Source organism: Sapajus apella, unplaced genomic scaffold, assembly GCF_009761245.1.
Source record: "Sapajus apella isolate SASKATOON/1434 unplaced genomic scaffold, GSC_monkey_1.0 scaffold109, whole genome shotgun sequence".
Taxonomy (NCBI): Eukaryota; Metazoa; Chordata; class Mammalia; order Primates; family Cebidae; genus Sapajus; species Sapajus apella.
The window spans coordinates 3,886,553-3,958,641 of NW_022437049.1; the positions used below are offsets into that span (position 1 = coordinate 3,886,553).

The following is a 72,089-nucleotide window of genomic DNA, read 5'->3' on the forward strand; positions in this document are numbered from 1 at the left end:
ATGGGGTTTCGCCATGTTGCCTGGGCTAGTCTCGAACTCCTGACCTCAAGTGATCCACTTGCCTCGGTCTCCCAAAATGCAGGGATTACAGGCATGAGCCACTACAGGCATGAGCCACCACATCCAGCCAACAATGCCGTTTCTGACAAGCTCCCAGATGATGCCTTTGCTGCTGGTACTGAGAACAACATGCTGAGAAGCATTGCCCCAGGGTACTGCATGCAGTGGGCAGTTCTTTAGTGTTTATGTATCCTATACTTCAATTTACATGAAAAAGATCAACTGAAATTATGTTCTTACACAAAATAGTTTTCATCTAGTTTTATTACGTTTTTACAGGCTGTGTATAAGAACAAAAAATACAGAATTTTTGAACGTATTTTTCTGAAAACAAAAACTAGAATACTCTTGAATTCTAAATTGTAGATTTGTAGTATACTTTGTAAAGCTAGCAACCAATTTTTATTTGCAAGATTAGCTATCAAATGGACATTTATTTCTCCTCTGTTAGTTTTCTTATGACTTACCTTATCCTTTGTCCTTTTTCTGTAAATCATCAACCTTTGGAGAAATAGGATTTTACATTTTTGCAAATGAGTTGCAAATATATTAAGACCAAAACATCCTTATTAAGGAGTATGGAGCATTATTTACTGGCTGTCAGAGAACAGAAAACCCAAAAAGGTGGGTGGGGAGTGAAGAAAGTCTTGCCTTGGGAAAAATACTTCACCAAATGCTCTGGTAGATTTTTTCTCAAGCCCATTCAGTATCCTTCAAGGATAACTTTTTCATACTTTTTTTTGGTTTGTTTGCTTCTGCTAGTTTTATGACAGAGGTTATAATACTCTTTTCTCCTCTCTTCTTTGACATGTTATGTTGTCTTTTTTTTTTTTTTTTTTTTTTTTTTTTTTTTTTTTTTTTTTTTTTTTAACTTCTTCACACTCTTACAAAGCTTCAGGGCTCTGTTGAATTCACCAAAATGGAGTCAGCTCTGGTGAGCCTATGTAATACTGAAGAACATTAATATAAAGCCATAGCTCTTTACTGGGCTGCCATTTAAAGGGAAGTCCTAACGAACTAAATGGCACCAACATCGTGTTTCCAAGACAAGACCTCACGTGTTCAGGTGCAGCCATGTATTCATATAGCTCTCAACTGGTTCATGATTTGCACTTTGTGCATCTAATTATTAAATGAAACTCTACAGGTGAGCTGAAGTAACATACTTCATATTTAAAATATTCACAGCAGTTTGACCACAGAAAACTTTCTCATCTGAAATAAGGATAAGTTTTTTTTTTTGTTTTTTTTTTTTTTTGAGACGGAGTTTCGCTCTTGTTACCCAGGCTGGAGTGCAATGGCGCGATCTCGGCTCACCGCAACCTCCGCCTCCTGGGTTCAGGCAATTCTCCTGCCTCAGCCTCCCAAGTAGCCGGGACTACAGGCATGCGCCACCATGCCCAGCTGATTTTTTGTATTTTTAGTAGAGACGGGGTTTCACAATGTTGACCAGGATGGTCTCGATCTCTTGACCTCGTGATCCACCCGCCTCGGCCTCCCAAAGTGCTGGGATTACAGGCGTGAGCCACCGCGCCCGGCCTAAGATTTTTTCTTAATGTAAGCAGAGAAAAAACTTAATGTTTTATTTCAAATTTCAGTAAATTCAGGTAGGCCTAATTAAAACATGACTGTTGACTAGTGATTAGATTTTAAAACATTACTTTCCTTTCTTGAATAAAGAAAATTGTGCCTCTCAAAGAGAAAAGTAAATATGGAAATATGTTCAGTTGCATAAAATAGACACATTAAGTCAAGTGAGTTGAATGCTTAGTATCTTTTGGTAAACAGCATTTTGTCAACAAACTTTTCATTTGGCTATAGAATCTTGTTTTTTCCAAATAAAAACTTTGCAGTTGGGAAAGTTATTCCTCCATTCAGCACACTTTCTAACTAGGGGAAACTTGTGGCTATATAGTCATCAGTTTTCAGGATTTTCTTTTATGTTCTAGAAAAGTTATTTTTCCTTTCCTAATTTTAAGTGTATATTCCAGCAAGTCATTGAGTCCTGTACAGCCATTGAATTATCACCAACACATCTGATATAGACAGTGGGCTAATGACAAACTAAATGTTACAAATAATACTACTCTAAACCAGACATTGTTCTAGGGATCTGACATATTTAATCCTCACTGCTACCCTGTTTCTGTTTCCTGATTTACAGAGGGGGACAGAGGCACAAAGAGATTAAATGACTTGTCATAGGTCTTATGATGAGTGGCAGAGCCTGGATTTTTAGCTCAGACCCCTCTCAGAGTGAAGAAATCTTCTGTGTGGCGATTTTATGTAATACCTTCAGGAATTGTTACTTCGGATGAGAATTCTTACCTATTCTTATGAGATTAGTCTTCCGCCCTTTTTAATACATTTTACCAGTTTATCTGATGTTTACTTTGTTCCCATTTATAATTCAAATACAATATAAACCTTTTATTCATTTAGTCTTCATTTTAAGTACTGGATACAAACATTAAAGATTTTGGCTTTGAATTGAATAAATGACACCAAAAAGTCTATTCACTAACATCTTTTGATTTAGTAATTTTCACAGAATCCATGACTGCTATCCCTTCTAGTTTCAATTGTGCTTATATATTATAATATTCACTTCATGAATCTACCTGTCAATTTGTATTTCAATTACAAGGTATATTTTAAGTGATATCTATGTATTGTATCCATATATTCCATTGAAAGGTGAGAATTAGAAAGTGGTAAAATAAAAATGTGTATAAAATAAGAACTTTCTAAAAAAACCTAGTTTAGCTAAATATGACAATATAAAATTTCTTCCCAGTGTTTTATTATACTTTACCTAATGACCTTTAAATTTAACTGAAATTAAAACTGTACTTTTGCAATTGATTTTTTTTTTTTTTTTTTTTTGGAGACGGAGTCTTGCTCTGTCGCCAGGATGGAGTGCAGTGGCGCAATCTCGGCTCACGGCAACCTCCACCTCCTGGGCTCAAGCGATTCTTCTGCCTCAGCCTCCCATGTAGCTGGGACCACAGGCACGTACCACCACGCCCAGCTAAGTTTTGTACATTTTTAGTAGAGATGGGGTTTCACCATGTTGGCCAGGCTGGTCTCAATCTCTTGACCTCGTGATCCTCCCACCTCGGTCTCCCAAAAGTGCTGGGATTACAGGTGTGAGCCACCTTTGATAACATCCCAGACACTAATTATTGACTTCAAGGAAGCCATGTATTGCAAGTCATTGCTTAGCCTTTCACGTCTTTGTGTTGATAAGATAATGGAATGGGTAGTCTTGCAGTAATTGCTTATGGGAATGCTAGTTTAAGAGGAATGCCTTATTTAGAACATATGATACCAGATTGACTTGTTACAAATGGTTCCAAGAATCAGTCTAAAAAGTTTATAATTATGTAAATTATTTTTTCTCTTTTGTGATATGTTGTAATGAGATGTGTGTTCTTATATTTTCTTAGTAAAATTTTCTTAAGCATAAAAATGCTTTACAATCTTGTTTTTTAAAGGCGCTGTGTACAGGACACTTTTAAACTTGGTAATGTTATAAACCTTAACACACACACACACACACACACACACTTTCTCTCCTTCTCTCTCTCTCTCTCTTCAGAGTACTTGATCCCTTGGGAATGCATGGTTGGGCTTAAATTCACATGTGGAGTACTAGTTTTGCTCCTCATCTTTTCATTTTCTTTTGCTCGGCTTCCTACTCTATTCCTCTCCTTATTTGATGTAATAACAATACTAAAGGAATTATCTAACGCCTTTTCTCCTCCCCACTTTCTCACACACAAACACCGAGACCCTCATGTTAAAATACTAAATCAGAAGAGACTGTATGTTGATTTTGTGATGAAGAGGGGAGTTATATAATAACGAATACCTACTGAGACCCTTAGATAAAAGTTCTTTTCTTACCTCAGGATTCATGAATAGCTTCTGGGAGTCCATGAAGCCCCTGAATAATACATGATCCGATGCTTGTGTCTGTTAGAGGGAGAGAGTCCATCACCGTCATCAAAGGGCCCTTTCTTTCCCCAGGATAGGTTGAGAAAAACTAGCCTACACCTTTTTTTTTTTTTTAAATATAGGTTCTCATTCTGTCACACAGGCTGCAGTGCAGTGGGGCTGTCTCGGCTCATGCAACCTCTGTCTCCTGAGTTCAGGTGATTCTCCCACCTCAGCCTCCCAAAGTGCCGGGATCACAGGCGTGAGCCACCGTGTCCAGCCGGCCAACACCATTTTTTAACAAGTCCATTGTGCTTCTTTTTTGGGAGGGCTGGCATGGTGAAATACAGGCCCCAGCTTTCATCGAGGCTGAAATAGGTAGCCAGACCAATAAAGGCTTTTTGTTTCCTTTACAGCAAATAACACCCAGATACCTCAGCAAGAGCAGTGGGTCAGCAGCACCTCCTTGCCCAAATATAACTGCTCTGTTCTTGAATCCTGAACAGTGTGGACCTCAAATACCACCTGGTCTATGTCCAAATTGAACAGAATGCAACTTTAAAAACAAATGATTTTCTTGCTCATGCTGGTCTAAAAATTACACTTAGATCTCCAGCTGCTGGGAATATAACTACCATCCCCAATTGCTGCACTCTGAAATTCGTCATGGCTTTCACATGGAAGCCATACCGCCTGTGGGCTGCTCTTAGCCAGAGACTTCACACAGCAGGGATGGTATGACAGCCCTATTCCTGGAAGACAGGAGACTCCTCTGATGGGTAGCTTTAGCTCAAGCCCTCCCCCATGGCCTTGCCAAGCTCAGAACTGTACTTCAACCTAAGTCACTTCTTCACCCAACCTCTCTTCCTTTCCTCTCTCTTTCACTTGGAATCAGATCTGTATGATGCTCTGAAAGCTCTTGCAGGCTCTTTCTGGCTCCCTCCCCACCTTTACAGGCATTTCTTCTCATATAAATTACCTGCGTATCATATCAGCCAGGTGAGGTGGCTCATGCCTGTAATTCTAGCACTCTGGGAAGCTGACATGGGAGGATTTCTTGAGCTCAGCAGTTTGAGGCCAGCCTGGGCAACACAGTGAGACCTCTTGTCTACAAAAAATACAAAAAATTAGCTGGCATGGTAGTATGCCCCTGTAGTCCCAGCTACTTGGTAGGCTGAGGAGGAAAGATTGCTTGAGGCCAGCAGGTCAAGGCTGCAGTGAGTCGTGATCGTGCCACTGTACTATCTCAAAAAACAAAAAAATTACTTGCATGTCTATTCTCATCTTGGATGAGATGTTCCTGCTTGGATGACCCAGACTAACACAGCAGGTGATTCAGAATATAGGTCTGTAGATTAGAAGCATTAAAACTATTAGAGCTATTGGTAAGAATTAGACTTTCTAGATTTTCTGATATGATTTTTCTTCCAGATATACCATCTCCACTCCAAACCATGTTGTAAGCTAACCTAAACCAATTTGGACACATGCTCCCAAAACAGGTACTTTCAGGTCGGTAACAATACCGAAGAGGTTTGAGGTGGGTAAGGGTTAGCTACCCTCTACAACCTCACTACCAGGTTTTAATATAAACAAGCCTCAGACCAAATTCTGCCATGTATGCAAGCATTCATTAAGCAAATATTCATTAATAAGCAGGCACAGGCCAGGCGTGGTGACTCACACCTACAATCCCAGCACTTTGGGAGGCCGAAAAAGGGGGATCCCTTGAGCCTGGGAGTTAGAGATCAGGCTGGGCAACATAGTGCAACCTTGTCTCTACAAAAATTAAATTAGCCAGGCACATTGGTACACACTTGTGGACTCGGCAACTCGGGGGGCTGAGTTGGGAGGATCGCTTGCCCCTGGGATGTTAAGGCTGCAGCCAGCCAAGACTGTGCCACTGCACTCCAGCCTGGGTGGCAGAGTGAGACCCCATCTCAAAAAAAGAATAATAATAATAACAAATATAAAATTTTAAAAATAAGCAGACACAAAACAATTCATACTTCTTAGTCTACTCAGGCTATCACAACAAAATACCAAAAACTGAGTGGCTTAAACAACAAAAATTATTTCCTCACAGTTCTGGAGGCTGGACCTCCAGCACAGTCAGCTTCTGGCGAGGGCTGCCTTCCTGGCTTGTAGATGGCCATCTTCTCACTGTGAGCTCACATGGCCTTTTCTCAATGTGTGCATGTGGAGGGAGGGAGAGAGCAGGGGAGAGAGAAAGTGCATGCTCTGGTCTCTCTCCCTCTTCTTATAAGGATACAGATCCTCCGTCAGGGCCCTACCCTTATGACTTGATTTACCCTTAATTCCTTCCATAAAGGCCTCATCTCCAAATACAGTCACATTGAGGTTTAGGGACTCAACATTTGAAATTTGGGGAGAGACACAATTTAGTACATAGCATGAACTGTATATTTGATGACATTCTAGCTCTCTGTCCTTTTAGGGCCTCTAACTATACCTTATAGGAAAGGTTCACTCAAGGAGAACAACATCCCAAAGGCAGGATTTTTGTGCCCTCTACTTGGCATCATGAAATCAGAAAAGGCTTTCCCCGAGACAGACAGGGAATCCAGTCTCAGGTGCCATTCCAAGGGTATACGTTATAATCTCAATAGATTCTTTAGTTTATTAATCGAAGGGTGGAGAGAATCTCTGAATTATTTTAGTCAATCTATCTACATTGAATACCCTGCATTTTACCATTGAGAGCTCTTATTTCTAACATTCATCATGCTAAATAACAAACCAATAAAATCAAATTTTTGACATTCAGTATGCTAATGTGCAAATCATTGGTTTTGTATCAAAATAACAGCAGAAAATCTTGTGGTAGCTACTTTTGCAGTGTAGCTCTCCCTGACTTCAGGCAACCACTTCAGTATTCTTAACAGCATATTGGCTGATCACCCCTAAAATTAAAGCTTAAATTAATTCACAAAAACTTAATACTATATCAGTAGACTGAAATATTGAAAAGGAAACTACAGGTGGGGCACAGTGGCTCATGCCTGAAATCCCAGCACTTTGGGAGGCCAAAGCAGGAGGATCACTTGAGGTCAGGAATTCAAGACCACCCTGGCCAATGTGGTAAAACTTCATGTCTATTAAAAAAATTCAAAAATTAGCCAGGCGTGGTGGCAGCCACCTGAAATCTCAGCTACTTGGGAGGCTGAGGCAGGAGAATTGCTTGAACCCAGGATGCGAAGGTTACAGTGAGTCGAAATTACACCACTGCACTCCAACCTGGGCGACAGAGTGAGATTCTGACTCAAAAAATAAATAAATAGGCCAGACACAGTGGCTCACACCTGCAATCCCAGCACTTTAGGGGGCCAAAGCAGGCAGATCACCTGAGGTCAGGAGTTTGAGATCAACTTGGCCAACATGGTGAAACCCCATCTCTACTAAAAATACAAAAACTAGCTGGGTGTGGTGGCAGGCACCACTGGGAGGTTGAGGCAGGAGCATCGCTTGAACCTGGGAGGCAGAGGTTGCAGTGAGCCGAGATCATGCCATTGCACTCCAGCCTGGGTGGCAACAGCAAAACTCCGTCTCAAAATAATAATAATAAAATAATAAAGAAATAAATAAATAAAAGCAAATTATAGCCATTATAACAGATCACCTGTCCCACTTTTACTTAGAAAATAGTCATTACAGATTTGGAAGGATAGTGTTGAAATATGCTGTCAAGGAGGGTATGTGAATAGTTAATTTGAGTGAAATCCAAGTGCCACCATCACACACACATACAGTGTAGGATGAATTGAGGAGGAGGCAGGCTTAGATGAAGAAAACAAAAGTTCTGTGTGGGTCAGTTAAGTTTGATGTGTGTATTAGACACGTTTTGGGTGACACTCAGCATCCAACCCTATTATTTTTGTGCTGCCCTCCTCTATGGAAGCCAAAGCTGGTGTGGGAAGGATCCTTCTGCTCCTTACCTCATGGCACCCAAGAACAGAGGCAAGTATTTACCAGCGTTGTGTCCATGGCAATGCCCTAGGAAGGCTCTGAGGCAAGACCTCAACTGTGGTTCCTGCTTCCTCCATTAGCTCATGTTTTCTGTGAATTCTGTGGATTGCCCAGTTTCCTTTCAGTCTGCTTAAATTAGCCAAAATTAACTTCTGTTCTAGTAACCAATAATTCTAACTGACATCGAATGAAGATTTCAGCTATCTATAAGGTTGTACATATTAGATCATTCAACCAGACTTTAAGCAAAATGAGGACAGGAGTTGTGCCTTTTGTTTATTTTATATAGTTTCAAAATCTCTTTCTCACCTAGTCCAGAGCTCTTTTTCTTTTTGAATATTTATTTATTTATTTATTTATTTTAAGACTAGTCAAGTACAGCAGTGAGAAGCGGGTGAAGAGTAGAACAAGGAGCTAAATCTGTAACTGACTGTGAACAATCTATTGAGATAAATCACTACCTTCGGACCAGCACAGGGCTCTTTCTCTACTCTATAGGTTTAGGCAGTGCTTGATTTCACATAATCAAATGATCAACAATTTGTGAATGTAATTTGAAAGATAAATATAGTGATGATGCTGCCATGTTAGCATTTTGTTGGCTCTAAAACTTGCCTACTACTTTTTACTAATTTGTAACCAGAGGCATTATTTTCCCCTTAATTCCAAGTTAGTTACCCTATAGACAAGGCAGTAGGTACGTTCATTTACTGATTCCAGAAGACCACTATTATATTACATGTAGATTATCTCTAAGCAGAAAGCAAGACAGAAGAGAGAAAGCAGCTATCTATAAGTAGAAAGCAGCTTTCTCTTATCTGTATACACTGTACTATTACACACGCTAAGTTATCATTTTGAAATGACTTAAATTTGAATAACACGTTACAAAGCATTTCAACAAGCATCATCTAGTCCTTATAGTAAAAGTTTAAGGCAAAAAGAGCAACTATTATCCTCATTCTACCAACAGAAAAACAGAGGCTCAGAAAAGATAAATGACCATCTGATCCAGGTCACTCAAATACAAAGGTACAAATATCAAGATTTAAACTGTGTTTTGACTCAAAAGTTCATGTTGTTAATCAATGAAAAAAGACAAATGAAAAATTGGGGAAAAGATTTGCAACTTATTTTATAAAGAGTTATTGTTGGTCAGGTGTGGTGGCTCACGCCTTTAGTCCCAGCACTTTGGGAGGGCGAGGTTGGGGGATTGCTTGAGCTCAGGAGTTAGAGACCAACCTGGGTAACATGGAGAAACCCTGTCTCTACAAAAAACACAAAAATTAGCTGTGTGTGGTGGCACATACATGTGGCCCCAGCCACTTGGGAGACTGAGGTGGGAGGATCGCTTGAGTCCAGGGGGATCGAGGCTGCAGTGACCCATGATCACACCACTGCATTCCAGCCTGGATAACAGAGTGAGATCCTGTTACAAAAAAAGTTATTATCCCCAATATATAGAAAGCACCAGAAAAAGAGAAGATAAAGGCCACTGATACAATAGAAAACTGACCAAAATTTCACAGAAAAAAATGGGCCCAGGCACAGTGGCTCACACCTGCAATCCTTGCACTTTGGGAGGCCGAAGCAGGCGGATTACTTGAGGTCAGGAGTTCAAGATCAGCCTGGCCACACGGTAAAACCCCCTCTCTACTAAAAATGCAAAAATTAGCTGGTCTGGTGGTGTGCACCTGTAATCCCAGCTACTTGGGAGGTTGAGGCGGGAGAATCATTTGAACCTGGGAGGCAGAGGCTGCAATGAGCCAATATCATGCAACTGCACTCCAGCCTGGGTGATAGAGCAAGACTCCATCTCAAAAAAAAAAAAAAGCAAATGGATCTTAAATCTATGAAAACATACTCAGCATAGCACACTTATCAAAGATAAATGCAATTTTAAACCACATTAAGATATTAGATTGGCAAAAATCCATAAGTTTGACAACATTACTGGTGATAAAGATCCAAGGAAAACGGCACTCATAAATTGCTTAATGGAAGTCAAAATGGGACAACCCTCATGAAGGGAATTTTAGCAATATATAGCAAAATTATATGTGTATTTACCTTTTCAGCCATCTATCCCACTTGGTAGAAATCTCTGCCAAAGATATACTTGCAAAAATAAAAAATCACTTATGAACAAGACATGTGTTACCATACTGTGATAACAAAACAAAACAAACAGCAAAACTGGAAACAAACCAAAGGACTGACTGAATAAAATGACATAAAATCACTCAGTAAATACTAGATAACTGTGAAAAGGAATGAGGAGGAACTTTGTATATTGATACGGGGTTGTGGTAGCCAAGGTTATGTGCTACCTAAACTTCCTTCAGAAAAAAAACTTGCCATTTGGCTACAAGGACTGCACCTTTACTGGGGCATTTTGGGTTTTTTTTTCATGGGAATTTTAATTATCATCCGGGGGCCACTTGCCTTCAGCCTGAAGATATTCCTTTAGTATTTCTTTTTAAAATTTTTCTTTCTTCAGACAAGGTTTCACTTTGTCACCCAAGCTGGAGTACAGTGGTGTGATCACAGCTTACTGCAGCCTCAACTTCCTAGGCTTAAGCAATCCTCCTGCCTCAGCCTTCCAAGTAGCTGAGACTACAGGTGTGCACCACCATGCCTGGGTAGTTATTTTTCATGTACCACTATGCCTGGGTAGTTATTTTTTATTTTTATTTTCTAGTAGAGAAGAGGTCTCCTTACATTGCCCAAGCTGGTCTCAAAATCTGGGTTTAAGCAATCCTTTCATGGTTTAAGCAATCTTTCTATGTCAGCTTCCCAAAGTCCTGGGATTAGAGGCATGAGCCACCACATTCAGCCTAGTATTTCTTATAAAGCAGTTCTGCTAGCAACAAATCCTCTCAGTTTTTATCTGAGAAAGTCTTTATTAATCTTCATTTTTGAAAGGTAGCTTTGCTGGACATAAAATTCTTAGTTGACAGGTTTTTCCTTTGTGCACTTTAAATATGTTATCCCACTGCCTTCTGGCTTCCATTGTTTCTGCTGAGAAGTCATCTTTTGATCATGTAAGGGATGAATCCTTTTTCACTTGCTGCATTCAAGATTTCCTCCTTGTCTTTGCTTTCAGCATTTTTATTATGTGTCTGTGTGATCTCTTTGTGTTTATCCTATTTGAGTTCTCACTCTATTAGTTGACTGGGGAGCTGGTTATTTAAAAGAAGCCTGGCCCCTTCTCCTCGCTGTCTTATCATGTGACATGCCTGCTCCCTCTTCACCTTGCCATGATTGTAAACTTCCTGAGGCCCTCACCAGCAGCACACTTCCTATACAGCCTGTAAAACTGGAGGCCAAAATAAACCTCTTTTCTTTATAAGTTACCCAGTCTTAGATATTTTTTTATAGGAATGAAAATGGACTAATAGGTAGAATTATAGGTGAAACAAGATGGATCAAATGTTGCTAACTTTTGAAGCTGAGTGATGATTGTATATAAAGGTTCACTCCCAACTTCTATATGTTTGAAATTTCCCACAATAGAAAAATTTTAAAATGAACAAACTTCTATTCTCTAAAAGTATAATAACCTCGTAGAAGGGAGTAGAAAGCTTTGATGGATGGGTAGAAATAAGCCCTAGCCAGGTCTATGGAGAATACAGCTCTGGGAGACCCCTAGCTCAGGAGCCTTCAAGTCCTAGGCTGCAAACCAGTACAGGTCTGTGGCCTGTTAGGAGCTGGGCCACACAGCAGAAGGTGAGAGGCAGGCCAACATGCATTACCACCTGAGCTCTGTCTCCAGTCAGATCAGCCCAGGTATCAGATTGTCATAGCAGCGTGACCCCTATTGTGAATTGCACATGTGAGGGATCTAGGTTACATGCTCCTTATGAGAATCTAACTAATGCCTGATTATCTGAGATGCAACAGTTTCATCCCAAAACTGTATCCCCAAATGCTTCCCCCAAGGAAATATTGTCTTCCATGAAACTGGTCCCTGGTACCAAAAAGGTTGGGACCTGCTGTCCTAGCTGATTGTGATCAAGACCAAGCTGTAGAATGCTATGTGTCTTCTTAAGGAACTTTTAGCTAGGCAAGTGTCAAGATAGGTAAGTTCAAGGTCCAGTGTTCAATGCTTTACTAATTTGGACCCCACTTAACCAAGTCCATTTTATTTTTTTTCATTTCCACGTTAATTAACATGTCATCCATCCTACAAGATCCAGCTCAAGTCCTATCTCTTTCTCACTGATCTCTTAGCTAGTGATCCCTCTTTTTCCATACCCCTTTTAGTGGATTGTTTCCTGACAACTTTTGCCAACCTGAGTGTAGTCTCCTTAAAACCAGGGCCTGGCAGGGCACAGTGACTCCTGCCTGTAATCCCAGCACTTTGGAACACTGAGGTGGGTGGACTGCTTGAACTCAGGAGTTTGAGACCAGCCTGGGCAACATAGTGAAACCCCATCTCAAAAAAAAAAAAAAAAAAAAAAAAAAAAAAAAAAAAAAAAAAAAATTAGCTGCATGTGGTGGCTTGCCTGTAGTGCCAGCTACTTGGAAAGTTGTAGTCCTGCAGTCCCAGCTACTAATACTTGGGAGGCCGAGGTGGGAGGATTGGTTGAGCCCAAGAGGCAGAGGTTGCAGTGAGCTGAGATGGCACCACTGCGCTCCAACCTGGGTGATAGAGTGCGACCTTGTCTCAAAAAAAAAAAAAAAAGTAAAAATAAAAACAGGGACCATGACATATTTTAAAAATTCTCTCAGCACCAAAAATACTATCCACAAAGTCAGAGCTCCATTAATATTTGAATAAATACAGGTTGAAAGAGCCCAATAAATAGATCAATTAATGATTTTTAAACAAAGAAAAGTGGTCTCTCTGTCCTGGTAGTTAAAAAAAAAAAAAAAAAAAAAACCACTCTGATTCCTATTTTGAAGCTGCTGGACTTTTTTTTAATTTTTTTATTTTTTAGACAGAGTCTCGCTGTGTCGCCCAGGCTGAAATGCAGTGGTGAGATCTTGGCTCACTGTAACCTCCAGCTCCCAGGTTAAAGCGATTCTCGTGCCTCAGCCTCCCAAGTAGCTGGGACTACAGGCGTGAACCACCATGCCCAGCTAATTTTTTTTTCCTTTTTTTTTTTTTTTTTCTTTTGTATTTTTAGTGGAGATGAGGTTTCGCCATGTTGGCCAGGTTGGTCTCGAACTCCTGAGCTCTGGCAATCTGCCCACCTTGGCCTCCCAAAGTGCTGGGACTACAGGCATGAGCCATCATGCCTGGACAGCTGCTGGATATTTTGACCACCTCTAGTACGCTGAGCACAAAATCAGTGCATCTGGCAGTACACAGGAGCTTGAAATACTTTTTTTAAAAGTTGTTATTCAAACTGAAGGAGTTTTTCCCTGAGGTCTGTAATTACCACTAGCCCGTTCTGTACACAGCCGGCCTGGGCTTGTCAATACCACGTCCACTACCTAAGAGAATGTGTCTGAAAGGTTTGAAGCGAGTATGGCACAATCAGCTTCAGATGTTAGGCAAATATTCCAGTCTAGAAGTAGGAAAATGGAATACAGACCCGGCTTTATGAAGGTACATGGTCAGGCAAAGGTTCTTAGTGGATGAAAGGTAGTAAAGATTCATCCTAACCAAAGACCAAAAATGACACAAACATATGTGTGACATGGTAAAAGCCCCATAAAACTGCATACCTCAACCATACCTCGGCTTTCTATTGAAACTGCTCTCTGTAACACAAACGTGGCAGGCAAGCAGTCCAAACCCATGCCATCTTGGCTCCTGCGACTTGTAATAATTAAGGACTGTAATTTCCACCCTACCCAGACAATGTGTAAACAAATCCTAATCTTGACTTTTGTGAACCACTTAAGTAACAATCAGAATGTCCAAAGTCCCCTGGCCCTTAGAATGTCCGGAGCCCCTCACCCTCATCTTCGCCCAGGAGGTGATTTACAGAATCCACTAGCCCTCAGAACGTCCGAAGCCCCTCACTCCTGAGGTGGTTTTACCAGTATAAAAGGTCTTGACGCCCTCCTTTCGGGGCCACAGGTTGGAGAGAAGCGAGTCCTCCGTGGCCTACGGCAATAAAGACCCTGCAATCTGGCATACTTTTGTCTTGGTGTTGGCTTTGTATGCTCGGGTCAGTACATCAATGTATGAGCAAAACAGGAGGAACATTCTTGTGTGGAAAACACTATACGGAAACAAAAGAAGAGTAACCTTTTCCCTCTCGGTTTAGCCCGCTCTGGTCCTCAGGGCGACCGCCACCACCAGACACACAGCGACACAGGAAGGAGGGAAGCGCCCACAAGGCACTGCCCTCGAGGTCCTGGGGAGCCCGGAAGCCGGCCCAGAGCCAGGGCCCAGGCGGGCGCCACCGAGCGCGGACCTCCCGCGCATCCTAGAGCGGCCGCGCGGGATCCGGCTGGCGGCGCACTTCCGCCCGGGCGTATTGTATCCCCGCGGACGGCTGGGCCTGGGTGCTGGCCTGTGCCTCCCTCGCCTCCTGGCGCGGGCCTCGGGGAGAGGGTGAGTGGGGCAGGGCATGCCAGAGCGGGGCGGGCGTGCTTCCTTGGGACTTGCTGGCTCGGCGAGGCTCGGCCCGGCGCGGGGGACCTAAGCCCGGGGAGCGCCCAGCAGCGAGGACGCGCCTCGTTCACCGCCTCGGGTCGGAGCCTCGGCCTCCCGGCGTCGCCGCCCACCCCGCCTTTTTCGAGGCTAACTCGGTCTCTTGGGGGAGCCTGGGCTCGCTAAAAGTTGGAAATCTGGCCTCTGGCCCTGCTTGTACCTTGGCATCTCACTTTCTGCTTCCCGGCCCCGGTTCTTTCAGCTCTAAGATGGAGGACGGTGGTATCTGCCCTATGCACACCACAGGGTGATTGCAGGGTTGATACTGCCTGGCTGAAAACGAAGGAGCGCCGGTTCTCCACCCGGCAGCCAGTAGAATCGCTTGGGAAGCCTCCAAATGCTGAAGCCCGGTCACCACCGGGTAATTGTGATCTGCGGCCCCAGAGTGAAATGACAGTACTGTGATCACGACTGAAATATGCACTTCACCGAACGTGGATCACATTCTTGAGAAAGCAAGCAGCCGGGATTTTTTTTGTGTTTTTTTTTTTGTTTGGTTGGTTGGTTTTGGTCCAAGAAGACAGGGACCTAATCTGGTTTGCTTGCATTTAATTCCTAGTGCCTAGAATGGTGCATGTCCCAAAACATGCACCATTGATTACATAATTTCTAATTACTTCCCAACCTATTGGGAGGGTTTTCATTATATTTGTTTTTAAATTATTATGGAAACCTTCAAATCATGTATGAAAATAGTATACTGAACTCCGAATTCGTGATCAATCCTGTTTCATCTGTTACCCTCTTCCCCACTGTAGTATTTTAAAGCAAATCTGAAATGTACCATTCCATCTGTTATCTTGTTCATGTTTATGAAACACAATCACACTTAAAACATAAAGCCATTATTAGTATAATTAGCACTTCATTTTACCCTCTACTATCCAGTCAGCATTTACATTTTCCTAGTTGTTTCTCTCCCCTTCTCCAGTTTGTCCAAATCGGTATCCAAACTACACACATTACATTTGGTTGATGTCTCTTAGCTCTCTCTTTATCTTTTTCCTTCCTTTATTTTGTTCCCTGTATTTTACTTGAAGAACAAGTCATTTGTATGGTTCGCGTTTTCTACATCAGAATTTGCTTTTTTCATCTCTGTGGTATCCTTTAATAAGCAGGTATTTAGACCTGTAGCCTTGTTGAGGTCAGGTTCTGTTTTTTCGCAAGAGAACTTCATGGGAGATTACTCTGTTTTTCACATTGTATCACACCAGGAGTCAGATAGCATCTTGTCTCTCTTTGTGGACCTAGTAGCACCATAGGATAACCAAACAATTGACCAGGGAATGCCAGCAAATACAAGCAAAAGAAATGAGAGAATATCACCTTTTGGCAACCCCTAATGAAATAATGGACCCTGGCAATGATCACTAGTGGCTGTTAATATCAGAAAGAGAGACAGCTAGACAGTACATGCTGCCTAATGGGGTACTTCTATCAGACAGCACACGTTTGTCTTACCAAGTATTCTTGGAGTAATGGGATGGGGTGTACAGCTGAAACAAGATTGTCCATGAGTTGATGATTGTTGAAGCTCAGTGATGGGTGTGTGGCATTGCATCATGCTAGTCTCTGCTTCTGTATGTGTCTGAAGTTTTCAGAATAAAACTTCTTTTAAAAAGATGGATTAGTTGACTAGAGAGTTTAGGTCAGCCTGATCCATCCATTGCAGTTCTGTTAGTCTTTCACTAAGTGGTTCTCAAATCTGACTCCATGTGAGGATCACAGGAGAAGGCTTTTAAAAAAATACTAAAACATGTTTCACTTGCAGAATTTCCTATCTAAATGTTCTGAGATGGAGCCCAGGCATTGATATGGGTTTTGTTTTGTTTGGGACTACAAGTGTATGCCACCATGCCCGGCTAATTTTTTAATTTTTTATAGAGACAGGACCTTGCTATGTTTCGCAGGCTGATCTTGAACTCCTGGCCTCAAGCCATCCTGCTGCCTCAGCCTCCCAAAGTGCTGAGTTTACAAGCATGAGCCACCAAACCTGACCTTCACTGATACCTTTCAAAAGCTCTCCCTGTGATACTAATTGCCCCCAGGGTTATATACTACTTGTCTAGATACATTGTTTCTTAGGGATGACAAAGTGATTATATTCTATTTTTCCTTCTGCAGTTAATTAGCCTTTACAAATGTTAGCTTTCTGCATTCTGTTTATTCTTACTAATCTTGGAAATCAATAAGGAAGCTTCTGCAAATAAAGCTCCTTTATTATCAGAGGAAGACTTGATCTTGGAGGTGAAAATGTAGAGTAACACATGGAAGGGATACTAGCAATAACCTCAAGGCTATGCGTAAGACAGAGATGCACCACCTTATATCTGAGGGTTGGGGGCAGGAAATATGGGGAGGAGCTGTTTCCCAAAATGGAAGGAAAGACTAATATGTAGTTAGAGAAGCATGTTTGACACATTTCCAAAAAAAGCATCAGCATTAAGTAAAAATAAATAAAAAAAAAATAAAGTGCCACTCTTTGGAACATAAAACAATCCACATATTTAAAAGAAAAGTTAACAATTTCCCATGCAGCCCCCACCCCATTACTTTAATCACCTCTGAGATAACCCATATTAACAGGTTGGTGTGTATCTTCTCCCACATCAGACTTTCTCTGTCTTACATAAATGTAGGAGTTTGGGGCATTGTTATAAAAATGAGATCATACCATAGCCATCTGTAACTTTTCTCCTTGTCATCCCTCCAGGACAGTAGTTGCAGACTTGACTTTCTATTAGCTGAAGAATATATAGTTGATAGAATAAATAATAGTCAAATGTACCCATTTTCCTATTGACATATTTAGATTGTGTCCATATTTTAGCCACCTTAAGGGCACCGCAGTATACATCATTGTACATAGATCTTTATTATTTGGGTAGATTCCCAAAAATGGTAATTGCTGGGTGAAAGCATATAATTATCATCAGCATCATTATTACTGGTAATATATATTGCCAAATTATTCTCCCAAAGCATAATCGCAACAGGACCCATTTACCCTCATCCTGGTTAGCACCGGCTAGATTTGCTTCATTGATATTTGCCTGCTAGCTGATGTGTGGTAAACAGTCTCTTTTTTTTGTTTGTTGTGAGAGTGGATCTTGATCTGTCACCCAGGCTGGAGTGCAGCAGTGAGATCACGGCTCACTGCAGCCTTAACCTCCCTGGCTCAAATGATCCCCTGCCTCAGCCTCCTGAATAGCTGGGACTACAAGCATGTGCCTCCATGTCCAGCTGATTTTTGTTTTTTAATTTTTTTCTAGGGACAGGGTCTCACTATGTTGCCTAGGCTGGTCTCAAACTCCTGGACTCAAGTGATCCTCCTGCCCCAGCCTCCCAGAATGCTGGGATTACAGGCATGAGCTACTGCATCCAGCCTCTTTTTTCTGTATTTTGCATTCCACTAACTATCAGGAGACTGAACACTTACCTTTTATTTATTTATTTTAATTTTTAAAATAGATACATGATAGTTGTTTGAACCCTTTTCATGCTTATAGGCCATTTGGATTTCTTCTGTGATTCCTATATATACATGTATATATATCCTTTGCCTGTTTTTCTATTGCATCAGTATTTTTGTATTTTGAATGCATTTGCATAAACTTTTTTAGGAGCATTAACTCTCTGTCATAAGGGGGTCCAAACTCTTTCTTTCAGTTTTTTTTTCCTTGTCCTTTGACTTTATGAGTCTTGATATATAAAATATTTTATTTAGTGGAAATGTCTGATTTTTAAATTTCCGGGTTTTATGTCTTGCCAATAAGGGCTTCCCCATCTCTACCCTTAAAGGTATAAATATTCTAATTTTTGGAACATGTTATTGGATTTTTTGCATTTAAATTTCTGACTTATGTGGAGTGTATTTTTATATACAGTACAAAATGAGCATCTTGCTTCGCTTTTTTCTGCTAGCACAACCTATTATGTCAGTGCCATTCATTAAAGAAACCACACTTTTTACACCTGTGTGTAAAGTGTGGTTTATCAATACTATATTGATTCCCATAGGTAGGTAGTTTATTGCTGGACTTTCCCTTCCCTTTTACCTCTACTTTTGTGCCAATATTATTCTGATTGATTGAGACAGAGTCTCACTCTATCACCCAGGCTGGAGTGCAATGGCGCAATCTTGGCTCACTACAACCACTGCCTCCCAGGTTCAAGCGATTCTCCTGCCTCAACCTCTTGAGTAGCTGGGACTGCAGGTATGAGCTACCACACCCAGCTAATTTTTGTATTTTTAGTAGAGACAGGGTTTCACCTTCTTGGCCAGGCTCGTCTCGAACTCCTGACCTCGGTTGATCCACCTGCCTTGGCCTCCCATAGTGCTGGGATTATAGGCATGAGCCACTGTGCCTGGCCTATTCTGTTTTAATTACGTCAGATTGCTCTAGTAAATGTTGATACCTAGAAAGACAAGTCACTACTCACTGCTTTTTGTAATTTTCTTGCCCCTTCCAAGGCATTTATTTTTTCTTCCATATTATTTTTGTATTGTTTCTGTTCCAAAATAAATCCCACTGGAAATATGATCGAATTTGCACCAAATATATCTATATTAACTTAGGAAAGATGAACATTTCTGTGATACCAAGTCATCTTACCAAAGACATAATGTGTATCTCTTATTTTTGTGAATCTTTTGGGTGCTGTTCCTTTGCTGCTAACTTTATTTCTGGTAATTTTGTTTTTGCTCTTTGAATGAGTTTTTTCCCCCCATTTCTATTTATATGTTATTACTGAGAAGAGCTATTGAAATTTCCGTATATTTTATATCCAGCTGTTGAATTCTTTTATAGTAGTTTTTCTTAAGCTTGTTTTTTTCTCTGCCATCAATGTGAACAATCTACAATCAGTCATGTATAAGTTTCAGTTTATTCTAATTTATTCTGTTTGATACACATTTTCCATCTCAGAAGTATATCAGAGATGTCAGATGTGCCTAGAAATCGTGAAAGGAATAGTGCCAGCAGTTGGAATAAATCTGCACATTCAACAGGTTATTGCTGATCACTTAAAATAAGAGTCCCAAGTCCTCGTGAATCATGGACCATGTCATATAGAGAGTGAGACATTTGTCAGCATTATTGTGAAGTGTCAGCATGACTGTAGAACATCATAGAGCATTACTGTTTTGATTGTTCAGAAAAAGGGCTGATCATTATGGGCATCAGAGATACCATTTGGTGGTCTAAATACCATCTCTTGCCCAGTATCTCAACTAGAGTTGTTTAGTGTTTATTAGAAGGAATTTTTTAAAATTAATGAGTGGAAAGTATAGAGAGTTCCCATATGCTGTCTTATCCCTCACCACTCAGTTTTCCCTTTATGAACATCTTGCATTAATATGGTACATGTTCAGAAGCTTAAGGGCTCAAAAAAGAAAAGAAAAATGTGCTATACCTGTTACAGTTGATGAGCCAATATTGATACATTTTCAACTAAAGTTTACATTAGGGCTCATTCACTCTAGTGTTCATTCTGTATACAACTGACAAATGTATAATGACATGTTTGTCTTATGGTATCATACAGAATCATTTCAGTGCCCTAAACATCCTCTGTGCTCCGCCTGTTCATTCTTCCCTCCCTCCCGCTGTATCACTAGCAAGCACTATTCTTTTTACCATCTCCATAGTTTTGCCTTTTTGAGAACATCATATATTTAGAATTCAACTATAGTTTTTAATTGCCTGGGTTTGGTTATTTTTGTTTGTTTGGGTGTGTGAACAATTTACAAGATTTGTTAACTTGTAGTTTTAGCCAAGTTATTAAAATCTCACTGTGGATATGTGTGGAATACTATAAGAGAACGAGAATTCAGACTGTTCTAAATAACCAAAAAATAATAATGGTAAATATTACAGGAATGTGTTTTTGGTGCAGTGATACTAAATAATCCCCAGATGATCATTCTGTTGCAGGGTGGAAGATGTCTATGGATGTGACGTTTCTGGGGACGGGTGCAGCATACCCATCTCCAACCCGGGGTGCCTCTGCTGTGGTCCTTCGGTGTGAGGGCGAGTGCTGGCTCTTTGACTGTGGGGAGGGAACACAGACACAGCTTATGAAAAGCCAACTTAAAGCAGGTTAGTGTGCCTTCAGCTATCTCATCAAGATTTTTTTGTTGTTTGCTTCATTTTCTTGGCTCTTCTTGGACATTTTGTTCAGAAACAGCCCTGATGGTTGCATCCCACTTCAATGCTAGACCCTGGTGAGACTTGGAAGACCCGCAGGCATCTGGCCACATCCACTGAACTTCAGTTACTTATTTACTTGCTTTTCATTCATCCTGTAGATGTTGAAAGCAAGGATTCATGTAGGCTTGGGGTTTGGGGAATGTAGTGGAATACACCAGGCATATTAGATGGACACTCCCTTAGCAAGGAAGCAGTGTACATACTTCTACCATTTTCTTTTTTTCTTTTTTTTTTTTTTTTTTTTTTTTTTGGAGACGGAGTTTCACTCTTGTTACCCAGGCTGGAGTGCAATGGCGCGATCTCGGCTCATCGCAACCTCCGCCTCCTGGGTTCAGGCAATTCTCCTGCCTCAGCCTCCTGAGTAGCTGGGATTACAGGCATGCACCACCATGCCCAGCTAATTTTTTGTATTTTTAGTAGAGACAGGGTTTCACCATGTTGACCAGGATGGTCTCGATCTCTTGACCTCGTGATCCACCCGCCTCGGCCTCCCAAAGTGCTGGGATTACAGGCTTGAGCTACCGCGCCCGGCCATTTCTACCATTTTCATGAGTGGATGCGAAGGGTTGGAAATGTTTAGAGGAGGGTGATGCTGAGATGCTCTTTCCCTCTTGGGTTATCAGGGTAAACTTCTCAGAGAAGTTGACCTGTGAGTTGTCAAAGGAGGAGGAAGAATATCCAGCGCTGAGGAGAAGTGCATTTCAACCAAAGGGAATGGAGTGAGCAGAGGCCAGCACCTGGGAGATAGAGCACTAATGGTGAAAAGATTCAGCTCAGAGTCAGGCAGATCTGGGCTCTAGTCCCGGCTGTGTCTTGGGCTTGGGACCTTAGCAGATCAGCAAACTTCAGCTTTACTTTCCCCATCTTGAAAATGGGGATTAAAAAGTCTACGTAGAAAGGGTGTTATGGGAATTATATGTAATCATTTATTCTCTGGCAGAACCCTTACAGTGGTAGGACAGCCTGCCCTGAGCTCCTCAAGTTCTCTGCATTGTGCGTTTCTGCCCCATGGTAGCTTGCTTCATAGCCAGCGTGGGTGAAGGAGACTCTAGAGTAAGTCTGCTAGCAAGATGGAGTCTTACGTCCCATAACATAATCACATTGCATTCCTCTGCCATATTCTACTGGTTAGAAGCAAGTCACAAGTACATGAACACCAGGAAGTCAGAGCCACAGGGACTACCTAAAGTATCCACCACACACCACAAGTATATTTTACAGTTCCTTTTTATATGATTTTTTTTTTTTTTTTTTGTGAGACTGAGCCTTGGTCTGTCACCCAGGCTGCAGTGCAGTGGCATGATCTCGGCTCACTGAAACCTCTGCCTCCTGGGTTCAAGTGATTCTTGTGCCTCAGCCTCCTGAGTAGCTGAGATTACAGGCATGCACCACCACACCTGGCTAATTTTTTTTTTTTTTAGACACTGTTGCTCTGTCACCAGGCTGGAGTGCAGTGGCACGATCTCAGCTCACTGCAACCTCTGCCTCCCGAGTTCAAGTGATTTGCCTGCCTTAGCCGGGACTATAGGCATGTGCCACCACGCGCAGCTAATTTTTGTATTTTTAGTAGAGACAGGTTTTCCCCATGTTGGCCAGGATGGTCTCAATCTCTTGACCTCGTGATCCACCCACCTCAGCTTCCCAAAGTGCTGGGATTACAGGTGTGAGCCACTGTCCCCGGCTTAATTTTTTTGTATTTTTAGTAGAGATGGGGTTTCACCATGTTGCTCAGGCTGTTCTTGAACTCCTCAGCTCAGGCAATCCACCTGCCTCGCCTTCCCAAAGTGCTAGGATTCAGGTGTGAGCCACTGCGCCCAGTCTATATAGGTTTTAAATAAACAGTTGGAGTTGGGCGCAGTGGCTCATGCCTGTAATCCCAGCACTTTGAGAGGTCAAAGCAGGATGATCACTTGAGGCCAGGAGTTTGAGGCTAACCTGGGTAACATAAAGGGACTCTGTCTCTACAAGAAATAAAAAAGTTGGGGTGGTTTTGTGCACCTGTGGTCCCAGCCAGAGGCTGAAGCATGAGGATCCTTGGAGCCCAGGAGGTCGAAGCTGCAGTGAGCCATGATCGGCCACTGCACTCGAGCCTGGTGACAGAGCAAGACCCTGTTTCAACAAATAAATAAACATAAACACACACATTCTTATGTACAGTTGGTAAATCTAATCTTGGCCAAAAAATACCCCCAAAAGCCTAAGGGAACCTTTAGTTTACTACATTTCCATAGGCTTAGAAAAAAATTTCTGGCCTCAGAGAGGAAGGTGAGAGAGTAATCCCAGAGCATTACCTATGACTCTCTAGTACTCAAATGCCCCCAGTCTCAAACTGGAATGCAGCACCCTCAATATATAGTAATTTCTCTCCATAACCTATTATGGACCTATCATTATTTGGTTCATTGAAACCCTTTCAGCTTGTACTACCTCCAGGGATAATAAGTTTTGAGTTTCATAGGAGTTTCTTTCTATTTAGCTAAACATACTTCTTATTAGCTTCCAGGGTCCTAATATGCACATCTCTGATTGATTAAGAAGTGTAGGTTTGCCATCTCCATTTCTTTTAGAGTTTTAAAGAACAAGCGTAATCCTTCTTTTTTCCCCTTAAAAATGGGCTGGACATGGTGGCTTATATCTGTAATCTTAGTGCTTTGGGAGGCTGAGGTGGGAGGATCACTTGAACCCAGGAGTTCAAGAGTACAATGAACTATGATTGTGCCACTGCACTCCAGCCTGGGCAACAGAGTGAGACCTGTCTCTAAAAAAAAAAAAAACAAAATTTTTAATGATTGTGAAATTTTTTTGATATAAATTTAAATATAATTGCAGTTTTGTTACATGGATATATTACATAGTGGTGAAGTCTGGGATTTAGTGTATCCATCTCCCAAATAATGTACATTGCTCCCATCAGGTAATTAATCATCCTTCACCCCCCCAGCCACCCTTCCACGCTTCCAAGTCTTCCATATATATTATTCTACACCATATATTCGTGTACACATGAAATGATTATTAAAAGTATTATAAGAGCATGATTTTTAAAATTATGTAAAAAGCATAAATGCTTATTGTAAAAATCCAAACAAAACACAAAAGTGTAAATAAGAAAAGTCCAAGCCCCCCGTCCTTCATAGGTGAAATATATATATATATATATATATATGTGGTGATAGTATGGGAGTGTGTGTCTGTGTGTGTGTGTTCTGCATACATAGAATTATACTGCTTTTGGCATAACCTGCTTTTTTTTTCAACTGAGCAATGTATACAAAGAATATATTGCAGCTTTTCCACATCCAGTAAATATACCTATGCCTTCATTTTTAGAGAATGCTCAGTATTCCACTCCTCTGTAGATGACATATTCTCCCACAACTTTCTTGTTTCCAAGGGAAAGGGAACTCAGGCATTTTTCTGTCTTCATTTCAGAGCTTCCTCATACTTTTGATGATTGTGGTTGCCATTCCTTCTCCCTTCAAAATCAAGTTTTTTGGAAAATGAAGTGTTTGTCTCCTTGAAACTGTTGATAACTGTAAGAAGAAGTTTTTCAATTAATTTGCCTCACTTCAGGTTCACAAGTTGTTTTGTATTCAGTTTGGCTTTGTTTTAGAGTAGATAGGGAAAGGGCCCAGAAAGTCTGATGTTGGCAGTTTTTTTTTTTTTTTTTTTTTTTTTGAGACAGAGTTTTGCTTTTGTTGCCCAGGCTGGAGTGCAATGGCATGATCTTGGCACACTGCAACCTCTACCTCCTGGGTTCAAGCAAGTGATTCTCCTGCATCAGCCTCCCAAGTAGCTGAGATTACAGGCATGTGCTACCACGCCCAGCTAATTTTGAATTTTTAGTAGAGACAGGGTTTTTCCCTGTTGGTGAGGCTGGTCTCGAACTCCCGAACTTAGGTCATCCCCCCCACCCCTGCCTCAGCCTCCCAAAGTGTTGGGATTATAGGTGTGAGCCACCACATCTGGCCCTACTGCTATATAGTTCTTTTGTCTGCAGGGTCCTCAGGTCATGCATGGAGGTGGCTTGGTAAGCTGGACAGGGAGATGGGGGAAATGAGGGATTCAGGCAGTCAAAAAACAGGAAAAAGGAGCATATTGAGGAAACTTCTAGAGTGCCTCCTGGGGATTCGCAAGGTCTACAGTCAGCCTGTGCCCAGTCTGTTGTTCTCTGTTGCTGGGGCCTGGGCTTGAATGTCATAATTCTGGGAAGACTTGCTTGGAGAACACTTGATATTATGGGACAAATTGCATTGTAGTAAACTCTTCCTGTTCTTTTATGGTGTCAATAAACTGTTTTTGTACTTTTATAGCATCAAGTGTTTAAAATAGGTGGGCTTTGAGCAAAGGACCAAAAGCCTCTTTTGTACTAGAAATGTGTTAGTTGTGATTGCTACTTTCAAAATGCCATGTGGCACATCTCAGAAAATGCTGATGTGGCATCCTGCCACATTGCAGCAATAAATTCAGTTTACCATTGGCTAAATCAAGTTATAACCTAAGCCAATATGCACTGAAAAAGCTGTTATGTTAGTTCAGACTGAAAGGAAGAATGGACCCAAGTACCCTTACATAATAGCATAGGGGATCAGCTCTTCTCATTCTGGCATCTATTGCCCACCTTCCTTCTCAGTTCCTTACCTTGTTCCTCTCCTACCTCCCTTTTGCCTCCTCTCTTTCTTCTCCCTTCCTCGCCCTTCTTCCATTTCTCCATCTTCTTCAACCTCACCCAGAAAAGCAGGCTGTGACCTGATTGGTTAATCCCTGTCCAGTCTAGGGAGTCCTTAAAAGGCAATTTTGGGTTCAGGCACTGGTCCAGTCAGTTGGAGCCAGTGGAACATTTTGTTTTCCTGTAATACATGTTTGCTTTTCTCAGAGGGAGCAGTAGGAGGCAATGTAATTGCTAGATGGTTTTTATACTTGAGGCCTATTTATTTAATATTTAAGTGAATTATTTTGGTACTCTTGTATATTTTACTTTTTTAAAAAATGTGACAGAAAATGTAAGAAAATACTCTGAAAGCTGTAAAACTATGTAATATGAAGATGTTTTATGAAAAAAGTTGTATCTTATTGAAACCATCTGGTGGGGCCAGGCATAGTGGCTAGAGCCTGTAATCCTAGCATTTTGGGAGGCCGAGGTGGGAAAATTGCTTAAGGCCAGGAGTTTGAGACCAGCCTGGGCAACATAGCAAGACCCCATCTCTACAAAATTAAAAAAAAAAAAAAAAAAGCCAGGCATGGTGGTAGGTACTTGTAGTCCTAGCTACTTGGAAGGCTGAGGCAGTAGGATCACTTGAGCCTAGGAAGTCAGGGCTGCAGTAAGCTATGACCACAACACTGCACTACAGCCTGGATGACAGAGTGAGACCTGTCTCTTTAAAAAAACTACTAAAAACAAACCAATAAAAACTGGTGAAATAAAGCCTGTCTTTCTTGCTTTTGGAATAATGTAGCAAAATGTAAATGAATAAGTTTATGATGGTAAGTAGAACTTTTAAAATCAATTTACTATTTTTAATGTAAATTGTTAGGCTTGTTTCAAATAACTTTGTATGGGTTTTTACTTAATGAAAAATTTCCAAATATATATTCTCTGTCTCAATCAAAAGGAAGAATTACCAAGATCTTCATCACACATCTTCATGGAGACCATTTCTTTGGCCTTCCTGGACTCCTCTGCACAATCAGCCTGCAGAGTGGCTCCATCATGTCCAAACAGCCTATTGAAATCTATGGCCCTCTAGGGCTTCGGGACTTTATCTGGCGAACCATGGAACTCTCTCACACGGAGCTGGTCTTCCATTATGTGGTTCATGAACTGGTTCCCACAGCGGATCAATGTCCTGCAGAAGAACTAAAAGAATTTACACATGTGAATAGAGCAGGCAGTCCTCCCAAAGAGGAACAAGGAAGAACTATCCTACTAGACTCAGAAGAAAACTCATACCTTCTGTTTGATGATGAACAGTTTGTTGTAAAAGCATTTCGCCTCTTTCACAGAATTCCCTCATTTGGGTTTTCAGTTTTGGAAAAGAAACGCCCCGGTAAACTCAATGCACAGAAACTAAAAGACCTCGGTAAGCTTTTTTTACCCCCTTCTCATCAATAGGGTTCCTGTTAACTGAAGCTGTAAGAAGTGTCATTGTAAGACCAGGTGTTGTGGCTCATGCCTATAATCCTAGCACTTTGGGAGGCTGAGGTGGGTGGATCACTTGAGTTCAGGAGTTCAAGACTAGCCTAGGAAACATGGTGAAGCCCCATCTCTACTAAAAATACAAAAAGTAACTGAGTATGGTGGCATGCACCTGTAGTCCCAACTTCCTGGTAAGCTGAGGCAGGAGAATCACTTGAACCCAGGAGGTCAAGGCTGCAGTGAGCCAAGATGGCGTTACTATACTCCAGCTTGGGTGACAGAGCAAGACTCTGTCTCAAAAAAAAAAAAAAGTACCATAGTAAACTTCCATTCCTCTATCCCAGGCCTAAAACTGACATTTTCTCCACTTAGTCCCTTTGCCCGAAGTTTGCTTGTTAAGGAAAATCCATGGGAACAAAAAAATGCTACTTAGAGCAAAAGCCAAGTAAACATCTGAATCCTCTCCTGAGCTCCCTGGATCCACATTCTTAGTCTGTCTTCACCTTACACTATCTTGGTTGGCAAGGTGGTTTGGATGGTAGTGGTGGTGGTTTTAGGTTCAGGCTTTATTTTTTCATGTCTTCCCTTTGATATGTGTTTTTGATGTCATCTTTGGTCTGAGAATTTTTGCCATCATTCTTAACCTTGCAACTACAACCATGTGCTTTTAGAGTTTCCTTCTGTATCTACTTTGCCTACAAATTTAAGCTTGATTAAATTAATTTTGTATTCAAAATGCTGTGCCTCAGCCAGTTTTATATACCAGGGTTCATCACAGTTGAAAGCAATCATATAGAGGTGGGCTTGGGGCCCATCTAAGGCTTCACACCTTCTCCATGCTAAGCCAGGATGCATGAGGGGATCTTCAGCATCTCTTATGAGGTAGAGTCCAGGTACAAGGTACATTATATCTCCAGTGTCACTGCCTTCACAGACATGGTGTGGCCGTGACTGTAAAAAGTATGGTGGCATTATGTGTGTGTTTGTTTTTTTATTTATGCACTATCTTCCTCAACTAAAATAAAATGCTAGATAATGAGGAAAAGTGACTTAGGCCAAGGGTATTTTTATTACCTGAAAGCCTGTGGAACTACTATTATATTTGGAAACTTTAAACATGATCTGTGTTAGAATCTGTGGTCACATTATACTAGTTTGTAAGTATTGTCCATAGTGATGATCAGATCTTATTTTAAATTAATATGAAATTTAGGCCCACTTTGATAAATGTGGAACTACCCCTGTCTGCCAAGAAGATTAATAATGTACAATTGCCTGAAAAAATGCTCCTTGATCTTGTAATACAAACAATCCTCTTTAACAATTTTTTATTAAGTCACTTCCTAGGTACTTGGTTTGACTAGGTGTTGATTAAACCTTTTTTTGGAGTCAGTCTCACGGTTGTCCAGGCTGGAGTACAGTGATAGGATCTCAGCTCACTCACTGCCACTTCTGCCTCCTGGGTTAAAGCAATTCTCATGCCTCGGCCTCCCATGTAGCTGGGACTACAGATGTGCACCACTGTGCCCAGCTAATTTTTTGTGTTTTTAGTAGATGCAAGGTCTTGCCGTGTTGGCCTGGCTGGTCTGAAACTCCTGAGCTCAAGTGATCTCTCTGCCTTGGCTTCGCAAAGTGCTGGGATTACAGGCCTGAGCCACTGCACCCAGCCTGTTTATATCATTATTTAAATGTACTCTTAATTTTACCCAAAGGTGAGCTTATTAAATAAAGCACTCTCAAAAACTGTTGTTTCCATGCACTGCAGAGAATCAAGAATGTTATACTGACCACAATAGTGATACGTAGGAGACTAAAACTTGTCTGACATGTATGCATGGGAATTATTTTAAGTACTAAGGCATTGCTAATATCAATCAACACTGAAATTTTTAAAATGTATAAGTAATTCCAGTTTTCCACAAGTAGCAAAACATACAATTATGGATGCCTTTTCCATTAGCTATTTGCAATGCTGTTAAAATAGACTTGAAAAGTCATAAATTCCATTCCTATGATGTAATGTTATCTGCCTTCATCATTAGGTGTTCCACCAGGTCCTGCCTATGGGAAGCTGAAAAATGGAATTTCTGTTGTTCTGGAAAATGGGGTTACAATTTCTCCCCAAGATGTCTTAAAAAAGCCTATTGTTGGAAGAAAAATCTGCATATTGGGGGACTGCTCTGGGGTTGTGGGTGATGAAGGAGTAAAGCTGTGCTTTGAAGCAGACCTGTTGATCCATGAAGCGACCCTGGATGATGCCCAGATGGACAAAGCAAAGGAGCATGGCCACAGCACACCACAGATGGCAGCAACATTTGCAAAGTTGTGCCGTGCAAAGAGGCTGGTTCTGACTCACTTCAGTCAGAGGTACAAACCAGTTGCCTTGGCCAGAGAAGGAGAAACAGATGGCATTGCAGAACTAAAAAAGCAAGCTGAATCAGTGTTAGATCTCCAAGAAGTGACTCTAGCAGAAGATTTTATGGTGATAAGCATTCCAATCAAGAAATGAAACCAGTGTTCCTGAGTGCATACTGACATGTCTGTGATGTGTTACTGAACCTATATTCCAGTTTTTTATTTCTTGTTTTAGTCTGAAATCATTTGGGCCCTAATAATCCTAAAAAGAATGGAGTTGCATTGATGAATTGACTCAGTATATTTAAAGGAAGTAAGCTTTTTGATAATAAATCTTTTTAAGAGGAAAAAACCCCAACATCCTTATTAAAGTCCAAATTTGACAAAATGATAGACTAGTCAGGTATACTTCTCCTTTTGTGCTACTACCACGGATATCAGCCAGTGTTCCATGCAGTCCTGGGCTTAGCTGCTTCCCAGCTTTATTGCTGCTATTGGCAAAGTGCACAGGACTCAGCCCTCATGGCTAAAAATGGTATTTTGGCAGTTTGTGTTGAATCTGTTTGTGTTATTAACAGAATAGGGAGAAATGTCATGAGATGTTGGACATGCAGGATTGACGATAGCATGAGCATAGCTTTGCTGTAATACTGAATACAGGGTTTGGCTAGGTGTTTATTTTAACGTTTTATTGAATTTCTGGTTGGCTTTTAACCCATGGTTTTCAGCTGGGCTGACACTGCTCTAGAAGGAGTTTTGAAATTATGGGGATGTTTTCTTGTTACAGTGACTGACTCCAGGGGTGGGGGGTGGTGAAGATGATGGTATTGATGATAGTATTGGTGGTACTGCTACTACTCGCATTTAGTCAGTAGTATTCAGGGATGTCCTACAAAAATTTTGATCAGTCATGTACAATTAAGAATCATCTCACCCCGAAATGCATATTGCAGGCCCATTGAGATACACAGCAAGTTAAAGCTGATAACCCCTGATGTGAATATAGTTTACCAAAATTAGTGACATAATGAGTCGAATTACTAGGCAAGTCCAGTCCTAAAGAGTGAATATGTTAGAATTGCAATGTCATGTCAAGTAACATTTTAAAGAAATGAGCCATCAAGTGAAGCTTATGAACCTGGAGGAAAAAATGCTTATCTATTAAACTGAGGTTTCATTTCCATGTCCCTATTAATAATTCTTTCGGCACAATTAAAAAAATTTTTTTTCTTTCTAGAATAGCTCTTCCTTCTGAGCTGCCTTCCACCTTCCTTCTGTCTGGTGTATCTCTGAATCATTTGCCCCACAATGTTTCTTAAAATATGTTCCATGGAAAGCTAGTCTTAAGTGCTGATTCACTCAGAAGGGCTCCTCGGTCAAATCAGTTTGGGAAACACTTTATGCTGTCAGTTTTTCTAGGAATGGTGTAGTGCTCATCAACATGTTAAAAACAGTATTGCTTCAAATGATCATAAACCAGTGTTTGGTGCCAGAAAGACCTGATCCCAGAATCCCATTCTGTGACTTACGGTCTGGAGCTGGTAACACTCTGAGTTTCTTCAGTGTGCTCATTTCAAAAATGGGAAAAACAGTAAGACCCAATTCACAGATTGTTAAACAAGACAACATGTATAAGGAGCATAGCACATTGCTTAAAGGTGTTGAGAAATCCTGTAGTACAGAGGCCTGTCAGCTCTACTGAACCCTTTCTCAGTCCTATTTCACTAATACTATGTATTAACATTTCAGGAACCTAGAAAGCTTTATAGCACATGTATTTAGAAACATTGTTGTAGTACATACTGTTCAATTTCTCTGGGCTCTGGGGCTTCTCTGGCCAACATTTTTGACTACTGGCTAGTTTTGGAGACTCCAAAGTAGTTATGACCAGCTAGGGGCAGTGGCTAATGCCTGTAATTCCAGCACTCGGAGGCCAAGGCAGGTGGATTGCTTGAGCCCAGGAGTTCCAGACCAGCCTGGTCAACATGGTGAAACCCCATCATTACAAAAAACACAAAAGTTAGCCAGGCATAGTGGTGTATGCCTGTGGTCTTTGCTACTCAGGAGGCCAAGGTGGGAGCCTGGAGAGGCTGAGGCTGCAGTAAGCCATGATCGTGCTATTGCACTCCAGTCTGAGCAACAAAGCAAGACCCTCCATCTCTCTCTCTCTCAAAAAAGAAAAAAGTAGCAATGATCAAGATAAGTCTAGTTACTTGAGATCTGACAATCCTGATGCAGCCTCTAGAATGGTCTATCTTACTGCAGATTCTTCCCGCCCCCCAAGTGCCAAACTTTGACCATGCATAAAGCCTGTCATGGTTTCTAAACTCAATTCAAATAAGCCTTAATTAGACATTAATATGTACCCAAATTTGTGCATGAGACTAGGACTCTAGGACTAGAATGGCTTGGATGAGTATCTGTAATGCATGAAGCCCCTGAGGGTAGAGACTATGTCTTAGTCACTGTTACATCCTTAGAAATGCCCACCTAGAGCTGGGTGCAGTGGTGTGTTCCTGTAGTCCCAGCTACTTCGGAGGCTGAGGTGGGAGGATGACTTGAGCCCAGGAGTTCAAGTCCATAGCAACATAGCAAGACTCCATCTTGGCCAGGAACAGTGGCTCACAACTGTAATCCCAGCACTTGGGGAGGCCGAGGTAGATGGATTGTTTGAGGCCAGGAGTTTGAGATCAGCCTGGGCAATGAGGCTAAACCCTAAAAATACAAAAATTTGCATTTTTTGTCTCTACTAAAAATACAAAAATTAGCCGGGTGTGGTGGTGCACATCTGTCATCCCGGCTACTCGGGAGCCTGAGGCACGCGAATTGCTTGAACCCGGGAGGTGGAGGTTGCAGTGAGCTGGGATCACGTTACTGCACTCCAGCCTGGGTGACAGCAGTGAGCTGAGATCATGTTACTGCACTCCAGCCTGAGTGACAGAGCGAGACTCTGTCTCAAAAAAAAAAAAAAAGAAGAAAAGAAAGAAATGGCTCACCTATAGTAAGCACTCAGAAATGCTTTTAAAATGAAGCCTTGATAACATGAGTGCACACACTTTAGGACATGCTTAAATGCCTAGCCCATTTCATTACTGAACTTATCAGAAAGAATATAAACCACCTGGTTGGTGGTGCCCATTCACTGTGTAATAAATAAGTACCAGACTTTGTTGTGTTGGTAGTACATAAAACAGACAAATGGCAAAATTCTAGCTGTAAGCTCACAGCCTAGTGAAAGAGACAAATAGATAAAATTAAATCTTGTTGCTTTACATATTCTAATCTTGTAGCCTGGGCACTCAAATTTTGCTGTTCCTGAGCATTACTTTGTAGCTGACCTGAGCCATGCCCTTAGAATCAGGCTCTATAAATACATATGGGCTAAGCCCTCAGAGGCCATGGGAATGTGGAAATGATACGTTGGATCAAGTGTAGAGTATCAGTCCATGATGAGAACTTTTTCTAGACCCTCTTCTGGCCCAGAATTTGTTTTCAATGATAGGGACATTCTGAGAATTTGTGGAGCTAGAATGAAGAATGAAGTTTATATGGGACTTCTCAGAACCTGTAATCTACCCAAGGATTTGACTCTAAGTGGGGAGGGGGACCATAATATGTATTGTGTCCCAAATTTATTTGATTACCAAATCCTCTTTTTGCCAAGGAAGATCTTGGAACTTTAGCAATGCTATTCTCTACACATTGCAAAATTATTCTATTTATATTTTTTACCTGCACAATTCATTGAGTAATGATTTCCATGTCTACACTTAATACATTACTTCCTTTGTCTTAAACTGACTCAATTGTAAGGAATCCATAGATATCTACTTATTTTAAACTTTTAAAAATGTACGCTTTTGGCCAGGCACTGTGGTTCACCTGTAATCCTAGCACTTTGGGAGGCCGAGGTGGGCGGATCACTTGTGGTCAGGAGTTCGAGACCAGCCTGGCCAACATGGTAAAACCCCATCTCTACGAAAAATACAAAAATTTAGCTGGGTGTGGTGGTGGGCTTCTATAATCCCAGGTACTCGGGAGGCTGAGGCAGGAGAACTGCTTGAAGCTGGGAGGTGGAGGTGGTAGTCAGCCGAGATCACGCCACTGCACTGCCTAGGTGAAAGAGCAAGACTCTTGTCTTGAGAAAAAAAAAAGTGCATGTTCGAATTCTCCAAAGTTGTTTACACTTGCCCAAATAGACCCTAAATCAGCTCTGTTTAATACTCCTGCCTCATTAATGCACTTTAATGAACTTTGAATTATAAAAGCAACACATGCTTGGTAGAGAATATTTTTAAGATTCAAGAAAAGAAGAGAATTATTCATAATTCTTTCACCCAGAGAGAGCTGTTATTTCTGACCCAGTGATCCTCAAACTGAGGGGTGAGTCAAGATTACTCAGGGTGTGTAGGTAGACAGAGATCCTTAGGCTCTGCTTTCAAAAACTCAATTCACTAAGTCTTATTAAAAATCTGCATTTTTAATAAGCCCCCAAGGTGATTCTGAGGTATATGAGTGGCAGACCATATTTGAGAAAAAAAACTGTCTATGCGCCTTTAAAATTTGGTGTGTGTTTAGATATTTTGTATGTGCGTCTACCTATGTTTGTATGTGTGTATATTATATACATGTACACATGTATATTTTTACATGTAGGCTGACCTCAACGGTTTTTCTCATTTAGCATATTATGAGCATTTCCCCACGGCATTAAGTGTTCTCTGAAAGCATGAATTTAATGATTTTCTATTACTGCATTCTATAGATATAGTATCATTTAACCATTTTTTAATTTGGGGGCAGTGAGATTGTTTTCCAGTATTATAAATAATACTATCATGAATATTCTTATGCATAAATCTTTGTATCTCTGAGTATTTCCTTCCTTAGCATTGATTTCTCTGAGGGTGAAAATGTGACTTATTTTTGGAGGTTCTGGGTAGGAATTGCCCACTGTTTCTCATGCTCTTTCACACTCCTAGCAGCAGCGAATAGGAGTGGCCTGTCTTGGTATTCTATCTGGAGATGATATGGAGTATCATCAGCTCATGACCTTGCTAAGACCTCTTCCCCAAGACATTAGTCCTATGAAGATAATTTTCACCTCCCAGTGCCAATAACTTTGTTGTGTCTTTCAAGTAGCACGTATTGTGATTTCCTTGAATATTCTTATGCCAACTTAAAAATTTGCTAGTTTTTACTTTAAGCGTAAAAATTCTTACTGCTTCAAATATGTCCATGACAAATGTACAGTGAAAGTACTTTTTTACTCACAAAGATATACATTTATTGTGAAATGTGCTGGTTCTGTCCTTACTGATGGATGGATTTTTCAGGTAATGAATGAATCAGTATTTTTCTTACATGGGAAGACTAAAAAGGAAGCGCTGGGAATGCTTTGAATGTTCCCTCTTGGCAGGATAAGAATAGAATGCGGGACGGGTAAGATCGAAAAATTCTTTTCTTCCTTAGTAGGAAGTAAACAACGTCTAAAAGTGAAAAATAAATAGTACTCTAAGCATAGTATGTTTTTAAAAAGCAGAGGGAGGGGACTACCAGATGAATAGTTAAGAGTGGAAGAAGGGGTCAGAAGGGTCAAGGAGGTGAGGAGGGATGGTCAGGGGACTGCTATTTTTTATAAGCCTAGTAGTATTAGTACTGTTTGATATTTGAAACTATTTGTATATGTATATTCATTTAGTTTAAAAGTTACATTAAAACACATACACAGAAGACATGCTGCTCTGAATAACCTTATCAATTGCGTGTCTCCCAATGGGTGCTCCAAGCAGTTAGCAGCTGCCCTCAAGCCTTTGTAACATTCCAATCACATTCTCCATACTGCAGTCTGAGTCTGTTTTGTTTTTTTCAAAATGCCCATTTAAGTCTCACATCACCCCTGCTTGAAACTTTTTCTTTTTTTCTTGGAGACGAAGTCTCACTCTGTCGCCCAGGTTGGAGTGCAGTGGCGCAGTCTCGGCTCACCGTGACCTCCGCCTCCTGGGTCCAAGCAATTCTCCTGCCTCAGCCTCCTGCGTAGCTGGGTCCACAGGCGTGTGCCCCCACACCTGGCTATTTTTTTTTTTTTTTTTTTTAGTAGAGGCGGGGTTTCACGGTGTTAGCCAGGATGGTCTCGATCTTCTGACTTCATGATCCATCTGCCTGGGCCTCCCAAAGTGCTGGGATTACAGGCGTGAGCCACCACACGCCGCCCCACGTGAAACTTTTTAATGATCATATGTCTTACCCACCTTCCCAATCTAATCTTCCTTTACACTTCTGCAGCCCCAGCCACTAGGGACTTCTTTCAGTCCTTTGTTAGGGCTTTCTGTTGTCACAAAGCCTTTGCAAGGCCTGGAATGCTCTTTCTTCTCTCCCCAAGTTAACCCTTACTGGGCCCTCACATCAGAAACTATAGTTACAGCCTCACGGAAACCTTCCCTGGCCTTCCCACTAAGTAACATATTACTTTTTTTTTTTTGTTTTGAGACAGTTTCACTTTTGTTGCCCAGGCTGGAGTGCAGTGGCGCCATCTTGGCTTACTGCAACCTCCACCTCCCAGGTTTAAGGGACTCTCCTGCCTCAGCCTTCAGAGTTGCTGGGACTACAGGTGCGCACCACGACGCCCGGCTAATTTTTGTATTTTTAGTAGAAATGGGGTTTCACCATGTTGGCCAAGATGTTCTCGATCTCCTGACCTTGTGATCTGCCCGCCTCAGCCTCCCAAAGTACTGGGATTACAGGCATGAGCCACCAGGCTGCCTGGCCGAATATTACTCTTACAGCACCTGCACCTGACCTTTCTGGTGCTTGGCACTCACTATTTTCATTTTGCTTCTGAGTGTGATGTTTCTCTTTCCCACTAGCATTGTAAGCTTCCCAAGAGCAGAACTGTCTTTTGTTTCCCTCTGTGCCTAGCCTGGTGCCTGAAACATATTAGGCACTCAATAAATAGTGTTGACTGGTTCAGTTTTCCTTGTCATCCTATTATTCAGTTAATATGCAGTGTCTTGTTTTCCTAGGAATTCTTCCTGATTAATATTAAAAACAAACAAAATTCCCACCCCTAGTCTCTGAAATAAAACTGTGAAGGAGGATAATGTTTTTCTGTGACGTTAATGGGGCAAATCCTTAAAAGTACTAATTTTAAAGCTTTAGTTTTTTGTCATATAATATGCAGTCAGAAACGTAGAACCTTGGGAAGAGCTGGAAAAAAGATTTACTTTGTCTAAAAAGTTGGGATGTTGGCTTTTGCAATGTATAGGGAAATCAGAACAGAGGAGACAGCCAAGTCAGGAGTCTGGATCCCTATGCAGGCAGGAAAGGTGGGAAAACCTTAAGAACACAGATACCTGATACTCAATTTTATGTTGCCTGCATAGCTTGGAATTAAACCCCTACTTTCTCCCTAACTTTATTTGAAGTCTGCTAGACATACATGATTTGGGGATCCCACCCCAGCCCTGCACACCACGAAAGGAGAACAAGATCTAAATGGTTGACCCGGGGGAGAAAAGGACAGCAGGGGAGAGAGTGAGACAATCCTCAAACTAATACAGTTCACAGGAGCTGAAGTCATAGGAGATTACAAGAACCAATATTTCCCAATTATTTTCAGAAAATTGTGAGGAGGACATTGACCTTTATGTAGCCCATGGAATGAGAGTGACAGGGGTTGAGACAATTTCATGTATATCTTAAAGGACAGAGTAACTCCAGCTGACATCTAGACACAGATATTTCTGTGTCCTTGATATGTTTCAAGGGTTAAAAGGCTGTCATATCCAGTATAACAAGCAAGTTTTTTGGGGGGAAGCAGTGCATAAGTTTATCCAAAGTAAAAAATATGTCCATCCCTAAGTAAGGCTAGCTGAGAAGCACTGCTGCTCAGATGTCAGGATGCTAATTATATACTCAGCAGACATGGAAGGTACAAAGATGAAATGCACCCACGAGAAAGTAAAAGGGGAAAGGCAAGGGATCAAGTTTTCCAGCTATATAAATCTACCTTTAATTGCTAGAAATGGCTCAGGCAGCCTCAGGTAGAGAACTACACAGTGTTTAGTTCAGTCACCAAATGAAACCAAGGTTATCTGGGTTGTTTTCTACATTGTTGTGGCTTCCAGACATCATAGGCTTGTCTGACTATATTTCCTTGAGGCATCCTGGGCTGGAAGTGACCTTGTAGAAGTACCCATGTCTGGGTCAGCAACCCAAATGCTGATCCCAACTGGCTTACAAAGGGCCCTACCATGGATTACATTTTCACACATCTAGAAGATAATAGGACACAATCCTCCCCAGCATGCCTATGCTGAGAGGCAGTGTATCCTAGTATAGTGGTCTTCAGTCTAGGTAATAATACTCCTGGAGATAGGCAAAGACTTTTCTAAGGATACGCAGGCATATTATCATATGAAATATTTCCTAAGTTGATCTTCCTGAGAACTATTGCAATCAAAGTGTCTTGCTGTACTACTGTGCACTGTTCCAGAATGAAAAGCCTCTGGGATACCAGTGAAAGGGATAATTGAAATACGGTATTGAGGTTGAAAAAAATGAATGATTAACATCTTCTTTTATAAGTTAGGTAGTTTCCAACTTGTTGTTTTGAACAATATTGAAGGAGGATCTAATCTCTCCAATGATAGATTTGTTTAAACAGCTTTATGGGGATGTAATTCACATGCCATAAAATTTGGTAGTTTTTCATATATTCAGACTTGTGCAACCATCACCATTATCAATTGTAGAACATTTCAGTATCCCTAAAATAAACCCCATACTCATTAGCACTCACTCCCACTCCTCTCTGTCCGCTAAACCTACCATCCCTTGGCAACCACTCATCTGCGGTGTCTATAGATTTGCCTGTTTTGGACATTTCAGATAAGTGGAATCATACAGTATGTGGTCCTTTGTGACTAGCTTCTTCTAGCATAATGTTTTCAAGATGTATCCATATTGTATCAGTCCTTTATTACTTTTCATGACCAATTAATTTTCCATTCTGTGGACATACCATATTTTATTTATCCATTCATCAGTTGATCCAATAATACATTATGAAAAATACTGTCTACAAAATACCTATATCAGGGATGAAAAATGAGATATTGCTACAGATCTTATGTTTGTAAAATATTGCTACAGATCTAACATTAGCAGGATAAAAAAGAATACTATAACTTTAAAGTTACTGAAACAACTTCCTTAAAAAAACATAATTTGTCAGAACTGATACAAGAAAGTAAATAGACTATCTAGATTTTCTATTTATTAAAGAAATTGAATTTTTAATAAAAAAAAGAAACCTTACAAAAATAAAAAATCTCGAGGCCCAGATTAGTGAATTATTTTAAACAATTAAGGAAAAAATACACCTTTCTTCTCCAAACACTTCTGGAAAGTAGAAAAAGGGAAAACTTTCTAACTCATTTTATGAGTTCAGCATAACCTTGATGCCAAAATGTAAGGACATTAAAAGAAAGGAAAATTACATACTAGTCTATATCATAAAAACCCTGAAGAAAATAATTAGCTAATTGAATCCAGTGAAATATAAAAAGAATAAGACCTCTTTATAACAGAAGTTTATTCCAGGAATGCAAGATTCGTTTAACATTTGAAAATCAGTATTTTTCATTTAATAAAATAAATGAAGAAAAACTGCTAAGACAATCTTTATAGGTATAAAACATTTTTTGATAAAATTTAATAGTCATTTGTGATAAGAACTCTTAGCTTATTAAGAATAAGAGCTACCATCCTGGCCAATATGGTGAGACCCTGTCTCTACTAAAATAAAAAAAATTAGCCAGGCATGGTTGTGCGCGCCTGTAGTCCCAGCTACGTGGGAGGCTGAGGCAGGGGAATTGCTTGAACCTGAGAGACCGAGATTGCAGTGAGCTGAGATCATACCACTGCACTCCAGCCTGGGCGATAGAGCAAGACGCCAGGAAAAAAATAATAATAATAATAAGAGATAAAACATCAACTCAAAGTACTGTTTAAAAAAAAAAAAAAGATAGGAGAGGAGAGAATGCCCTTAATGTGCATCACCACGCCCAGCTAATTTTTAAAATTTTTTGTAGAGATGGGGACTCTCTATGTTTCCCAGGCTGGTCTTGCACCTTAGCCTTCCAAAGTGCTGGGATTACACACATGAGCCACCTTGCCTAGCCATGTACTATATTGCTTTGAAGATGTTAGCCAGAGCAATAAAATAAATAGATGATAGATAGATAGATTAGATTAGATAGACAGACAGACAAACAGATAGATATATAGATAGATAGATAGATAGATAGATAGATAGATATATGATAGAATGAGGATTAGAATTAAAAAAATAAAACTTTCATTATTAGCAGGCTATATGATTATGTACATAGAAAATTTTGAAGAATAAGCAAATAACCTGTTAGGATAAATAGGTGAATTTAACCAGATTGCTGAATACTCAGTCATTATAAAGAAAATCAACTTTATGCCTATATTCCAACAACAAACAAATAGAAAAATTTTTAATAATATTATTTACAGAAGGATCAAAACTATCAAAAATCTAGGAATAAATCTAATGAAAGATATGCAAAACCTCTCCACTTAAAACAACAAAATATTATTCAGATGAAGAAAAGTCAAATAAATGGAAAGGTATATCACGTTAATAAACTAAGAATATTCAGTATTGGAAAGATGTCATTTATCCCTAAATTCATCTGTAGTTTCAATGCAATCCAATCAAAGTATCTGCAGGTTTTTATGTGGATACGTGCATGAAGAAATTGAGAAGGTGTTTCTAAAGCTTATACAGGCATGCAAAGGACCAAGAATAGCCAGGACAATCTTAAATGAAGAACAAAATTAAAAGATTTACATTATTGGATATCAAGACATATCATAAAACTGCAGTCACTTAGAATGATACTGTTGCAAGGAGGACAAAGAGACCAATGGAATAGAAAGAGTTTGGGGAAAAAAAGCCACACATATCTATTCCCTTTATGACAAATATGAAATTTCTATGCAGTGAAGACAGGGTTGCCTTTGTTATAAATGGAGAGTCAATCAGATTTCAATAATGAAAAAATTGATTACCTTGATTTTTACCTTAATACACAAAAATCAATTCCAAATGGATTTTGTATATAAATGTGAATACAGAAGAGCTCCTTTATTTGGAGTAGGTGAAGATTACTAAAACAAAATACAAGCATTAAGAATAATAAAGAAGGCCGGCGGGCGTGGTGGCTCATGCCTGTAATCCAAGCACTTTGGAGGCCAAGGCAGGTGGATCACCTGAGGTCGGGAGTTGAAGACCAGCCTGATCAACATGGTGAAACCCTGTCTTAAAAAAAAAAAAGAAAAGAAAAGAAAAAAGAATAATAAAGAAAAAGGTGGTTAAATTGAATTTTAAAATCAGGGACTTCTATTCATAAAAGACTCTATCAAGGGAGTGAAAAAACAAGCCACAGAGTGGCAGAGCATGTTTACAATACCTATAGTTGATAAAGGATTTAAATCTAGAATTCAATAGTAGTTAGCTGTTGCTACATAATAAATTACCCCCAAAACAATGATCTCATAGTCTTGGTGGGTCAGGAATCTGGGAACAATTTAGCTGGTTGCTTCTGGCACAAGATCTCTCATGAAGTTGTAGTTAAGCTGCCAGCTAGCGCAGTGGGTTCATCTGAAGACCCGAGCAAGGGATCCACTTTCAAGCTTTCTCATGTAGTTGTAGGCAGACCTTGGTCCCTTGTCACATGGGTCTCTTCACAGGGCTGCCTCGTGACATGGCAGCTGATTTCTTTCAGGTCAAGCAACCAGAGAGAGAATGAGCACCCATGACAGAAACCCAGTCTTTTTATTATTTAAAGTTGAAAGTGACATCTTATTATTTCTGCCATATTCTATTCGTTAGAAGTGAATCAATAAATCCAGTGCACACTCAAGGGAAAAGGATAGCAGATAGCATAAATACCAATTGGTGGACCATTGGAGGCAGCCTACCAAAGAATTTATTAAGAACTTTTAAAAGTCTTGATCTAGGTAGGAGTTAATATGGGTGTGTTTACTATGTGGAAATTAATCTATTCAGATGTGATTTGGGTGCTTTTCTGAACATAGGTTATACATCTGTGGAAAGTTGACTTAAGAACATTTTTGACAAAAAACTCTAGGCAGAATTCTAAAGATTATTATCTCCTGGTTATTAAGTCAAGCTCTAATCTAGGCATTGCTGTGAGTGGATTTTGCAGATATAATTAAAGTCCCAGTTGACTGTAAAACTATCCAGGTGAGCATAACTCAATCAGGGGAGCCCTTTAAAAGCAGATGATTTTTCACCTATAATTTCAGTGCTTTGGGAGACCAAGGCAGGAAGATTGCTTGAGGCCAGAAGTTTGAGACCAGCCTGGGCAAAATAGTGAGATTCTGTCTCTATTAAAAAGGAAAGAAAAGATTAAATGATTTAACTATGTAAAGCACTTAGAACAGAAAGTGCTATATACAGATTAGATATTATCATTATTAAACTTCAAATTGGAGCCTAGGATGTTCCCTCATCATTCAGAGGAGGTTTGACTCCTTTGGGGTTTTGGAAGCTGCCCTCAGAGTGTTCCACCAGCCCATAGGCTGGGATAAGGAGTGCCTCCAACCCTCTAGATTGGGGGCCAGGGAACATTGCTTTTGACTTGTGTTAAAGCCACTAGCCCCATGTTGCTATTGGACACTTGAAATGTGACTAGTCCAAACTAAGATGTGCTGTAAGTGGAAAAAAGTCGCTGGATTTTAAAGACAGTATGAAAAAAAGAATGTATAATAATAGTTCATTCATTTTTTTACATTGATTATATGTTGAAATAATACTTTGGACATATCAGGTTAAATAAAATACATTACTAAAATTAATTTCACCTGTCTCTTTTTGTGGTTTTTAATGTGGGTACTAGAAAATTTTAAATTACATATATGGCTCACACTGTATTTCAACTGGACAGTGATGGTTTAGACAGTCTAATTCAATGCCAGCAGTCAGAGTGGTCCTTTAAAGATATAATTCAGATCATGTTACTACTCTGCTCAAAACCCTCCAGTTATATCAGATCTCATTCAAGAGTAAGTCAAAATCCCTATCAAAGTCTACCAGTTCCTGTGTGATCAGCCTCCACCCCACCCCTGATCTCTCAGGTTCAGTGTAAATCAAGTTCCAGATTTTGCTTAACCTGAAGTTTACATCATGGAAGAAAGGAAGGGGAGATTAATGTAGGTTCTTGCTAGGAAAAATAGTACAAATTATGAATTTATTTATTCATTTTGAGACAGTCTTGCTCTGTCCCCCAGGCTGGAGTGCAGTGGCGCGATCTTGGCTCACTGCAGCCTCCGCCTCCCAGGTTCAAGTGATTCTCCTGCCTCAGCCTCCAGAGTTTTGGGATTACAGGCCAGGTAATTTTTGGATTTTTAGTGGAGACGGGGTTTCACCATGTTGGCCAGGCTGGTCTCTAACTCCTGACCTCAGGTGATGGCTGGCGTCGACCTCTCAAGGTGCTGGGATTACAGGCATGAGTCACTGAACCCAGCCAAATGATGAGTTTAGAATTAGGTACTCTGATGGTTAGTACTAGGTGTCCACTTGACTGGATTGAGGGATGCCTGGTTGGCTGGGGAAGCATTGTTCCTGGGTGTGTCTGTGAGGGTGTTGGCAGAGGAGACTGATATTTGAGTTCCTAGACTGGGAGAGGAAGACCCACCCTCAGTGTGGGTGGGCACCATCCAATCAGCTGCCAGCATAGCTGGAACAAAGGCAGAAAAGGGGAAGAAACAGCTTCCTGAGTCCTCTCTCGCACTATCTCTTCCTGTACTGGATGCTTGCTTCCTCTCCTCCTGCCCTTGGACATCGGACTCCAGGTTCTTCAGCCTTTGGACTCTGGGACCTGCACCAGCAGCCTCCTGGGGACTCTTGGCCATCGGCCTCAGCCTGAGGGCTGCACTGTCAGCTTTCCTGGTTTTGAGGCTTTCAATCTTGGACTGAGCCACGCTTCCAGCTTCTCTCTTTCTCCAGCTTGCAGTCAGCCAGTCATGGGACTTTGCTTGGTAATCCTGTGAGCCAATTCTCCTCGATAAACTCCTTTATATACATATATACATATATCCTATTGGTTCTGTCCCTCTGGAGAACCCTAATACAGGTTTTGGTACCAGGAGTGGTCCTAGAGGAACATAATTTTAAGCATAAATTTCCTTTGTCAGTTTTGGAGTTTCTGGAGTTGGATATCTAATCTGATTAGACCCAAATGCTTCAGACTTTATTTCTAATAGTATGGATGGTACTGACAGTCCTTGGCTTGAACTGTTTAGAGAGTTATGCAAAATAAATGCATTTGATATTCCTGATTCCCTGTCCTTAAGAGGCAAGCAGTTTAGTGACTCTATACATGATACCTTTGAACATTTGCAGAGAACCAAGGGATATAATGAAGTTGGTTGGTTCCTCCTAAGTTTCCTCGGCAAAGTGATGAAGGAAAAGGATGAGCTCAGGGATTCTATGTCCTGGTTCTAGAAACACATACATAGCCTAAAAGTTTCTCAGGGAGCCCTGGGTGAGAGTCTTCTCTTCTGTGGACAAAGAGCTAAAATTGGTGAAAATCAGATACAAGCTCTTATGCAAGTGGCTGACCTGCAATGGAAGGTTCATGCTCAGCCTCACCAAGTGTCTACTGTCAAAGGGAGGGCTTTGATAGGGAAAGAGGGGACCCTATAAATTGGGATGGGAACATGGGGGACTGATGAAGCTGGGGACACCTGAGCTCTTAAATTCTGATGAGCCTTTTTTGCTAGAGGAAATGGCATCCCCACCCCCAGTAGTGGCAACATCACTGCAGTGGTACTCACCCACTGCAGTACCAGCCTTTCCTTGACATTAAACCTGTGTTGTCTGGGGAACAGCGATGTCCTCCCCTGAGGCAGCTGCCGGGAAAGACAATCTGGTTCTCCTCAGGGCTCACCTCTGCCACTCATCTTTGCCTCTGGACTCTAACTGGACTCTAGTTCCTACAGGCCCCTAGAGGTGAGGTTCAGGGTGTGATTCATGAGAAGGCATGCTATGCTCCAACTACTAATCAAACTTTTTAGGGGCTACTAGATACTGGCTCCAACTACTCGAGTTTTCTAATTACATGAGCAGAAATCCAGGAAATAGGCATGGGAATGGATATTAAGAGTGTGGGATAATGGAGGAAGGAGCATAAAGTTGGATCAGGCTGAACTTATGCTGTGGGTCCACTAAACACAGATTCTTATTTAATGTTGCAGTTCAGGGAGTTAAAAGGGTTCTTATAATTTACTTGCTTAGTTAGCTGAAACATGGATCCAAAGATGGCCCATTGTGAGTGAAGTGGAAATGCCTGATCTCTCTTGGTTTAATGTAGAGGAAGAATCCAAAGGCTTCGGGATATTGGAATGTTATAGTGCCTTTGTCACTGAGGACCCACTCATCCCAACGGGGAGGGTCCAGAAGACATACCTTTTACCAATACCTTGTGAGAGAGATTTGTAAAGGGAACACCAGCATCCTTGAAGAACTCTGTGATTGCTCTTTTCTGAATGCCAGATCATACAGTGGGAATCGCTCTAACTGGAAAACTTAAATGCAATGAATAATTGGATCCCGAGGTGGCAGAGGCCAAGTAGCAGCACTCAACTATTAAAGGCAAGGTGGGCATAGTTAGTAATGGACAGAGACAAAGCAGCAATCAAAATAGTCTGACACCTGGAGAGCTCTAGCATTGGCTAATTAATCATGGTGTTCCCAGAAGTGAAATCAACAGGAAGCCTACTATATCTGTATAAGCAGAAAACTTCCAGGTCAAGTGAACAAAACTCCAATTTGAATTACAAAAACAGAGAATCATGGTCCTTCAATCAATTTCCAGACTTGAGCCAATTTACAGACCCAGAACCCCTTGAATCAAAGGGAGGCCAGGTCCATTTGAGGAAGGACCCCACTATACTACTGAAAATGTATACCGTTAATCCTTGTCCTATCCTTCCTCAAGGAGATCTCTGGCCTTTTAGCAGGGTAACTGTGCTCTGAAGAAAGAGAAATAATCGGACTTTTGGGGACTACTGGATGCTGGCTCTGAACTATTACTGATTCCAAAGGAGCCAAAACATCACTGTGGGGCCGGGCGTGGTGGCTCACACTTGTAATTTCAGCACTTTGGGAGGCTAAGGTGGGTGGATCACTTGAGTTCAGGAGATCAAGACCGGCCTGACCAAAATGGTGAAACCCCATTTCTACTAAAAACACAAAAAAATTAGCTGGGTCTGGTGGCATGCACCTGTAGTCCCAGCTACTTGGGAGGCTGAGGCAGGGGAATCGCTTGAACCTGGGAGATGGAGATTGCAGTGAGCTGAGATCATACCACTGCTCTCCAGCCTGGGCAACAGAATGAGACTCCATCTCAAAAAAAAAAAAAACAACTCACAAAAAAAAACAACCAAAGAAAAAGTCACTGTGGCCCTCCAATTAAAGTAGAGGCTTATAGATGTCAGGTAATTATTGGAGTTTTATCTCAGGTCTGACTTATAGTGAGTCCAGTGAGTCCCTGGATCCATTCTGTGGTCATTTCTCCAATGCTAGAGTGTATAATTGGAATAGATATTCTTAGTAGCTGGCAGAATCCCCACACTGGTTTCCTGGCCTGTGGGGTGAGGGCTATTATGGTGGGAAAGGCCAAATAGAAGTCATTAAGAATGCCTCTACCTAGGAAAATAGTAAATTAAGGACTTGAAACACACAGGGTGGTGATTCTCACCACATCCCCATTCAGCTCTCCTATTTGGCCTATGCAGAAGATGTAGATCTTGGAGAATGATGGTGGATTATCATTAGCTTAACCAAGTGGTGACTCCAATTGCAGCTGTTATAGTAAATGTGGTTTCACTGCCTGAGCAAATTAACAAATCCTCTGGTGCCTGATATGCAATTATTGATCTGACAAATGCCTTTTTCTCCATTCCTGTCCATAAGGCCCACCAGAAGCAATTTGCCTTCAACAGGCAAGGCCAACAATATACCTTCACTGTCCTACGTCAGGGGGTATCAACTCTCTACCTCTATGTCATAATCTTGTTCACAGAGAACTTGATTGCTTTCCCCTTCCACAAGATATCACACCAGTCCATTACATTGATGACATTATGCTGATTGGACCTAGTGAGAAGTAGCAAGCACTCTGGTCTTACTTGGTAAGACATTTGCATATCGGGGGTGGGAAATAAATCTGATTGAAATTTAGGGACCTTCTGCTTCAGTGAAATTTCTAGGGGCCCAGTGGTGTGGGGCCTGTCAAGATATTATTTCTAAGGTGAAGGATAAATTGTTGCATCTGGCCTCTCCTATAACTATGTAAGAGGCGCAACACCTAGTGAGCTTATTTGGATTTTCGAGGCAACACATTCCTCATTTGGGTGTGTTACTCTGGCCCATTTATCAAGTGACATGAAAAGCTGCTAGTTTTGAGTGGGACCCAGGACAGGATAAAACCCTGCAACAGGTCCAGGCTGCTGTGCAAGCTGCTCTGCCACCTGGGCCATGTGATCCAGCTGATCCAATGGTGCTTGAGGTGTCAGTGGCAGATAGAGATGCTGTCTGGAGCCTTTGGCCAGCCCCCATAGGCGAATCACAGCGGTGGCCTCTAGGATTTCAAAGCACAGCCTTACCTTCCTTCTTCTACAGGTAACTACTCTGCTTTTGGGAGACAGCTCTGCTACTGGGCCTTGGTAGAAATGGAATGTTTGACTACAGGTCACCAAGTTACCATGCAACCTGAACTGCCTGTCATGACCTGGGTGCTTTCTAACCCATCTAACCATAAAGTTGGGCATGCACAGCAGCATTTTGCATCATCAAATGAAAGTGGTATATCATAATTGGGCTTGAGCATGTCCTAAAGGCACAAGTAAGTTACATGAGGAAGTGGCCCAAATACCCATGGTTCCTACTCTTGTGACCCAGCCTTCTCTCTCCCAAGCTGCACCTATGGCTTCATGAGGAGTTCCCTATGATCAGTTCACATAGGAAGAGAATATTTGCTTTATAGATGGTTCTGCACCATATACTGACACCACCTGAAAGTGGATAGCTATAGCACTACAGTCCCCCTCTGGGATATCCCCGAAGGACCGTGGTGAAGGGAAATCTTCTCTGACAGTGCACCTACTTGCACACTTTGCATGGAAGAAAGAAATCGCCAGATGTGTGACTATATACTGATTCATGTGCTGTAGCCAGTGGTTTGGCTGGTCAGGGACTTGGAAGGATCATGACTGAAAAATTGGCGACAGATTTTGGGAAGCGGTATGTAGATGAACTTCTCTGAGTGGTCAAAAATTGAAGATATTTGTGTCCCATGCGAATGCTCACCAAAGGGTGCCTTCAGCAGAGGAGGATTTTAATAGCCAAGTGGACAGGATGACCCATTCTGTGGACACTACTCAGCCTCTTTCCCCACACCTCTGTAATTGCCCAATGAGCTTGTGAGCAAAGTGGCCATGGTGGCAGGGATGGAGGTACACATGGGCTCAGCAACATGGATTTCCACCCCACAAGACTGACCTGGCTACGGCCACTGCTGAGTGCCCAACTTGCCAGCAGTGGAGACCAACACCAAGCCTTTGATATGGCACCATTCCTTGGAGTGATTAGCCACCTACCTAATGGTAGGCTGATTACACTGAACTACTTCCATCATGGAAGGGGTAGCAGTTTATCCTTGTTGGGATAGACAGTTACTTCTGATATGGATTAGCCTTTCCTGCATGCAGTTCTTCTGCCAAGACGACCATCTGTGGGCTCATAGAATGCCTCATCCAGTGCCATGGTTTTCCACACAGCATTGCTCCTAACAAAGGAACTCACTTCCCAGTCAAAGTGGTGCAGCAGTGGGCTCATGCTTATGGAATTCACTGGTCTTACCATATTCTCCATCATTCTGAAGCAGCTTGCTTGATAGAATGGTGGAATGGCCTTTTGAAGTTGCAATTACAATGCCAACTATGTGACAACGCTTTACAGGACTGAAGCCTTCTCCAGAAGGCTGTATATGCCCTGAATCAGTGTCTAGTATATGGTACTTTTTCTCCCATAGCCAAGATTCACAGGTCCAGGAACCAAGGAGTGGAAGTGGAAGTGACACCACTCACCATTACCCCTAGTGACCCACTGGCAAAATTTTTGCTTCTTGTTCCCATGACATTCTGTTCTGCTGCCTCGAGGTCTTAGTTCCAGAGGGAGAAATGCTGCCACCAGGAGACATAATACAATTGTGTTGAACTGGAATTTAAGACTGCCCCTGACTACTTTAGGCTCCTCATGCTTCTGGGTCAACAGGTTAAGAAGAGAGTCTCGTGTTGCCTGGGGCGATTGACCCAGACTGTCACGATGAAATCAGACTACTACTCCACAATGGAGAAAAGGAAGAACATCTGGAATTTAGGAAATCCTTTAGGGTGTCTCTTAGTATCACCCTGCCCTGTAATTAAGGTCAATGAGAAAGTACAGCAACCCAATCCAGGCAGGACTACATACAAATGACCTAGACCCTTCAGAAATGAAGGCTTGGGTTACTCTGCCAGGTAAAAAACCACAACCAGCTGAGGTGCTTGATGAAAGCAAAGGGAATACAGAATGAGGAGTAGAAGAAGGTAGTTCTCAATACCAGCTACCACTACATGACCAATTTCAGAAACGAGAACTGTAATTGTCATGAGTATTCTCTCCTTATTTTGTTAATGATACGTTTATGTTTGTGCACATATTGTATTAAGCAGATATCTTTGTTTTATGTCTTTTCTTGTTCCTTTATGATGTAACAGAAGATTTAGTGAGTTTACATCAGCATATAAGTGTTGTTAATTTTATGTAACAGTATTTAAGTTAAGGATTAGTGCTTTTCAGTTGTACAAAGGATAGTTGCATTATGTTGGGTAGAATTATGACCTTGTTATTGTCTTTATTTGGAGATAAGTAGGATTTAATGTGTGTGTGAGTGCCAAGTTGACAAGAGGTGGACTTGTGATGGTTAATACAGATGTCAACTTGATTGGATTGAGGAATGCTGAGATGGCTGGGGAAGCATTGTTACTGGGTGTGTCTGTGAGGCTGTTGCCAGATGAGATTGACATTTCAGTTGTTGGACTGGGACTCAGTGTGGGTGGGCACCATCCAATCAGCTGCCAACAGAGGCTGGAACAATGCAGGCAGAAGAAGGGGGACAAAGCAGCTTGCTGAGTCTTCTTGTGCTCTCTCTTCGCATGCTGGATGCTTGCTTACTCTCCTCCTGTCCTTGGGCATCAGACTCCAGGTTCTTTAGCCTTTGAACTCTGGGACACCCAGCAGTGGGCTCCTGGGGGCTCTTGGGCCTTCAGCCTCAGACTAAGGGCTGCATTATCAGCTTCCTTGCTTTTGAGGCTTTTAGACTTGGACTGAGTCACACTCCCAGCGTCTCTCTTTTTCCAGCTTGCAGATTGCTTATTCTGGGACCTCACCTTGCTATCATGTGAGCCAATTCTCCCTGATAAACTCCCTTTTATATATACATATATTCTATTGGCTATACCCTCTGGAGAACCCTAATACAGGTTCAGAACTGAATGTGAGTTTAGAATGAGAAAATAAATCAAAACAATTTATTGCACTCTTGGAAATTCTGGTCGCTTTCTTCTGATCTCTCTTTAGGCATATTATCAGACATGCTTACGCAGAATACTTCCAGACTGCAGCCTGGTTCCCCTTACCCCATCTAGAATTCTCCACAACCCCAACAACAGCTGCCCAGGCTGAGGGGAGCCTTGAAGCTCTGACGTCACTGTCTTTGACCCCTCCTCTCTTTCTGCCTCCTTGCTCTTGTTTGTACCATGACATGCCTACTGTATGGCTTTTCCATTTGCTCTTTCCTGTGCTTGAAATGTTCCATCCCCAGCTGTCCACAGAGCTCACCCTCTCATCCTCAGGTGTCTGCTCAAATGTCACCTCATCAAAGCAACCTACCCTGTTCTCCCTATGAAAAGCATCACCCCAATTCTGCACTTTCTTTTCTCTCTACCACGCTTTCATTACTCTCCTAACACTACCAGCTGACATATTATGTGTTGACACATTTGTTTGTTCATTGTCCGTCTCCCCCCTTTAGAATGGAAATTCAGGAGGACAGGGAATGTTTTGCCTCCTATAAGTACTCCTGGCACCTAAAAGTAGGCTTGGCCCTTGGTAAGACACGTAAAAACTATTGGTTGAATGAATGAATATAAGTTGAATAACAGGGAAGCCTTATTATTTTTCAGTATGGAGTCAACTGTTTACGGAAATAACTAACTCCACACTCCCAGCCCATATTCTCAATTATCAATTACCTACTGGTGTGTGATAGCTATTTTTGGCTACCTGACATGCTTCCACATCATTCTTACCCTAAGCCCACACTCCACTTATCCCCAGGGATAAGCACACACTCTAGGCATGGCCAAGCGGTGTGCTCCAGATGATTGGTCAGAAATGAGCTCACCACCTAAGCTTGGCCAATCCATGACTTCTTCAAGATCATTTTCACTGGAGTTAGGGAAGAGGAAGTAGCCCCTTGACATGTGTCACATTATTGAGCTAGAAGGCTGTGAATTAAGGGCTTTGAGGGATGTATTTTTCCCTGGCAGAGAAAGAGATGGATTGAAAGAAAGGAGTCCCAGCAGCATGGAGCCGTGGGACCAATTTCTGGAGCTCCTCTGCTTCCTGCAGTTCTTCCTGCAGTTCCAGGTTGCTGGAACCTAAGTTTCCCAGCATCCCTCCAACTTCCTTTTCTGCTTTCACAAATACCAATTGAGCTTCTGTTACTCACGATTAAAACTCCTCACTAATATGCACCAGGCTGTTCACTAAGGATGTAGTCATGACCTGGACACTATCCTTGCCTTCAAGGAACTTACAGCCTTCAGGGAGAAAGCGGAAGGGAAGATGGCAATGGCAATGCAGTCTGAACACATGTACTGGATACGGAACTTGCCAGAATTCAGAGGTCTGGCATGTGTCATGACATTGATCAGCTACTTTAAGTTCTTGTGATAATTCTATGTTCAAAGCAACCTAAGGATCTAAAATAATATTGTCGGTCATGAAATTAATATATATACTAACTGAGCACCTACTGTATGCAAGGGTTACCATAAGTGCTATGATACAGACCTGTAGAGAATTCTAACTGGGGTAGGTTGGTCTTTAAAAAATATTCAATACATGGCAAATATGAAATGAAGTCAATGCACATTCTATTTCTTCCTATCTGTGTCTTTCTTTTTTTATTTTATTTTATTTTTGAGATGGGGTCTTGCTCTATCACCCCAGCTGGTGTGCAGAGGTGCAGTCATAGCACATTGCAGCCTCCAACTCTTGGGCTCAAGAAGTCCTTCTGCCTCAGCTTCTCAAGTAGCTGGGACCAAAGGTGTGCACCACCATGCCTGGCTAACTTTTTAAAGTAGTGATGAGGTCTTGCTATGTTGCCCAGGGTGGTCTTGAAATTCTGGGCTCAAGCCATCCTCTCACCTCAGCCTTCCCAAATGCTGGGATTACAGACATGAGTGAGTCACTGTGCTTGGCCCTATCTGTGGCTTTCTAAAGGAACAGTTTAGCATGGTGGTTGGGAGTGTGTGCTTTGGAATCCCAATTTTGTTACTAGCCAGGCGATCTTGGGCAAAGTCACTTTATCTCTGTGAGACTCAGTGTCTTCCTATAAACTGGATAATATAACTATTTATTTTACAGGGTTGCTAGGAAGATTAAATGAGTCAATTTGAGTAAAGCAGTTAGAATAGTGCCCGACATATAGTAAATCCTCAATCAATGTTAGCAAACAACACTGTGTCTAAATTACATAAATCATAAATTCCTCAAAAGCAGGAGCCCTTGCGTTATTTGTAGCTCTGCTAACATGTACAGACCACTCAAGATTTTTCTAGTTGCTTGGCTCAGCAGTATTAATCTATTAGCACATGTAGCATTGTCTTGCTTGCTGGTTTCTCCATCTGCTCTAAATTTAGTACTAAATAAAGAAAGTTGTGGGGGTGGAGAAGGTTTTAAAGATCTCTGGTCCAAATCCATTAGGTTTTTTGTTTCGTTTGAAATCTGTAATCCAGAGAGAATTTGGAAGCATATGCTAAAGACCATTTTTAGGCATATTTTGCAGACATTTATAGCACCTATTTACATTATTATGTGTTTCTATACTTTGAACTGTCAACCCTTTGCATACAGTAGTATCCTAACTGATATTCCAAATTTGCTACTATGCTATATGTGGGTTTGCATAATTCCTAACTCATAACCTATGGATATTAAATAAATTAGTTTATGAGAAGCAATTCACTTTTTTCCATCTTGGTGAGTACAATAGTTACAATCCAATAAAGACAAATAAAGATGTCTAGGACTAAGGCATCCTAATTATACCTTATAATTGTATAGTGCATAATAATACCTTACATTTGTATATCTTATTTAATTCTTACAACCACTCAGTGAAGTAAGCAGGCATGGAAGTATCATGAATTCCATTTTACATATGAAGAAATTAGAACCGAGAGGTTTTTTTTTTTTTTTTTTTTTTTTTGAGACGGAGTTTCGCTCTTGTTACCCAGGCTGGAGTGCAATGGCGCGATCTCGGCTCACCGCAACCTCCGCCTCCTGGGTTCAGGCAATTCTCCTGCCTCAGCCTCCTGAGTAGCTGGGATTACAGGCACGCGCCACCATGCCCAGCTAATTTTTTGTAGTTTTAGCAGAGACGGGGTTTCACCATGTTGACCAGGATGGTCTTGATCTCTTGACCTCGTGATCCACCCGCCTCGGCCTCCCAAAGTGCTGGGATTACAGGCTTGAGCCACCGCGCCCGGCCGAACCGAGAGGTTTTAACTGACTTAGACCTAAGTTTACTGCATGGTAACAAATGGCAGAGCCAAGATCATACTTGGGTTTCTTGACTGCCCTTTTTACTTTACTGGTAGAGGAAAGTGTTAGGAATTTTCATTTTCTTCCACCAATATTTACAGCCTAACTCTACAAAGAACCTTGCCAATGGTGGTCTGTTGTGAGCCTTCAGCAAGGTACAGGTCTTGTATGCCTAATCCCACTTTGTAAATGTTATAGAGCCATACCCCCTGGCAAGGAGGATTTATATCAAGCAAATGTTGCAGATAACAGTATTTAGCCGGGCGCGGTGGCTCAAGCCTGTAATCCCAGCACTTTGGGAGGCCGAGGCGGGTGGATCACGAGGTCAAGAGATCGAGACCATCCTGGTCAACACGGTGAAACCCCGTCTCTACTAAAAATACAAAAACATTAGCTGGGCATGGTGGCGTGTGCCTGTAATCCCAGCTACTGAGGAGGTTGAGGCAGGTGAATTGCCTGAACCCAGGAGGCGGAGGTTGCAGTGAGCCGAGATCGCGCCATTGCACTCCAGCCTGGGTAACAAGAGCGAAACTCCGTCTCAAAAAAACAAAACAAAACAGTATTTAGCTGCATCTGCTAGAGCTGACAAACTTAGGAATCAAAAGAAAGAATCATCAATGAAGCAACTCAAAACTGCAGGAGAGAATCTTCTAGTCAACCCTCAATCTCCTTGCTCCTTAAAATTCAAGCTAAAGATGTCTATAAACTCCATAAAATATAGTCACAGAAGGTATTTTGTAGGTAGTACTTTGGCATTTTACATTTGTTTTCATTGGAAGGGAGTCACTGCTCCAGAATTTCTTGTTATTGAATAGATGGGAGTGGGCAGGAGTTAGAAGCAGAACAGAGAATCAGCCTGAACATACAGATACTGGGAACTATGTGGTTGAGGCAGAAAATGCTTGTGCTGTAAGGAGTTAGAGTGAGTGGTAGAGACAGAGTGACTAAAATTTCTACACAATTAGTTTATAAATTCTTTTTTTAGTATATAAATTCTGATCAGACTAGTGTAAACTGGCATAGACAAATATGAAGCAGTTGATGTTGGACATAGAAATGGGAGAAAAAGCCAGACAACGTAAAAAATTTATTCCCCTGCCACTCCAGATAACACCCCAGTGTGAGAGTTAGGAGTCCATATATTTCAAGAGACTGAAAACCAATTCAATGAGGTTGAAGAATAATAAGATGTATTGATTCTCATAGGTTAAAAAAAAAAAAACCAGGGATGGTACCAATATCAAATGCAATTGGATCTGAGGCTCAAAGGATATTAGGGTTTTCTCTCTCTCCTTCTGGCTTTCTACACTGCTTCCTTGTTTATCATCTTCTTTCTTACTGCAAATGAGCTTCCTCCATGTAGTCAGAGAAGTTGGCTGCCAGCAGTGCTGGGCCAATACTTCATGCTAGGGTACCACTGTTAAACCAAATCCCAGTACAAAGAAAGAACACTTTTCTCTGATGGCTTCCATGTATAATGTCTTACAGAAGGATTGTGATTGGTCAGTGTGGACCATAGGTCGGTCTGTGGACCAGTCGCAAGCTCTAGGACAATGGAGTGCCAGGACTAGCCAATCCTTGCTTGTGTCTCCACACTTGTAGCCAAACCAGATGGAACCCATCACCAATAAAGTGGTGGTAAAGAATTTGACGGAGCTATCCCAGTTCGCTATAGCAACAGTTCCCAAATTTACCTGAAGGTAAAGATTGCCTGGACACTTGTTAAAAAACAGATTCTTTGGATCCCAGCTTAGACCTCCATAATCAGAATTTATATAGGAGAGGGATGGTAATTTGTATATTTAGCAAGTACCCCAGGTGTATTAGGTGTATAGCCACTGTAACAAATTACCACAGATTTAGTGACTTAAAACAATATGGATTTATTATCGTTCTGGAGGTCAGAAACCCAAAATTGGTTTCACTGGGCGAAAGTCAAGATGTTGACAGGACTGGTTTCTTCTGGAGGCTCTGAGCAGAGAATCCATTTCTTTGCTTTGTTTAGCTTCTTGTGGCTGCCTGTATTCCTTGGCTTGTGTACCTTTCCACCATCTTTGAAGAGCATCACTCCAATTACTGCTTCTATATTCCACATCACCTTTTCCTCAAACTCTGACTCCTTCTGTGCCCGTTTTATGGACCATTGGATATTGGGTCCACTTGGATGATCTAGCATAATCTCCAAGTTCAAGATCCTAACTCAGTCACATTTACAAACTCCCTTTTGCCATATGCTATATGGTTTTGCCCCTCAAATTTTGTGTGTTGAAAACTGAATCGCCAAATTCATATCTTGATGGTATTTGGAGGCAGAGATTTGGGGAGGTAATTAGTATTAGATAAGGTCATCAGGGTGGGATTCCTATGACGGTACTGGTAGCTTTATAAGAAGAGGAACAGAGACTTGAGCATGCATGCCGTGCTTTTTTGTCACATGATGCCCTTCACCATGAAAGCCCTCACCAGAAGTTGAGCAGATGCCGGTGCCATGCCCTTGGACTTTCCAAACTCCAGAAGTGTGAGAAATAAATTTCTTTTATTTATAAATTACCCAGCCTCAGGTATTCAGTTATAGCAACAGAAAACAGTCAAAAACACTATTCAAGGTGACATTCACATGTTCCAAGGTTTAGGACATGGACAGACTGGGGCCATAGTTAACACCACAAGTGCAAAATAAGTATTCCAAACTATAAATATTATATAAGCATAACTAATCACTTAACTGTATATAATATACAGATGCCCAACCACCATGTTTTTGAATGTGTTGGTAACTCGTTTCATTTTTATTGTTGAGTAGTATTCCATTGCTATGGTTTGAATGTCCCCCCAAAACTCATAATGAAATTTAATTGTCATTGTAAGGTAAGGTTATGATGAAGCACAAAGGCCCTCACCAGATGCTGGTGAGTCTATTTTGAGTGATATTAAAATTACTACCCTGGAGTTCTTTTAGTTTGTATTTACCCTGTGTATCTTTTTCCATCTGTTAATACCCAAATACGGATTCATTGGGCACTTTTCTAGGCAATGTGTATTATAAAATGGCAAGTGTCAGGATGCCCCTGAGTCCAAGTTTAGCTCCCAGGTTTGCAATAGGTGGCCTCAGCTGTCGCTGTGATCTTGTCGCTGCATCCTGCTCATTTTAAAAATTATTTTTCTCTTCTACTTCTGTTTTGTTCATAACATCCCTCTCTTGTAGCCTAGTGGCACCTGGAAGGCACTCAGTAAACACTTGTTCAATGAATGAATGCACTCAAAGAGCATGCAGCCTTGTTAGAAAAATTAAATGCCTTTACGAATATTTGCTGGCGACAGGAGCAGTGGCTCACGTCTGTAATCCCAGTACTTTGGGAGGCCAAGGTGGGCGGATCACGAGGTCAGGAGTTTGAGACCAGCCTGGACAACATGGTGAAACCCCATCTCTACTAAAAATGCAAAAATTAGCCAGGTGTGGTGCTATGTGCCTGTAGTCCCAGCTACTCGGGAGGCTGAGGCAGGAGAATCCCTTGAACCCGGGAGGTGGAGGTTGCAGTGAGCTGAGATGGCACCACTGCACTCCGGCCTGGGCAGCAGAGCGAAACCCTGTCTCTACTAAAAATACAAAAAATTAACCGGACGTGCTCACTTGAACCCAGGAGGCACAGGTTGCAATACGCCAAGATTATGCCACTATACTGCAGCCTGGGTGACAGAGCAAGACTCTGTCTCAAAAAAAAAAAAAAAAAAATTTATGGAGCCTCTTCCACACATATTACCGCTCCCATCTCACCTCTTACTTCACTCCTCTCTTATCCTACCCTAACTGTATTGACCTTACTTCTGTTACGTAGATACACCAAGGTTGTTTCTGTTTCAGGATCTTTATATCAGCTCTCTCCAGATTTTTGCATAGCGCTCTCCATCATTCAGGTCCCTACTCAAATGTCACTTTCTCAGAGAACCTCCCCTGATTGCGCTATCTAAAACAGCACTCCACCTCCTCCCCCAATCTAATCATTCTCTATGTGTGTTTTTTTTTTTCTTTTTTCTTTTTGAGTTGGAGTTTCGCTCTTGTTGCCCAGGCTGGAGTGCAATGGCACAATCTCAGCTCACCGCAACCTCTGCCTCCCAGATTCAAGCCATTCTCCTGCCTCAGCCTCCTGTGTAGCTGGGATTACAGGCGCCCATACCATGCCCGGCTAATTTTTGTATTTTTAGTAGAGACGGGGTTTCACCATGTTGGTCAGGTTGGTCTCGAACTCTTGACCTGGTAATCCACCTGCCTCAGCCTCCCAAAGTGCTAGGATTACAGATGTGAGCCACCATGCCTGGCCTATGTGTGTGTTTTTATAAATAAAATAGCAATTGTCACTTTAATCTTATATTACCTGTTTGGCCACATTCATCATATGTACCACCCACTAGAATGTAAGTTTTTTTCCAACTTTTAAGTTCCTGGGTACATGTGCAGGATATGGAGGTTTGTTAGACAGGTAAAGATGTGCCATGGTGATTTGCTGCACAGATCATCCTGTTTCCCAGGTATTACACCCAGCATCCATTAGCTATTCCTGATCCTCTCCCTCCCTTCATCCCCTACCCTCCAACAGGCCCCAGTAAATGTGGTTCTGTGTATCCATGTGTTCTCATAATTTACCTCCCACTTATAAGTGAGAACATGCGGTATTTGGTTTTCTGTTCCTGCATTTGTTTACTAAAGATGATGGCCTCCAGCTCCATCCACATCCCTGCAAAGGACATTATCTTGTTCCTTTTTATGACTGCATAGTATTCCATGGTACATATATACCACGTTTTCTTTATCCAGTTTATTATTAATGGGCATTTAAATTGATTCCATGTCTTTGCTATTATGAATAGTGCAACTACGAACATATGCATGCGTCTTTATAAAGAATGTATTTAATAAGCTCTTTAAGTGTCATGCATTTGTCTCATGTATCACTATATCTCCATCTAGAGCAGTGCCTGAAACAGTAGAAACTCAATAAATTTTTGCTGGATGAGAATTTTCATTTACATTTTAGGAAAAGAAAAATTTGAACAAGTGTTATAATACCTACTTTTATAGCTGAAGCAACTGAAGGTGAGATAGGTTCAGTAACTTGCCAGGAGGGCACACAGATAGAGCCAGGATTTGAATGCTTGTCCATTTGACTTCAAAGGTTATCCATTATCTTAGCCTCTATGCTACTTCTCATAATGAAGTGGAATACATACACAAAAGACTACCAAATCAAGTGCCAGTGGAGTGGCTTGAGGTTGTTTGGATGAGATGAGCAGAGATGGAGTCATCAGAGGGAGGGGAGTTGGTCTCATGCATGAGTGAGATTTGTAAAGATGGAGGCAAGAGAGAGGGCAAACCTTGGGCCTGTGCCTGCGATTGTCCACTGTGGCTTTGTCCTTGGCTGAAGAAGCCAAGCCTATCTTCTCCTGGGAGAGCAGTGAGGATGGAGGGCCAGCTGTGGGGTCAGGACTGTGTAAGCCGCATTCCTGGGCCTTTGTGTCAAACCTACCAACAAAGAACACTTTCCAAGGAGCTTTTGTGGACTGTGGTTAGGCCTGCAGTCAGGACTTGCATTCTAACTAGCCAGTGTAGCCTCTAGCAAGTTCAGAGCCACTTTGCAGCTCCCTGGCAATGGGGATGATCTGTGTGCTGGGGAAGGCAGCTGGGCTGAGAGAGGCTTTTGAACCACAGCATCTTTTTTAAGGAGGAGGGATGTTATTGTTGAACCAGGTAGGAGGTGACCTGGGAACCAGCCTCCCTGAAAAGGAGGAGGGAGGGAAGCAGCTATGGCCAGGGTTATATGGTACTCTTATTTCCTTCCTGATTAAAGGTGTAGATGCCTTGGTACCCAAGCCCTGGAGGAGGCTCCCTCAACCTGAGAAAGCTCTGCGCCCCAGCTCATCCTGGGAGCCAGCTCCCCTGGGTGGTGCAGCACAGAGGGAAGGAAGGAGGTGGCAGTTCAAGGGCAGCAGCTGGGAGAAGCGTGTCAGTGTGCGAGGGAAGTGAAAGTTGGCCAGGAAAGGAAAGGGGAAGAAGGAAGAGCAGAGAGACAGCAGCAGCCCCGGGGAAAAAGGGACAGCAGACCCTCAGAGGGGCGGGATTTTCCATCTTTCCTTGGAGGAGGGACTGGATCTTGGAACACCCTCCCTTCTCTGCCCCTCACACATAGCTTGTCCCGAGGAGCAGATGTGAGGTCTGTGCCCACTCAAGCGTTCACAGTCTCCTCTCTTCGATACCCATCTGCTGGGCCTAATTCTTACCTCAAAAAGGCAACTCTTGATTATCCCTGAAGTTCTAAAAAAATAGGAACTGTGATTTTGGTCTAAGCTAAAGTTAATGATTTTTCCTCAAGGTTGTCTCCCAAGAAAAACGCTAAAAAAGTATGAAAAAAATTTGGTGTTGTTTAGGTAGAATGTAAGCTAGAAATATTCATTAGATAGATACTCATTAGATTTTATCACTGAAATGACACCATAGCACAAGTGCCAACTCTTTTTTTTGAACATTTAGTTTTTTGCTTTTTTAAAAATGTTAATTTTTATTTGTTTATTTTTGAGGTGGAGTGTTGCTCTGTAGCCCAGGCTGCACTGCAGTGGTGCAATCTCAGCACACTGCAACCTCCGCCTCCCAGGCTTAAGTGATTCTCCTGCCTCAGCCTCCCGAGTAGCTGGGATTACAGGCGCATGCAACCATGCCTGGCTTATTTTTGTATTTTAGCAGAGGCGGGGTTTTGCCATGTTGGCCAGGCTAGTCTTGAACGCCTGACCTCAAATGATCTGCCTCAGCCTCCCAAAATGCTGGGATTACAGGTGTGAGCCACTGCACCTGGCAGGTTTTTTGCTTTTGATGAATTTGTCATTTCCAGCACTCCCTGCTTGCAATGTTCTCTCTTGTACCTGTGACACTGAGGGAAACTGTTAGATGCCATCAATTGTTCACTTGATGGACTACAAACTGTCTAGATGTAAGTCTGATCTGCAGTCTACTGCGGGAAGGGAAAGACTGGGTAAACTATAATCATTTCAGTTCATGTCCATTGCCATTCAATTCTGAATTCTAAGATATGGCACCCAGTAGGCTCACTCTACATGTTTATTAAATGGAAACAATGTCCAAAAAGTTCAACTTTTAGCCGGGCGCGGTGGCTCAAGCCTGTAATCCCAGCACTTTGGGAGGCCGAGGCGGGTGGATCACGAGGTCAAGAGATCGAGACCATCCTGGTCAACATGGTGAAACCCCGTCTCTACTAAAACTACAAAAAATTAGCTGGGCATGGTGGTGCGTGCCTGCAATCCCATCTACTCAGGAGGCTGAGGCAGGAGAATTGCCTGAACCCAGGAGGCGGAGGTTGCGGTGAGCCGAGATCGCGCCATTGCACTCCAGCCTGGGTAACAAGAGCAAAACTCCGCTTCGGAATAAAAAAAAAAAAAAAAAAAAAAAGTTCAACTTTTATCAAAAAACCTTTTAGGTGGTTAGAATCATGACTGTGGACTGTCTTCTAAATAGTTTAGTGTTCCATTATTCCCCTCCCCAATATATTTTGGATTTTAGGCCCCACACAGGTCTGGGCCCTGAAGTCTAGGGCTTTGCCTCTGGAACCAGCAGTATTGGCCTCACTTGGGAGCTTATTAGAAATGTAGTCTCCAGCCCACCCTCAGATCCAAGGAATCAGGATCCACTTTTTAATATGATCCCCAAGTGATATGTGTGCATGTTAAAGTAGGAGAAACGCTGCTCTGAGGCATCTGACCAGGAGGCCCTCCCAGGCCCTGGCTTCAGAGTAGAGCTATTTGCATTTCAGGGTAGCACCACAGCACACACTGGGCAGAGTTCAAATTCCAGCTCTGCTGCAAACCTCATCACAGGGACGAATGACCCAAAAACAAAAACAAAAACCAAACTCACAAGAATAGTACAAAGAATTTCTGTATATACTTTACCTAGATTCATCAACTATTAACATTTTGCAATGTTTGCTTTAATGGTTTTTTTCTCTCTACCTATGTATGATGATTATTCCTGAATTCTTGGAGGGTTAATTACATATACCTGCATGTCTTTACCCTCAATACTTCAGGGTGTAGCTCCTAAAACAAGGACATTTTCTTCACAACCACGACACCAGGGACAGAACTAGAGGGAGGCTAACAAGGCCTGAGAGTGGGTAGCCCCTCAAGGGGGCTTCCTTCAACTTTGTACCTTACAGGAACCTCTGTTGCCTCACCCTAGTTCTGGCCTGCATGCTATAGTTATCAAAATCAGGAAATCTAATGCTGACTCAATACTATTATCTAATCTATAGTCTATTATATATATAGTCTAATCTATAATCTATTATATATGTATAGTCTAATCTTTAAACTATTTTCCAATTGTGCCTATTGTTCAATAAGGTCCTTTATAGCAACATTGTTTCCCCAGACTCAATTCAGTATCATGCATGACATTTAACTGTCCTGTGTATTTAGTTTCCTTCAACCTGGAACAGTTCCTTAGGCTTTGCTTTTACGACATTGACATTTTTGGAAATTATAGACTAGTTATTTTATAGAATGTCCCTCAATATGGGGACATGTTACTTTTTAATCTTTTAATGGTTCAGTTTCATCACTTGTAAATTGGGAATAGTCCCTCTTTCATGTTGAATCAAATAGGTGAAGACATGTAATGGACTTGACACATGGCAGGTGCAGGTGGATTAAACAAGGAGCTGCCACTGATCAGGCATTTGTCAGCATCATGCCAAGTGCTCACACATATTGTCTCATTTCATTTTTACTACAACTCCATGAGATGGGCTGTATTTCTACCCCTACTTCACAGAAGGATCTGAGACTTAAAATCTTTTGTCCAACGTCTCATAGCTAGTAAGGAGTGACATGGGGACTTGACCCAAGTCAGACTGCAAAGATTATTCACTTAGTGACATGCTTGTGATGCTTGCTAAAATCTAACTTTTTAAAACGTAAACTTTTCCTAAAGTTCACCATTTTAACCATTTCAAAGTTTATAATTTAGTGATTCTTAATATATTTACAATGTTGTACAACTCTCAGCACTATCTAATTCCAGAACATTTCCATCAACTCATGAAGAAACCCAATACCTCCCAATTTCCCACTCCCCCATCCTCTTGACAACCACTAATCTATTAATCTACCTCTGTTTCTGTGGGTTTGCATATACATAAAATGAAATACTACTAAGCAATAAAAAGGAACTAATTACTGATACACAGTAGCATTCCAGATCTCAAAAACAACACAGAGTGAAAGAACCCAAATTCAAAAGACTGCATAAGGAAAGATTCTATTTATGTGAAATTCTAGAAAAAACAAAGCCTTAGGAACAGACAGCATGGCAGTGGTTGCCTGGGGACAGGAGCATACGGTTGGGAGGCGGCACTGACTGCAAAGAGGCACAAGGGAGCTTTTTGGAGGCAGAGAGGTATTCTAATACTTGATTGTAGTGGTGGTTGCACATTGGATATATTTGCCCAAATGCATCAAACTGTCCACTGTGTAAAGTTTGTAATATGTAAATTATACCTCAAGAAGATTGTAAAAAAGGAAGAAAAACGTCCCAAGCATATCTGGTCCTGAATGAAGTTCAATTCATCAGCATGGCTTCCTTCATTGTCTGGCCTCAGATCTGTCTTCCCAGCCTCATCTCCTGGTTCTCTGATGCTTGCCATGGGCAAGCCCAGTGTTGGGCACTCAAAGAACGTGGGGAAGGGGAGCCTCTATCTTCAGGGAACTCACAGTCTAATCTGAAAGCATAAAGAGAGGGTGGCCAACTGTGACATAGCAGGGCACCATTCCTAGAGGACCACCGAGTCTTAAAGGACAAGAACAAGAATATTCCAGACAGGGCCTGCATTCCAGTCATTTTTAATCTCAATTTTGAATCAAGTTTCAATCTAAAATTTTGAATAGGTAATTCATTTCTATGGCTGTATACTTTAAGCCAAAAAGATGACAGAGTTTATTTTATTGCTTTTAGAAATGTGGGAATCACTTGTAATGTTCAGGTTAGTCAATGTTAAGTAATTTTCAGGAGCAACTGGGATTATTTTAAAAATCACTGGGTTAAACTGGGTGTGGTAATGCATGCCTGTAGTCTCCAGCTGCTCAGGAGGCTGAGGCAGGAGGATCACTTGAATGCAGGAGTCTGAGTCCAGCCAAGGCAACACAGCAAGACCCCATTTCTAAAAAACAAAACCTAAAACACTGGGTTGACACTAAAATACCATGATTCTAACTTGTGCCAGGAGGTCCTTTGCTGGAGGGAACAGTATCCCACCCCCGGGATGAAAAGGTTAAAGTTCTATATTCTCCTCACCCTTGGAAAGCTCCCATTCATAGGAGGTGGAACCCTTAAATAAAACAAAAGGAAAATAAAACCTTTCAAGCCTTTGCCTGCCCCTGTCAGAGTGTATCTGAGAACTGGCAGCAGCTTGGCTCCCTTTGAGTGCTTTGGAACTATGGTCTTCAAGATTTCTTGCTTTTCTCCTAAAAGAAATTTGAAAAACTGTATTTCATTTTTCTTTCCTTCTTCCTTCCTTTTTTTCTTCCTCTCTCCTTCCTTCCCTCTCTTTTGTTTCTTTCTTTTTTTAAATAACTGATTGGGTTTCATTCTGTCACTTAGGCTGGAGTGCAGTGGCATGATCATGGCCCACTGCAGCCTCAAACTCCTGGGCTCAGGCAGTCCTCTCACCTCAGCCTCCTGAGTAGCTGAGATTACAGGCATGAGCCATCATGCCTGGCTAAAACTGTGTTTCTTCTTGTACCTTTTTTAAAAAAAAAAAATTTTTTTTTATAGCGATGGGGTTTCACTATGTTAGTCAGGATTGTCTTGATTCTTGATCTTGTGATTCGCCCACCTCGGCCTCCCAAAGTAGTGGGATTATAGGCGTAAGCCACCGCGCCCGGCCTCTTCTTGTACTTTTAAAGGTCATATCTAAAATGTTTCATCACAAGTTTAAATAATAGTAAAGTTTGTTATTTCTGGCATAAGTATTGGCATTTTAAAATAAGATTGTTACGTCATTTTTTAAATGTATCCAAGGAAATTTAAAGATCATAATGCATCTCTCATCCATTTAAAAAATCCATGAACAAGCTTTTCTTTAAAAGAAATTTTACATCACTTTTTTTTCTTATCTTGTATTTCCATTCCACGTACCCCTGAGCATTTCAATATAATATTTTAAGCTGAAGAGTCTTTTATTGACCAACCTAACACGTTTCCCTATAAAACAATTTAAAAAAAAATTCTTGACTGAGTCTGATAAGCTTAAAAAGCTCATTGTGATTATATAATTTTAATATCTAATTGATCTGAACAATATAAAATATTACATATTTTGTTATCTATTAAAATTAAAATTAAAATACAGGATATTTTTGCTGAATGAAATAGAATTGAGTCAAAGCTAGTCCTAGTTTTCATTTCTATGGATGGAAGCACAAAACACCTCGTTCATTCATTTAACCAATATTTATTGAGCACCTCCTACATGTCAATAGCTACTCTAGGCACTTGGGGTACATTGGTAAATACTACAGAGAAATCCTTGCCCTCATGGAGCTTACATTCTAGTTGGGGGTAACAGGCAATAAGCAATAAACACACACATAAGTAAATCATATAGTATGTTAGAAGTGCTACAGCAAAAGAGAAAGCAGAGTAAAAGGGCTTTGGGTGTATTGAGAGAGTTAAGAGTGGGCTGTGATTTTTAAAAGGTCAGGGTAGGCTTCAGTGAGGTAACTTTTGACCAAAGGAGGTGAGAGAGTTGGCAATGCAGATACCTGGGTGAAACATGTACAAGGCAGAAGGCACAGCCAGTGCAGAGGACCCAACTTGGGAGCATGGCTAGCATCTTCTAGGGTCAAGAAAAGAGGTCAGAAAGGCTAGAACATATTGGAGAATGACTGATAGGAGACGAGATTTAGAGAGGTAATGCTCAGGCGTGGAGTGGTGGTGCTGATCTTACAGAACCCTTTAGATTATTGTAAGGATGTAGATTTTCACTCTAAGTGAAATAAGGATCATTTATTGCAGGAATTTAAGCAGAGAGAAGACACCTGACTTACATTTTAAAAGGATCATTCAAGCTATCATGTTGGGAAGAGGCAAGCATGAGAACAGGGAGAGTTTTTAGAAGATGAATCCAAAGATGAGATGATGGTGGCTCAGACCAGGGAGTAGTAGTGGAGGTGGCTCCGACTGTGGACTAGACATGGGCGTGAGAAAACAAGGGAGTCCACAATTGCTGGACAGCAGTAAGGATTTACTTGAGGTTCATGGTGATGAAATTAAAGTCAAACTACTCAGGGTTTTTGGTCTGAGCAACCTGAACAACAGTTGACAAACGAGAGGAAAGTTAGTGGGTTCAATAAGTTTGAGAGAGAATATTGCTCAGTCTGTGACATGTTTGAGGATATCAGAATCTGGAGTTCAGGTAAGAGGTCTGAGCTGGATATATACATTTAGGAGCTGTCATCATATATGATGATATCATGTATCTTAGATGGTACTGAAAGTCAGGAGACTGGTAACATCAAGGAAATGAGTATAGATTAAAAAGAGTTCAAGGGACTGGGTGTGGGAGGCTCACACCTGTAATCCCAGCACTTTGGGAGGCTGAAGCAGGCAGATCACCTGAGGTCAGGAGCTGGAGACCAGCCTGGCCAACATGGTGAAACCCTGTTTCTACTAAAAATGGGCCAGGTGTGGTGGTGGGCACCTGTGATCCCAGCTACTTGGGAGGTTGAAGCAGGGAGAATTGCTTGAATCTGGGAGGTGGAGATAGCAGTGAGACAAGATTGCACGACTGCACTCCAGCCTGGGCACAAGAGAGAGACTCTGTCTCTCTCAAAAAAAAAAAAAAAAAAATAGAATTCAAAGAATGAGCCCTGGTTAAGGGGTCTGAGAGAAGAGATGGAACCCAGCAAAGAAGACAGGGAAGGAGGAACCATGAATGAAGGAGGAAAACCAAGAGGATATGGTTAAAAAAAAAGTGAATTAAGTGATTAGTTGTGTCAGCTGTTACAGATACGTCAATCAAGATGAGAATTGAGACTAGATCATTGGGTTTAGCCAATGTGAAGTTCATTTTTGGCCTCCACAAGAGTAGTTTTGATAGAGTGGTAAGGACGAAATCATGAATGGAGTTTAAGAGAGGGTGGGAGACCTACCACTCAGCTGATGATCTATAATATGCCACATATGTAACCTGGTGTGTAATGATTCCACTACATATCTATGTAGTCTTAACATCTGTATCATGCGTGACATATTTTTGAACTTTATATAAATGGTATTGTATGGTATGTATTCTGCTGCTGTGGGAGAACTGCAGACAAAGTATAGAAAACTCTCTTAGAAGCTTTGTTGCAAAGCGAGTAGAGAAATGGGTGATAGTTGACAGTAGAAATAAGTCAAAGAGAAGAATCTGTAGGACTGGAAAAATCACAGCTGCTTGTAAGCTTATTGGAATGACCCAGTAGAGGAATATTGATAATATAGAATACAGGGATAATTGCTGGAGTGACAGTGAGGATCTTGATTAGGCAAGATAGGACTGAGATCTGTGTCTTGGTGACAATGCTCCTTTAGCTAGGAACATGGCAATTCAACCATGTGAGGATGGGAAAGGCAGAGTAGAGGCTGGTATATGGGTGTGGGTTATGTTGAGATTCTGTGGAAGTTTTTCTCTTATTGCTTCAATTTTCTCAAACAAGGGTATTAACTGAGGATGATCGAGGGGAGGACATGCGAGTTAGAGGACAGAGAAGGTACAAAATCCAGAAGAATGGAGGAGGGAAGTAGAACTGCTGGACAGCACAAAGGGTCTAACTGAGGTTCACAGTGATGAAATTAAAGTGAAAGTACTCAGTGTGATTGTGTTCTTCTCTGGCCACATTCAGATGCGTGAGTGCTAGCTTGAATCAGGATTGTGGCTTTGCCAAGCAAGCATAACAAAGGGAGAGAAAGGCAACGGGGCTGAGGGCATGTATAAGAGTGATTGTGATTGGCCAGGGGTTGAGGCTGGGTGAGAGCAGATATGAAGGTTCAAGAATTGTTGGAATTAGAGTACTACAGGGAGTGACCTGGAAGACTAAGGTGGTGACTGGAGTGTGAGATGTTTGAAACTGAGATAATGAAGAAGTTGCAGAGTCTGATAAGGCTAATGTGATTATGACCATGGGAGTAAGTGGCTGAGGTAGGGTATGTGCAAGTTAGAGGTCAGAGAAGGTACAAAATCCAGAAGAGTGGAGCAGGGATGTATAACAGAATTGCTGAACAGCATTAAGGGTCTACCTGAGGTTCATGGTGAACAGCGGGGGTCTCCAGCCAATAGCCAGGAAGAGACTGAGGCCCTCAGCCCTGCAGCCTGCAAGGAACTGAATGTTGCCAACATCCACATGAGCTTGGAAGCAGATCCTCTGTCCCAGCCTCACTTTGTAGAGGACACAGCTAAGCCATGCCTTGACTCCTGACTCAGAGTAACTGTAAGATCACAAAATTGAAGCAATGAGAGATCCCTGGAGAAGAAGAAAAGGAACTGAGAGGCCAGGGTACAGGGAAGATCTTATAACCGCCTAGCACTAGGACAGAAGTGGCATGAGAGTGACTGACAGGAGCAAATTGTGCAGAGATAAAGGGGAGTGAGGTCAGCGATAGAGGTACTGGATAGCAAGATTTAAAGCTGCTGGTTTAGAGGAGGGGGATGGCTTGAAAGCAATGTTGAGAAGCAAGAAAGAAACCTACCTCACCTCCAGGCACTGAGAGGCTGAAGGCTGAAAACACAGTTGCCACTACTCGAGAGGTGGAAGGAGCAGTGTTCCAGGGCAAAGCTGGGGTTTCCCTTAAGTAAAAAGGTGAAGGGAACCTGAAGGGAAATTCTGAGAAGAGGCTGAGCTTATAGGGAATGCCATTTGCATAAATAAATAGACAGTGTTGTAGACAGAATCTAAAGAAGCCCCATATGATCCCCACCTCCTGGTGTTCATGCCTTTGTGTGTCTCCTTCCCCTTCAGTGTAGGTGTTGCCTGTGATTTGCTTCTGGCCAGCAATGTATGGCAAAAGTGACAGGGTATGAGTGACACTGTGTATGTGACGATGTTACATAAGATTGAAACCAATGTCTTGCTGAGACTCTCCCCATTGCTGGCTTTGAAGAAGCAAGCTGCCATATTGTTAGCTTCCCTATGGAGAGGACCACATGGCAAGGAACAGAGGGGTTCTTCAGCCAACAGCCTGTAAGGGACTGAGGCCCTCAGTCCTGCAGCCTGCAAGGAACTGAATGATGCCAACAACCACATGAGCTTGGAAGCGGATCCTTTGTTCCAGCCTCACTTTGTAGAGAACCCGGCTAAGCCATGCCTTGTCTCCTGACCCAAAGAAACTGTAAGATCATAAATGTGTATTGTTTTAAGCTTCTATATTTGTGCTGATATTGTTATACAGCAATAGATAACTAATACAGATGGAATGGAAGAAGTGTAGTTTTAACAATGTCTCAATTTTTTTAAAACTTCTGAGGTGCATTACCTAAGAATCACATATTGAACTATTATTAAATCATGTTTAGTAATTTATCAGCTGACAGACCTTCCTTCAGTTTTGCTGACAGAAAAGATTGGAAAACTATCTGACTTGCAAAATAACTTAAAACCCTTCACCTAAGGTCATTTACTTTCTCAGCATAGATACTGGTATTTGAATTGCGGAGAGGTTCTGCATTGACTGAGTGCACCTTAGTAATGGGTGAGAATTGTGACTTTCTTTTGTAAGGTTGGAGGGAGAAGGACAGTTTTGAAAACAGGTGCTGTGTCCTTAGCTCCCTTCTCAAGCTGGGCAACTTTAGAAAATAGAACATATAACAATGGAAGATATGGAAATGAAATCCCTTAAAACTGGTTTTCATAAACCCCAGTGGTAAGAGAACACCAGTTTGAAGCTTCAGGGGCCTTCTGATAAAAAAAAAAGGGAATGGCCCAGGAAGTGGAGGACAGAATGAAGCACTGAGGATGCGTGGCGAGGGCGTGCGGTGGGTGGAGGTTTCTGGATTACGTGATCTAAGAAATGACTTTAGAACTGGCTCATCATTAGTTTTGAAGGGACTAAAACTAGACTCAAAGTAGTTCCTGCTTGGTGAAAATATATCATTAATGCGTTTTAAATTAAAAAATAAATGTATGCGTCTTGCAAAAAATGAAATAAAAGAAGCATAAAGCCAAAAGCAGAGCCTATGCCTTTCCCCACCGAACAGATAACCTAGTTAGTAAGTGTGTAGTAGGAGTCGAAGTTCCCCTCCAGCTCCGAGAGCGCTCTACATCTCTTCCAACAAAACCACTCACACTCGCAACGCCTGGCAAGGCTCTTCAGTGCGGGATTCCTTGACTGTCCTGTGCGTCTCTCGAGTTTAAACACCTCCGGAGCTCGAGATTCGGGGCTGCCAGAAACGGAATGTGCGGCCAGCGTCTGTTTCTTCCCGAAGTGAACTCCTACAACCTAGCCACTTTCTCCTCCGAGCTGTCGATTGGCTGTTGAAGGCCAATTTTTGTGCCTACGCAGGTCCTCAACACAAAACAAAACAAAAAACCAACAAAGGCCGGGCTAGTCACTGTTTATAAACACTTACTGGACGCCCACTCAACGCCGAGCTCTCCTGCGCAGCTTGGGTACTTTTTTGCAAAGAGATGCCAATGTCCCCGGCGACCACTCCCTCAAGCAGGCCTTCGCCCTGCGCCCGCGTCGCGGCCCAGGCCCAGCCCCAAGCCGGGACCCAGAGCCGCCAGCCGGCTGGCGCTGCCCTGCAAGCGCCTGCGCAGAGCGACCCTCCCCGTCACTCGGGGCGGGGGACGGGAGGCGGGGGCAGCCGGGAGAAAGGAAAGCTGCGGGGGAAAAGGGCCAAACCCTGAAATTACCCGGATGTGGTCCCCGCGCGCGCATGCTCAGTGTCCTCTCGACAAGTTGGCAGCAACAACACGGCCCTGGTCGTCGTCGCCGCTGCGGTAACGGAGCGGCTCGGGTGGCGGAGCCTGCGTTCGCGCCCTCCTTCTCTCTTCTGGAGGCCTTTCTCGCCCTCCCCTCAGCTCCGCAGGCGCCCAGCGGGTGGGAGCGGGTGAGGGGAGCCGGGTGCCTCGCGAGAGAGGCCCCCCGCCGCGGGGCTGCCCGGGAGCTCGAGGCGGTCAGGTCGGCGCGGGCAGCGGCGCGACGCTAAGGAGAGGCGGCCTGGCCGGGACGCCTCGGGGCGGGGGCCGAGGAGCTCTCCGGGTCGCCGGGGAAAGCGACGGGCCCGGCGCCTCCGCGGACCAGCAGCGGCGGGAGAGCGGACTCCCCTCGCCACCGCCCGAGCCCAGGTAACCGCGCCATGTCCCCTCCCCTTCCCCCGGCCGGGCCCGCGCACCCCGCCCGCGGCTTCTCCGCCCCGGGGCGGGCTCCCGGGGGGCAGCGAGGAGCGCGCGGATCCGCTGGGAGAGCGACCGCGGCTACCTGACGAGCCGGGCCGGGCGGGCTGGGTGAGTGCCGGGTGGCGGTGCCTCGCGTCCCTCCGGCTCCCAGCTCCGCTTGCAGCTCGTGGGAGAATCAAGTTAAACTCGGACGGGACTCCTGCCGCAGCCGCCGCTCCTCTTTGTTGTTCTGAAGTAGTTTTTCGGTCGCCCGGGCCGAGCGCGTTGGGTCGGCTGGAGTGTGTTGCCTTACGGTCTAAATGAAAGTTGTAAATTGTTTGTCTTAATTTGTTTTCTCCAGCCAATTTCTGTTTTCTCTTTGTCCTTTACTTTCTCTTCCTAGTCGTGTCAATGCCAGTTTACGCTTCTGTGTTTGATATGTTTAGTTTTTGAGTACTGAGAGTGACGGTGGTATGCCGGACACATTCTTAGCACCTAACTGAACCCCTTCTTCCCCCTATGTAACATGCTTCCTAATAAAAGACACAGTTGATCTTACTGTTAGCACTACATGTACTGAGAGTGAAATTGGTGTAGGGTGGAGGGCGGTGGCTCCATCACTTGCCCCGAACTGCTGTTAGGATTTCTCAAACTAGATTTTCAAAGACACGAGTGTGTTTAGTTAATCTGAAAGATTTATTTGCTGGTGCAGAGGTTTTACAAAGCCCTGCTGAAGATTGATAGCTGTTTCCCCTCAAAAACCTAAGTACATTTGTTTTTAATAAAACACACACACACACACACACACACACACACACACACACACACACACACACACACACACACACACACACACACACACATTTATTTCCAAATTAGTTTCTTAATGCATTTAGTTTTTGCACCGTAGTTTAAGGTGGAATTGCTAGTTATTTAGGAATAATAAATATAACAAGATAATAAGGGAATTAGCCTGAGTTGACTTTCTGCAGACGTACAATCTTAGCTAATTTTTGTTAATAGCCTTTGACTTTTGTCGGAATTAGAATCCTTTTAGTCTTAGTAGCAGCTTGGTTACTCGAGTATTTAAGAAGTAGGTTCACTACTTTTTGCTGGCAAAAAACATTTAGAGTCTCAGAAAAATGAAATGCATAATGTTGTAATTAGGTTTAGAACATGCCATTTGAATAATTTTTATGGTGGATTTCATATAGGAAGTTCTAAAGTGTAACTTTTTTTATGCTAAGGACTTATTCTCTCTATATTGGAAAGTTCTGATGTGATTAGTACATAACATTCCAAACTGTAAATGATTAACATTTAAAAACATGGATTTTTAAAATTAATGTTTCTTCCATAATGCTGTCATGATTTTGT

The 72,089-nt window shown here is 42.0% G+C and overlaps 2 protein-coding genes across 8 annotated transcripts in view; both read left to right on the forward strand.

The window, feature by feature from the left end:
* The first annotated feature begins 14,366 nt into the window (after nucleotides 1–14,366).
* ELAC1 (elaC ribonuclease Z 1) lies at nucleotides 14,367–29,693 on the forward strand. 5 transcript variants are annotated; one of them, XM_032259503.1, is made up of 5 exons: nucleotides 14,368–14,500; nucleotides 16,793–16,900; nucleotides 20,534–20,700; nucleotides 26,424–26,891; nucleotides 28,990–29,693. In XM_032259503.1, exons 3-5 carry the CDS (start codon nucleotides 20,544–20,546, stop codon nucleotides 29,454–29,456), a joined length of 1,092 nt encoding a protein of 363 aa, XP_032115394.1. In that variant the 5' UTR covers nucleotides 14,368–14,500; nucleotides 16,793–16,900; nucleotides 20,534–20,543; the 3' UTR covers nucleotides 29,457–29,693. The 5 variants fall into 5 exon arrangements, with proteins under 5 accessions (XP_032115395.1, XP_032115394.1, XP_032115392.1 ...); XM_032259504.1 differs by lacking the exon at nucleotides 16,793–16,900 and having other exon boundaries at nucleotides 14,367–14,500; nucleotides 20,518–20,700; XM_032259501.1 differs by lacking the exon at nucleotides 16,793–16,900 and having other exon boundaries at nucleotides 20,536–20,700.
* A 40,347-nt stretch (nucleotides 29,694–70,040) lies between these two features.
* The window catches only part of SMAD4 (SMAD family member 4), a 50,070-nt gene continuing 48,021 nt past the window's right edge, over nucleotides 70,041–72,089 (forward strand). For all 3 annotated transcript variants that reach the window (XR_004263089.1, XM_032259506.1, XM_032259507.1), the window contains exon 1: nucleotides 70,041–70,682. The gene's annotated coding sequence lies outside the window, so the exon portion shown is untranslated. The remainder of the gene's footprint in view (nucleotides 70,683–72,089) is intronic.

Excerpts from the sequence above, each read along its gene's own strand:
- ELAC1 (XM_032259504.1), top strand. The coding sequence starts at position 20,544 with ATGTCTATGGATGTGACGTTTCTGGGGACGGGTGCAGCATACCCATCT. Across the intron at positions 20,701-26,423 it reads GAAAAGCCAACTTAAAGCAG|GAAGAATTACCAAGATCTTC; the intron begins GTTAGTGTGCCT and ends CTCAATCAAAAG. Across the intron at positions 26,892-28,989 it reads ACAGAAACTAAAAGACCTCG|GTGTTCCACCAGGTCCTGCC; the intron begins GTAAGCTTTTTT and ends CTTCATCATTAG.